Raw genomic sequence first — 71,751 nt, 5'->3', positions numbered from 1 at the left:
AAATATTTTATAGCTTGATGCATATGTTCCAGTGCTCTTTTATTTTAGTGCTATTTATTTATATACTATTATAGTATTTATTAATATTTTGAATTTTATTTTTATATTTTCGGTTTTCATTAGAATTTTTACGTTTTAGTAATTTTTAATATCCTTTTTATTTTTTATTTTTTTATTTATTTAGGTTTTTATTTGTCTATTTAGCTTTATTTTTTATTTCAGTTTTAATCTGAATAATTTTAGTGCTTCAACTTAAATTTATTTATTACAGTTAGTTGCCAAGGAAACATTTGTAATTTTCATTATCATCTAATATAAGTGTATCATATTTATTTAATTAATTATTTTTATTATTTAATTTTACTTATTTTTTTAATGTATGTATTAATTCATTAATTAATTTAAATTAAGAAAAGTTTTAATTAGTTTTAGTTTAACACTAACAACACTGACATATTCACATTTCAGGCCTGTGCATGTACAGTATGTAAGAGCACATACGTCAATATTCATGTTCGTGGGCAATTTACAAATAGCAAAATCATTATTGATTTGTGAATGAGTGTTATGGGAAAAAAGCTTGACTCCCATGATTACCATTCACTTCTCATCAAGTGTCAACCTGAGTCTGAAGTCCATGACAGTAAAATTGATTAATAACGTACAGAGAAATCAATATGAAACGCTGTCAGCTCACTTGCACATAAACAGGTCAAGCTTCCAGAGAAACATGCTGATCGAATGGCTTCAGAAGAGTTTTTCAGGACAAAACGCATGTTCACAATTTGTTCTTCAGTCTCAAAGCATTAAAATTTGAACACAATTCATTCTGTGACATTATTTTCATGACAGTTATGCACATTTAATCCCCCAGTTTTCATTATCATTATACATTTAAAAATAGTTTTTGTATTTTGCATTATTCTTAATGATCATTTCCATTACACTTCCAGTACTGTAGTACGTTATTGCAGGAAAAAAATGACTGTAATATAAATAAAATGATTTTTATTCATTTTCATAAACTTAGCACAACAAATAACATTTGAATAATTAATTATAGTTTTTTTTTTTTGCATTACAGATGTGTATAATTTGTCATTAAAATGATGTCAAAATGCATAAATACACATGATACTACAGAGAAATTACTCTATTTTTTTTTTTAAATGTCTACATAAGCGTATTACAAGTAATATTAGAACAATGTATATTATTGATTACACTGATACCAGGAAATACATTTTTGACATTTGATTAGATTTTTGACATTTCTCAATTTATTTTTGATTCATGGGAAAGTGCTATCCATAAGCCCCTCCAGGCTTTTTTACTTTCCCAACACTTCTAAAATTTCTTTAAGCATTACACTTGCATATTACGCGGAGAGATGAAAGAGCCAGTAATCTCTCGAAATCTATGAACAAGCAAAAAAGGTAGCTGAGAGTTTCTCAGGAAGCGGCTCCTGTGACCTGCAGGCTTTGCTGCAAAAATAACCAACACATTTTCTTCCCATGTTAAACTATTCCCCAAAATCACAGGGTTTTCTCTACACCTCATGTGAAAGGACAGCCACTTAAGTGTAACCTGCATGTTTAGTCCAGTTGCTAGACTGCAAGGCTTTTACTGAGACATCAAATGGTAACAAATGGGCAATTGTGCCACTTCAGAAAAAACACAGGTGAGGAAGTCAACACTTCCCTAACATTTGTTCACTTTAGTCCACTGGAGTTATTGTATTTGTGTCTCTGTATCATGAGAAACTACACCTGGCCTCAGGCGGCTCTGTGCTTGTAATGTGTTTGTGTGGCTCTGTTCAGACACAGATCTTCCAGATGGACCTGTTGTCTCCACAGATGAGTCACAGACCCTCGTAGACGAGCCCATGTCACCCACAGGTGCTGGCAGGCATGTCTGTCTGCAGCGCAGGGCAGCTTTACGTGAGGATGACTAAAGTCTGCACTGAGCTGGTATGTGTTTTATTACGCTTGTCTTATAATTTCACTCGCGATGATGTCGTACCTCACAAGAGGCTGAGACATCAACAAACTCTACGCTCAAAGAAACGGAAATGCAGAAAGCTCTCAGATCTAAGAAAAAAGCATTTCATCTAAAATCAAAAGAGAAAATTGATAAATTATATTTTGCATAAACAAAAATAAATACATTTACCTCTTTTAATAATAATAATATTAATAATGTTTAATTTGTGCTTTTCTAGAGCTCAAGGACACTTTACAGTTGAAAAAAAAATATTACAAATTTTTTTACAGTGTGAGATTGTTTGCATGACATTTACACACATTTAACCTCTAGAATCTCATTCTCTCTCTCTCTCTCTTTTTGTAATTTGCATTATTCTTAATAATGACTTGCATTACATTCCCATTGTTGTGATACCTTATTACAGAAAAATACTTTAATACAAACAAAATTATATTTATTCATCTACATAAACATAGTACAACAAATAAAATTTAAATAATATATTACAGGATTTTATTTATTTATTTATTGCATTACAGGTCACAGGTGTGTATAATTGTCATTAAAATAATGTCAAAATTATGGCCCTAAGTTATGATTTCTTTTTTTTTAAGTTTTATCCAGAAAAAAGATACTACAGAAAAATTACTATAATACAAAAAATGTATTTTTATTTATTTGCATAAATGTAACAAATGCAATTTTAATATGTTATAGAATTTTTTTTTGCATTACAGATGTCAAAATGCTAAAATATGCTCCTAAAATATGTTCAAACAGTGTTTTTATGAGATCTATCCATAAACATGACACTCGCTTGATTACAGTTAAAAAATGCAGTGCAGTATATATAGAATAAAAAAGTTTTGTTTTATTCTAATTTTCAATTCTATTTTATGTAATAAAATAACTGAATTTATTAAATAATTGAATAGAAAACATGTTTTTGTTCTATCTGTTGGCTGAAACATTTATTAAAGACACAAAATGCTAAATATTAAGTGTTATCATAAGCAAACGCAGCATTTGGACAACTGCAGTAGAACTGAATGTTAATACATCCAAACTCATTTCACTTCTGTTCCCATTAGCATTATCTGTCTGCTGTAATGAGGTATTGTTGCACTGTTGTATCCTCTTCTCAACACCTATATAACAAAACATACCTGCAGGCCATAAACTATGTAAGCGAAGCGTCCAAATCCTGCATGGAGCCATATGTTATGACAGGCTTAGAGAGAGTTATATTACTGTGAGACAATGAAAACAGCAGTTCAAGTCTGTCTCATGGATCAGAGCAGTCCAGCAAAGACTATAAGTCACCTCTAATGAGTCATGAAAATGATTGGCTACAAATGCAAAACAGTTATACATTTGCGGTTTTGTGCAGAATATAAATAAAACATGCATTCTGGTTCAATATTATGCTGTTTATGCAATTATCTCAGCAGCTAGCTTTAGTGATGTTCGGTTCGTTCTTTTGAACCGGTTCTTTTAAGTGAACTGGATGAACCAATTCACTAAATCGGACTGAATCATCTGAATCAGTTCGTGACTCGAGTCAGCATTGATCCACGAGTTACTCAATTAAAAATTGACTGTAACTCCGATTCAAAATAAGCCAATACGTTCATAACACAAACGCACTTCCCATCATATATTGTACAAGTTTCGCAAGTTTCTACTAATTTTCGGACGTTCCCGACAGTCACTTCGACACGAAAAAAGACAATATTCCAGAGTTTATATTACAGTCTCGGACTTCCCATCATCTAGTTTCCTTAAGGCATGTCAAAATGGTATTTCTCCAGTCGTTTTGGTGTTGTTTGTTACAGCCTGCACTGACTGTTCAAAAGCAGGGAAACACACTATGTCCCTTCAAACACGTGTCACATTATTATAAATATAATAAAATCTCAAAACAACATGTTTCTCCAACATAACTTTATTATATCATAAAATAAAACATCAAAGCAGGGAAATTCATCATTCAATGAGAGCAAAGAGAGAGACTCAGAGACAGCAGACAAAGCACTTTGAGACATAAACACTTACATTAGACTTCAGGAGCTCAACTTGAGAGACAAAACATCACGAAACAGACAGCACACCGCATGAACTACACCAGACACATATTCTGTAAACTTCCACCCTTTACAATAAAATCAAATAAATGAGTAAATTAAATATCCCCCAACTTTATCAATTGCATTTCTAAATATACAATACATGAAAAGTATTGTACATGATATACACTATATAAATGAACAAACTACGTTTTTCTTGGTGAGATTGTTCCTCTGGAGTTTTCAGACCACGTTTAATCTCATTGTTTACTGGGCTAATTATCATTGCACTTAATCTTCAATTACTTGTAAGGAACTTATACCTGATGACACAAATCAATGAAAATAATAAATGTATCCACATCATTATGACATCATTCACTTCTAGATTACTTGGCTACTTGCAGTGGATGGTTGCTAGGGTGACTGCCGGGTCATTTCTAGGGTGTTCTGGATAGTTGCTAGGGTATTTTGCTGGTTGCTAGGGTGTTGCTTTGCTGTTATGACTGGTTGCTAGGGTGTTACTATGCAGTGTCATTAAGTTTAAATTTCTTGGTAGGGAACTGATTTCACCTTATTTATTTTAAATAAGCTTCACTTTCATTTGCAGAATTAACAGCACAAATTTTGACAAATATTCTCAGGCTAGAACTTTTCTTTAATCGAGTTACATTAACTTTTCATCTGCATGATATTTAATCTCAGATATTAATTCTTCATTCTCACAATTCCCTGATTTTTTACAGTATTTTTTTTTTAAATCAAGTGTGTAATTTCTGCTGATCCACGTTCAATTGATAATTTAGTATTTTACCATAAAAAAAAAAATGGTGGCTAGGGTGTTTCTAGGTGGTATATATTCTTTGTAAGGAAACGATTTTTCTAGACGAAAAGAAAATAGTTGTTATTTTAAATAAACTTCACTTTAACTATATTATACCTTTATATTATATCTAAATTTATATTATAGTTATCATATTTTTTTCTCAAGATGTATTAAACCTTTTATCTAATTCCCTGATTTTTTTGTGTGTGTGTAAGAAATGTGTAATTTATGTAGAACCACATGGAACTACAAAAATAATGACAATTTGGTATTCTAGCGTTAAAAATGGTTGCTAGGGTGTTGCTAAGCTATAGCTGGTTGCTATGGTATTTCTAAGCGGTATTATTCAAACTAACCTTCCATTTTCACTTGACAAAAATAAAATAGGAGTAGGACTTTTTTCTTAATTTGTTATATAAAAATCTATGTATTAATACTTTATTCTCATACTTCCCTGATTTTTTACAGTTTTTTTTTAAGTTAAGTGTGTAATTTTTTCTGCACCAAATAGAATTGCAAAAATAATGATTCAGTAATGAACAGACGTTTCCCATAACCAGCAGTTCTCACATGAATGCCGACCAGTCCAGGCCCACAGAGGCCACAGTGTGGGTCACGGTCGATGCTTTTAAATGGGTTTGGTGAAATGTGATCACTGTTCATCTGAGTGATAAGGCTCATGTGAAGCACTGTGGCCCCTGTGGTCTGAATTGCGATCACCAATTGGTTAGTTACTCTTGGCCATGCTCTTGGTCTTCAGCTCAGCCAGTTTGCTGGTGACAAAGTTCCACTTGAAGGCCGGTGTGTCTTCACTCCCTCCTCCCAGTGTGGCGTACTTGGAGAAGCTGTTTCCCGTGCCGCTGTCGCCCGCCTCGGCCTCCTGCCCGACCTGGTTGTCCCCGTCTTCTGCTCTCGCCTCGCTCTCATTGCCCACCTCCTGACTGCCGTCGCCTCCTGCCTCCGCGGCCTCTGCTTGCCTCATTGCAGCTTCTTGGTGCCACTTAGTCGCAAAGCTGTCCCAGAATCCAGTGCTGCGCTTGTTGGGTCGAGGAGGCTCTTCGGGCTTCACTGCCAGTGGACTGGAAAGATGATAAAGGCAACTTGCAATTAAATATATTCTGATTGAATTAATATTTTTGCAAGAAACATATTCAGTACTGTTCAAAAATTTGGGTTTAGTAATTTTTATTTTATTATTAAGTATGCATTAAATTGATCAAATGTGACTGAAAAGAAATGTATAATACTACAAAAGATTTCTATTTCAAATAAATGCTGTTCTTTTGAACTTTTGAAGAATCCCGAAAAATCAAATGTATCACAGTTTCCACAAAAATATGAAGCAGCACGACTGTTTTCAACATTGATAATAATCAGAAATGTTTCTTGAGCAGCAAATCTTCATATTAGACTGATTTCTGAAGATCATGTGACACTGAAGACTGCCTTATGATGCTGTAAATTCAGCTGTGATCACAGAAATAAATTGCATTTTATAATACATTCACATAGAAAACAGTATTTTTAAATTGTAATAATATTTCACAATATTTACTGTATTTTTAAAGACATTAAAATCTTACAGACCCAAAACATTTGAACAATATTTTAAATCTCAAAAATGTAAGTATGTTATAAGTATGCCTGATCATTTTCCGCTGTTAACAGTGTGTGAAATGCATCTTATATTTTTCCTGTCTGCTGCAAGGAGTTGTAATATAGTGCAATCAGTGACTAAAACATTTGCTCAACATGCTGTCCCGGTAGAAAAATGCATCATAACACTCACTGATCAGCTGCCGGCTGGTTGTCTGCCTCCAAAAGTTGATGTTCATCATCCTTGGTGAATAGAGACGAAACACTTTTCCAACCTTTAGCTCCAGCTCCCTGCATCTGAGAAATAAACGCAATGATTCAGACCAAAAACTTCAGCTAAATATAGCTGACAAGCACATAAAACAACTTTTTTACATTTGTGGATATATATATATATATATATATATATATATATATAGATATACATATTAACTAGCCCTGTACAGTGTCTGAAGCACACTTTTACAGTTTGCAGTAGTTTTTTTCCTTTCCAAAGCTAATGGAAACTACATATTATTTAATAAAATAATTATTAATCATATTTATTTTCCAGGCTTACTCTCTTGGCCAGCTGTGTCATTGCACTGGGTCCTTCATCAGACTGGATAGGCATCATATCTTCAGCAGCATCACTGACCTTCACAGACAAACATTCATCAAAGACTGAAAAAGGTAACATCGAAATTATAAATCTAAACATCTAGATTTTATTCGTCAAAAATTTTATTTAACACCACTAAATCCACCGAAATACATTGATTTGTACAAATATATATGTGTGTGTGTGTGTGTGTGTGTGTGTGTGTTTTTGTTTTTGTGTGTGTAAAATTATTGTGTGACCTAAATTCATTGATTTGTACAAATATATATGTGTGTGTGTGTGTGTGTGTGTGTGTGTTAAAATCAGATAAAAATAGATCTTTAAGGAAACAAATTGAAGTTTGAAACTTTTTTTTATCGTCTCCCTCATGTGGTTTTTAGCGAAACTACACCAAGGTTTTTTCAACGTGAATGAGGATTGTTTTAACCCCTTCAGTCCAGACCTGTAGCTCAACCAGATTAAGTAAGGAGTCATATCTTCATTGTGATTGGTTGATCGGGGACCAATCAGTGATCAGGCATTGCTCATATGATAAAAACATATCATTTTAATGGTTTAAACAAAAAATCATGTGATGTCCATTTCTGATGGGGTTAAAGAAACACGTCAAAATGACACAATTATCAGAGTACAGCCATGTTCAGTTTCTGACACAAAAGTGGCTGTGAGCGACTGAAGTGCAGTGTGTTCAATAGATTGAACTGTTGTTTAATTACAGAAAGATTGTTCAGCGAAATTAACTTTCAGTAGACAAAATCAATTTCGAAAGTTGTGAAAATTACATGATTTTGGACTTTTACAGCGAATGCCGTTGTGAAGACTGTAAGGGGGCATTTACACAACACTGTTTTTTTAACTAAAAACTGAAAGTTTTAATGCTTTTTGGCCATTCATTTACACGACAGCAGTATTTTGGGAACCGTTGCATTTACAAACCGTTGTAAACCACAAAAACGCGAATTTGTGAAAACGTTGACCCCATGCATTATGTGTTTATTACATGTAGAGCGTGAATGGGGTTCGTTTTGACCACTGCCCCCCACAGCCTCATCTTCATCCACGTTAAATTCAGTATGGTGTCTTACCTGATGGTTTCGAAAGTTGTGAAAATTACATGATTGTGCACCAGTGGAAACCTGCCCGGTGGCCAGCTAAGACCAGCAAACCACTTTCGGCTGGTTTAAATGAATAAATATGAAATGTAAATACAATCAACTCAATCTAATTTTAAATGGTAAAAAATACTGTAATGAATTTAGAGTGACTTCAGTCACGCATGCAGTGTTTATCTTGACTAAGCTTCAGTAATCTGCTGGCATTGCTGTGTTGTAGCAGGCTGTGGAAACTATGCAAGTTCACCGGTAAGTGAGAGGTCACACAGACAGCCGAGAACTGTGGGGAATCCGCCAACAAGCCCAACACACACCCTATCTGTCTCGAATCAGTCGCTGGAATGCCATCCTATTCCTATCACCCCTGTAGATCCAGTTACAGGCCTTTGAAAGTGGGTCAAGGTTTCCCTTGATCAAATACTTGACAGAATATTTCAAATATATTATCCTGGACCACAAAACCAGTCTTAAGTGTCAATTTCTCACAATTCAGATGTATACATCATCTGAAAGCTGAATAAACAAGCTTTGCATTGATGTGTGGTTTGTTAGGAGGACGATATTTGTCTGAGATACAACTATTTGAATATCTGGAATCTGAGGGTGCAGAAAAATCGAAATACTGAGAAAATCGCATTTAAAGCTGTCCAAATAAAGTGCTTAGCAATGCATATTACTAATCAAAAATTAAGTTTTGATATATCTACAGTTGGAAATTTACTAAATATCTTCATGGAGCATAATCTTTACTTAATATCCTAATGATTTTTGGCATAAAAAAATCTGTAATTTTGACCCATACAGTGTATTTTTGCCTATTGCTACAAATATACCCATGACTTAAGACTGCTTTTGTGCTCCAGGGTCACATATGCCTCAGAAATGCATTTATTAGGTTTTTAAAAACACATGCTCTAGCCAGTCAGCATACTTCAACAGGAACAGAGTCCCCCCGAGTCAAAAAGGTTCAAATAAGAATCTGCAAGAACACTGCTGTTTAACCTAAAGTTTTTTTTTCAACTGATATGTCACTTAATGCAATTAAAATGTACGATTCACACATTTTGTGACATTATTTCTGGGGTAAAGTTGGGAAAAACTCTTAAATACTGATAGCATGCATATTCATACGATCACATGCTCAGAGGCCTTATACTAGAAAAAGACTGATATACTGGCCAGACAGACTAAATTGTATTATGCATATTAAATAAAATTGTATTATGTATGTACTGCCACTTATGCACCACTAGAAACCCTACTTTTCTAGATATTGGGATCGTCATTTGTCATTGAAAAACTCATATTGGTCTGTGTAAGTATTTGCCATTGCAAATAATTTTAACTTTGTAAACACTTTTTTACTTGACAGATTTATGCTGATAAATAAATAAATTAAAAAAAGATGCAAATAGTTCATATATATATATATATAGATAGATAGATAGATAGATAGATAGATAGATAGATAGATAGATAGATAGATAGATAGATAGATAGATAGATAGATATCTTACCCATGACTGACAAATATGCATCACATTTAGTTTGTTAGTTTATGTTAAAACCGTGCAATCCAAATGGATGGAAATGTTATATGCAATTCAAATGCACAAACCAAAATTTAGGCCTTAATTTTTGTTTTTGTTTTTTGAGTGCGTGTTCACTCATATCTGACCGTACTGTGTTGTGGATTTACCTCTTCCACCGTGTCTTCCTCCATGTCCGGGTTGAGGGTCTTCATGACTTTACTCTTATAGACTTTCCACATGGGATTCATGACGGACGCCTTTAAAAGATCCTCAGATGTGTGCAAAAATTCAAAGTATCTCTACACCACCATCAACAAACTCCCAGCCTCAGTTTAGATCTCAGCCTTTAACAATACTCCTGTTCCATCAGTAAGAGAAGAAACGAGCTTCTCCTCATTGTCTTTATGCCAACAATCTGTATGAAAAGAAAATCTCGGACAGCTGGTTGAGTCCTTGAATTCAGTATGAAGTAGATGAAAGAGGCAGTTTCAGCAGTGAAACATACACACACACTGTGACATGGCTCAGAAGTCCAGCATCGGTTACCTGGAAACAGGTGTTGGTTTCCTACTGAATATTTCAAGCAGCTCATCGCTAATAGTTGAGCTTCATTGTTGGCTGTTTTCAGAAGAGCAGGCCTTGTAACCTTAACCCCACGAACTCAGCATATATAGATGCCATGTTTCAATGACCAATAAGGTCAGATCTTTATACAATGTGCTATTTATGATATTACTATTCAAAGTGCTCAATAATTGTTCTCTGAAAGCACTAAAACAGCTGTGCAGTTTTGAACACGAATTTCAGACCTTTAGAGGTTACATGCCCAGGTCTTATTTTACCCTGAAATTAAAAGAAGGTAATATAAAAGAATATAGCTTAAACACAAACATGACTACATTTGAGATTTGTTTGCATTGTGACATTATTATTTTTATGATAATAAAGCATGTTCTCCCCAAATTCTCAGAAGTTTCTCTGCCACTTTTACTTATTTATTCAGATTCTGAAAAAATTACAGTTTTGTTAATCCATACACAGCAGCAACAACAACAAAAGATAAGGTGAGATTTTTTTAATTTTTTATTTTTTGCCCCTTTTAAAACTTGATAAGACTATTTACTTTCCTCTGCTAAATACATGATTACGGTTAGCATATTTGTAACTAATGAAAATAACAAAAGCATGCACATAACAAAAGTACAAACAAAAATTTAAATGAAAATTGAAAATGTAAAACTAAAGTATAATTCAAAATATTAATAAATTGTAAAATATTATATAAATGATAGAACAACACTGAGTCTCAATGGTAATTTTTTTCTATTACTATAATAAAATTGTTTTATTTTAATCATCACAAATTAAAGGCAGTATAACAAATTATATTATGATATATAAATATTAAACAAATTAAATATGATAAATCTATCATAAATATCACATATTGTTTTTTTAATAGTAAAGTGAATTTATGATAAATTATGTCTTCATAACATTATTTTAATGCAAAAAAATATATAAATAATAATATTTAATGGTCCTAAAAACTATATTTGCTTTATACATACATACATACATACATACATATATATATATATATATAAAATTTCGTCTTAACATTTTTGGGATGAAATGTGACCTGGTCTCGTTTAATGACATTCATCTCTTTTAATGTGAAATTATTAAAAAACATAATTGGCTACAGATCAGAAGACAAACATTTGAGAAAGTCTAAAATGCAAAACAAGCAGTGTTTAAAGTGGACTTTCCACCTCTGCATGTTTTCACTAACCTGTGTTTTCATAATTACTAAAGAGGTCTGTGAATTGCAGTCATAGAATGCAGCTAATCAAATGATAATGTTTGTTGTGTAATTTCACCTGACACATTAGTTTCCTGTAGCTTGTTTCTTCTTGTTAACCTGATCTGAAGTTGCCAGCGCAATATATGGAGACAGACATCATTAAAAATGTATGCTTTTGAGGTGTCACTTAATCTTTGGCGGTTGCTGATAACTTTATACCGGAGGGTGATTTAGAGTTTTTCAGTTTGCTGTTTATAGACATATAGCCTTTACATTTATTGACATATAACATCCAAAAAAAAAAATATTTGAACCTGGATCTCAAGCCTCATGCCTTTTCATTGCCAGAATGTGACTTCAACATTTTCTTTAAATGCGAGCCAGATTCTTAAAGGCTTAAGACCATTAAATTGTAACTTTTAAGCAGTATGAGTTAGAAACACTGTATTTTGGAGAGATGCACCTGGCAGATCTCTCTGAGAAACTGCGCTCTTGATGTGCTGCATTGAGTTTCACTGGTTTCCATTATTCAGAGGGCTCTGGCACAGCTATTCATGCCTGGGAACCAAATCCTCCTCCTGTCACAACCAGATCAACCAATCAGAACAAAAGCCCAGAAATGAGAAATGACTACAGGCTATGGTGAACATCCAATAATCAAATAATCTGCATGCAAACCTTCATTTGCATGTTGTTACTACAAACCAGTTTGACTGCTTTAAATTAATATTTAATCCAAAAATGAATGTTTGCTGAAAAGTTACTCACCCTCAGGCCATCCAAGATGAAAATGAGTTTGTTTCTTCTTCAGATTTGGAGACATGTAGCATTGCACCACTTGGTCTGCAGTAAATGGGTGCCATCAGAATGAGAGTCTGATAAAAACATCACAATAATCCACTTCACTCCAGTCCATCAGTTACCATTGTTTCAGCTTAAATATGAGTCGATAATCCATAATAACGCTTCCTCCAGTGAAAAAGTGGTCTGGTCTGAATCAGGAGAGAAATCTGCACAGACCAAGCACCGTTTACAAGCCAAAACAGCTCTAAACAAACATGTGGGTGGATTTTGATGGGACAGACAACAGGAGATAGACTTTTATCACTGGAGGAAGTGCTATGGATTTTGGCCAGAAGCAACATTTTGAAGTTAAAACATCTTCATGATGGATTTGTTTCTTACAAACACGCAGCTTTTGTCTTCTCCAGATGTGAACTGATGGACTGGACTAGAGTGGTGTGGATTATTGTGATGTTTTTATCAGACCCTCATTCTGACGGCACCCATTCACTGCTGAGCAAGTGATTCAATGCTACATTTCTCCAAATCTGATGAAGAAACAAGCTCATCTACATCTGGGATGGTCTGAGGGTGAACACATTTTCAGCGAATTCTCATTTTTGGGTGAAAGATTCTTGAATCATTCACTCAAACATGACAAATATGTTTTCATTCAATTTATGTATGGGATATGTGTGGGCTGTTTGCAGTATTTTGCAGTTGTGAACAATCCTACAATCATACAATGAACTCATTTTGTAAATTTCCCAACTAGGGGGTGTGGAAACTAATGCAATTGCCCTACAGTTTACAGGTGGGGCCCTAGAAACCCATGAGATGTTATGAGTTTACAAAAACATCTCACTGACAGGATTAAGCATGATTTATAAGCAAAAACAACACGTTTAAAGCTCCACATATATCAAAAGAATCACATCTGATAGTCATATAACATCATATTATGCCCGTTTATGTCATCCACTAAAACTTTCCAATCAATAATGGGTTTATCAAGGAGCTAAAGACAGCGACTCGACTCAGGAACATCAACAATAGAGTTTTTGTGACAAAACCTGAAACCTTATCAAAGAACATTTTGTAAAGTCAAAATTTTAACTATATGACTTCAGATCAAAGCTACTGGCATAAATCCTGTCAAGTGTGGAGATGACAACATGTTTGCACACCTAAATGTGAACTTATAACACCCACAATGACTCAACGCTGTTTATTTGGTTTCTTTTGATTTATTTTACCTTTAACTTAAGAACATGATTCTTTTTTGCGATGACACCCTGGTTGAGAATGCCATGGGAAAAGCCTTTTTAACTTGAGACACTATTATTTATGAATAAAACATAAATAATAGTGCTTTGGTGAAAAAAAAAGCAATGCTACATGCGATTCATAAACTTTCAGTATTTAATTACAATTTCTGTTCTGTCCTTTTTTTTGGTATAATGAACAGTTGCCTGGCTGATCTTCATATTATTTCAAGGTATTTATATTTTCTTACATTTCTGGGTTAAATAACAGCGCTACTCATTTCATTTGACGTAAAAATAATTTTTAATCAATAAAAAGAATCACCCCGCAGTAGTAGTTGACATCAATTCAATGTCAGAATTATTAAACATAGTGAGAATTGTATCCCACAGATGAACTGTGTTTATTTCATAACACATATACCACACCCACCTTAGTAAACTGCACAAAGTAAGCCAACTAATAGTATCAAGTCCAATAAATCAAATATTGTTTAGAAAAATAATCCTTTCTAAATAGGCTACTTGCTGTGTGTGTGGTGATGATTATGATTATTGTCATTTTTTTTTTTTCCAGGGTTTTTAAATGTCACAGTGAGTCCTACTTCCACTAATTAGCCAAATCCTCATCAGCTCATTATTTTACACAATTATGATTACAAATGAATTATAATTTTCTGCCTTACATTCAGGATTGTTTCTTCAGCTATGCACTTTTATTTCCCAGGTCTGAATTTTATTCAAAATATTGTATTTATTTATTTTTTTGTATTATTTATACTTTTTTTATATGAAGGTCATATTAATAAACTGCCCTGAAAACCTTTTACCCTGACTATTATATATATATATATATATATATATATATATATATATATAATTATATATATTTTTTTTTTTTTTTTTTACAAATTTTAAAATTATATATTTTTTATTCTTATTCTTATTTTTGATGATTTATGATTTACATGATTTATAAAAATTTTTCCAGTCATTAGATTTTGATGATAATGTTTTTGTTTGCATATTTCAATTGTCAGTGAAGAGCTTCACATGTGATCAAGGTAAATATCGCTTGTGTACAGAATATTTAACTGTGCATCATTTCTAATCAGGCTGTAATTTAACTGTCAGATTATACAAAAAGTATGAAAATACCAGCCTGTTTTTTATGTTATCTATGAAAAAAAAAAAAAAAAAAAAAAAAAAGATCCAGTCAGATAAAATGAACACAGCATTGGCTGTGACAGTGAGCTTGAGCTTTAGGCAATATTTGAATGAGAGTATTGAAGGATAAAGCATAATACATCACTCAATTTGTTGGTTTTGTCAGTATCAGATGTGTATACATGTATCAATAAAAGAAACATGAATTTAATTACAGGGTTTATAGTTTCAGTCTTACAGGAGGGATGGATTTGGATTAAAGTCTGGGTGGTTTTTAGGGTGAGGCATCCTTTATAAGAAAGACACTCATAACAGATGATCCATTCACCTCAGACACAAGGGAAAACTGCTGATTATTCTAGTTAAAGCTTTTGTTGAACGCTGTTTGTTAGAGGTACTTTTCTATATGTTATTTAAATAGAACCAGCAGATTTGAAATATTTGAGTGCAGCGATGAAGAAGATAATACTGTTATTCAAACTATTGCTATTTCTTGCTCAGCTTGTGAAAATGGAGCCTTTGACTGCAGCAAACACACAGTTCTCTCTAAACCTGTTCAAGAAGATCAGCGGAGGAAACACATCAGGAAATGTGTTCTACTCTCCGATCAGCATCTCTTCAGCTCTCGCCATGGTGTCGCTCGGAGCAAAAGGAAACACAGCGGCGCAGATGTTTAAGGTGATCTCACACTTATGCATTTTTTATGGCAAGTTGTTTTTCCTTTAATCAACAAGACAGAAGTGGAATTTCAAAAATGTATTAGTGATATAATCAATTTTTGTTCCAATTCTGCATCCATTCAAATGGAATTCAAATTCAGGAATTGGAATTTAAAGGAATTCTGAATTCCATTTGGAATGCTGCCACATTCCTGCTTTGAGGTGTGACTAATTTTGGTTTTTTTCTGGGATAATGGGCTTTGTGTTTGTACAGACAAGACCAAAGTGGTCTCATGTTGCAGTTTCACTTAAAGAGCAGGACACCTGGACAGATGGTCATTCTGGGTTGGGCTGTTTGGGTTTCAGCTATGACTAAATGCTCAGTCTGTGTAGTTTCAATTTAATAAATAACCGGATAACACTAACGTGAAGTAAAGATGGTGTTTGCTGCACTATTTTAAACGATTTGTGCAATGCATTCGCAATAGATGTTGAATTTATCAGAATAGTGAGGTTGCCTTTATTAATAATACTACAAAAAATGCTGTGTAGGTTTTGGGATTTAACAATCCCCCCAAGATGCCTGATGCCGCGACTCCAGCACCTTATCAACAAGCCCAGAAGCCCCAGATGCCCTGCGGCAACAAGGGTCAACATGAACTACCAATGATGCAACAAACCCAGAAGTTGGAGAAACCTGCCGAACTCAAGGTTTAGTATTAGTATTTATATGAAGCACTAACTTCATGACTTGCAATGACAGCTGTATTTGCCTTAGTGGTGCATGTAGATTTTGATTTCATCTAATTTAACTTTATATTATTGATGCTAACAGAAATCTCCTGCTCAGCTCACATCTGGACAAAAAACTGAGGATCAAATTCATTCCAGCTTCAACAAGCTCATGAGTGAACTGAACAAACCAGGAGCGCCGTATGTGTTGAGTCTTGCCAACCGTCTCTACGGAGAACAATCCTACCAGTTTGTTGAGGTAAGACTCAAAGAAAATAATTCAAAGTTCTGGAAACACTAATTTCATGTGCACACCAATCGATTTGCTCTGTTACAGAAATTCCTTAATGATGCAAAAAGATACTATGAAGCCGGACTGGAGGAGGTGGACTTCAAGAAGAAACCAGACGCTGTGCGTCTCGACATCAACAAATGGGTGGAGAAAAACACTCAAGGTGAAAACCAGCAATACATTATTCTCAATTATAAAGTTATTCTACACTCTTACAAATTAAAGTTAATTCATATTTTTGGCAGCACTAGGTTCAGCAAAAAATGGCCATGTTTGGCTTCATGGTCTCTTCAGATTATAGTTATTTAAAAAAAGATTAAAATGTCAAGCCAAGCAGGCCAGTTCAAATCAACGCTCAAAGTGACCAATGTACATTTGTATTTTAGGAAAGATCAAGGACTTGCTCCCACAGGGAACCATCGATCTGTTGACGAGACTGGTCTTGGTGAACGCCATCTACTTCAAGGGGAACTGGTTGGTGAAATTCCCGAAGGAAGCCACCAGAGATGGACAGTTTAATCTGAACAAGGTGAGAGTTCATGCTCTTGTTTTCTTTTTGAAATACAGTTATTTTAAGTTGCTCATGCAGTAACAGTCATGAAATATGAGGAGTTGTGACATGTTTCCATTGATGCTTGGCAGTATCGAACTAAACCAGTGAAGATGATGTATCAGGAATCAAAGTTTCCTCTGGCCTTCATCCCAGAGATGAACAGTCAGGTTCTGGAGCTGCCGTATGTCGGGAAGAATCTCAGTATGATGATCATCCTTCCGAATGAGATTGAAGACGAAACCACTGGCCTTCAGAAGGTGAGACGCCACAGATTCTGCTCCCAAAAGGGAGCCTTCGCAGCAAAGCCATAGAAGAACCGTCTTGTCAGTGCCAATGCCACTAAAGAACCTTTATTTTTAAGAGTGTATATGGATTGTTGTTTCATTATATGTTTATGGCAAATACATGTGTGGAGTTATTAATATTCATATTCATACTATTTTTATGTCTCATCCAGCTTGAAAAGGCACTGACCTACGAGAAGCTCATGGAGTGGACCAAACCCAGCAAGATGCGTCAACAAGTAGTTAACGTATCTCTGCCCAGATTCAAGATGGAGCAAACCTATGATAACATGAAGAGTCTTCTGATCAGCATGGGGATGGAGGATGTTTTTGATGAACGGAAGGTGAATCTTTCAGGCATGTCGCCCAACAACGACCTGGTTGTGACAAAGGTGGTTCATAAAGCCTTCATTGAAGTAAACGAGGAAGGAACCGAAGCGGCTGCATCCACCGGCGTCGTCGTCGGCATACGCTCATCTGCACCGATGTTTATTGCAGACCATCCCTTCCTTTTCTTCATCCGACACAATCCCTCCAACAGCATTCTCTTTTACGGACGCTTCTGTTCTCCTTGAAGATAGTAATGATGAAGTGATGATTCTAGCTGCATGTGTTCCTTTAATAAATAAAGTCTATTAAATAATTGAGTGACAATGTCTGTATGCATTTACTTTGAAAGCACTTTGAGTCTTGAGTTCTGATACAAAAATAGGCAAAGATAGATCTGGTTTGATTTCAATTCACTTGCATAGTTATAAACAATACATAATTGTTAGGCTATATGACTATAACATCATATAATTATATAATTTTACAACACTTGAAATTCCTAAGTATTTCACAGTGACACATACTTTAATAATCACATTATGATTAAGAATGACAAATTATGAGTAATGAGTATGAGTAAGTTATTCATCTTTCTTTAGTTCAGGTTTGTTTCTTCTGCTACACACATTTATTTGATTTTTATTTAGGATAAACAAAGAGTAAGAGCAATCAGTTCAAGTTTGATGGTGTTCAACGTGGATAAACCTATCAATGAATAACAGAAACATTATTATTTTTTTAATTATTACAGGGGAATTTTAAAACTGAAATTACAGGAAGGCTGGACTTGGATTAAAGGCTAGTCATTTTAGGGCGAGGCATCATTTATTAGAATGACACCCATAACTGTTGATTCATTCATCTCAGGTACGCTCAGGATACTCGTTTCATTTCTGCGGATTGTTCTAGGTAATGCTTTTACTGAACTCTGTTTGTTAAAGGTGCATAGAACTAACGAGATCTGTCCACCTTCAAATCTGCTGTTATTTAAACTACTGCTATTTCTTGCTCAGCTTGTGAAAATGGAGCGTTTATCTGCAGCAAACACACAGTTCTCTCTAAATCTGTTCAAGAAGATCAGCGGAGGAAACGCATCAAAAAATGTGTTCTACTCTCCGATCAGCATCTCTTCAGCTCTTGCCATGGTGTCGCTCGGAGCAAAAGGAAACACAGCGGCGCAGATGTTTAAGGTGAACTCACAACTGTGTGCTTTTTACGGCCAGTTGTTCAGAATTCAAATTGCATATATATATATATACAACTCTGTGTAGGTCTTGAGCTTTAACAATCCTCCCAAACCCGGCACCGCGACTCCAGCTCCTCATTATTCAGTGGATCAAATTCATTCCAGCTTTAACAAGCTCATGAGTGAACTGAAGAAACCAGGAGCGCCGTATGTGTTGAGTCTTGCCAACCGTCTCTACGGAGAGCAATCCTACCAGTTTGTTGAGGTAAGACTCAAAGATAATAATTCAAGGTTCTAGAACTGTTCTGAACTCTAATGGGTCATTCCATTTCAAATCAACCATATTTCATAAACTCCCCCAGCTAAAACTTTTGATTTTGTTAATTTTTTTTTCTTCTTCTGAAGGTAGACAAACATAAATAGTGATGAAAGCCAAAATATTAAATTTCATGGATGAATATTTACAGACTGAGTAATACATTATTTTGTAGAGGGGGCTTAAAATGACAGTTTTCAACTGAGATTTGAAACTAAATTACATGATGATATAAATGACTTTATAAAGATGGCAGCATCATTATTTAATTTTTACAGAGATCTATTTGTAAAATCTGTCGACTTTAGCAATCTTTGTTGCATTATATACCAATAGTGATAGCTCAAAAATAGAAAAAAAAATTGTTTTTTTTTTTTTGAGTGCATGCCTGTAACTTAAGAAGTATTAAAGACATTGTAATAACCTTTTAGATTTTGGTTCTTAACATATTTTTCTCTTGATTTCCAAAGAGAATATGGCTCCAAATCTTAGGTGTAAATTGTGTATAAAAGTAGATTACTCAATTTAATATTAATTTACTCATTACTCATTTAATATTTTGGCATTATTCTTCATTTATGTATTTCTTTCACCAGGAAAAAATAAATGATTTAAATCAAAAGTGTTAGCTGAGGACTTCTGGTTGAGTTGACATGAAATGACCCTAATTTAGAATTTGCACCTCAATTGATTTGCTCTGTTACAGAAATTCCTCAATGACGCCAAAAGATACTATGAAGCCGGACTGGAGGAGGTGGACTTCAAGAAGAAATCAGAAGCTGTGCGTGTCAACATCAACAAATGGGTGGAGAAAAACACTCAAGGTGAAAACCAGCATGAAGTTAATCTGAATTTTAAGATACTCTATACTCTTAATGTTTTTGCAGCACAGTGTTTGGCTTGATATGGTTCTTGAATTGAGCTACATAGTTATTTAAAATAATAATAATAATTTTACATTTTAAATAAAAATATCAAAGTTAAAACCAATGCTCAAAATGGACAACATTTGTATTTTAGGAAAGATCAAGGACTTGTTCCCACTGGGATCCATTGATGCATTGACGAGACTGGTCTTGGTGAACGCCATCTACTTCAAGGGGAACTGGGAGAAGAAATTCCCAAAGGAAGCCACAATAGATGGACAATTTAGGCTGAACAAGGTGAGATTTCACGCTCTTGTTGTTTCCTTTATGATCCAGTATTTCTATACAGTATACAGTATTTAGTTTATGCAGTAGCGGCCATGAAATATGAGTTTCAACGTGTTTCCATTCCTGCTTTGGAAGACTCAAACTAAACCAGTGAAGATGATGAATCAGAAGGCGCAGTTTCCTTTGGCTTTAATCCCGGAGATGAACAGTCAGGTTCTGGAGCTGCCGTATGTCGGAAAGAATCTCAGTATGTTGATCATCCTTCCTGAAGAGATTGAAGACGAAACCACTGGCCTTCAGAAGGTGAGACGGCACAGATTATACTAAAGGTCTCAAAATGGGGTTTTCACAGTGATGCCATAGAAGAACTTTTTCAGTGAACAGTGCTTAAAAATATATATTTTCCTAGTGCAAAGAATTGTAAATTAAAAAAAATCCAAAGAACCCTTTTCCACTGTAAAGAACCTTCTTTGGAATGGAAAGTTTCCATGGATGTTAATGGTTTTTAATGGAACCATCGATGCCTATAAAGATGGTGTATGGAACATTGTTTCAAAAATATTCATACAATTTTTATGTGTCATCCAGCTTGAAAAGGCACTGACCTACGAGAAGCTCATGGAGTGGACCAAACCCAGCAAGATGCGTCGACAGGAAGTTGAAGTATCTCTGCCCAGATTCAAGATGGAGGAAACCTATGACATGAAGAGTCTTCTGATCAGCATGGGGATGGAGGATGTTTTTGATGAACGGAAGGTGAATCTTTCAGGCATGTCACCCAACAATGACCTGGTGGTGACGAAGGTGGTTCATAAAGCCTTCGTTGAAGTAAACGAGGAAGGGACCGAAGCGGCTGCAGCCACCGGTGTCGTCATCGCCAATCGTTCATTTGCACCAATGTTTATTGCAGACCATCCCTTCCTTTTCTTCATCCGTCACAATCCCTCCAACAGCATTCTGTTTTACGGACGCTTCTGTTCTCCTTGAAGATAGTAATGATGAAGTAATGATTCTAGCTGCATGTGTTCCTCTAATAAATAAAGTCTATTTAATAATTGAGTGAAACTGTCTGTACGTGTTTACTTTGAAAGCACTGACTCTTGAGTTCTAAAACAAAACAGCCTACAGAACCAAAAAGAGACAGAAAGATTCTAGTAAATAACTGACTTAAATGGCCACTCTAATAGCATCATCAGGTTTGATTTCAATTCAATGGCATAATTATATACTATACATGAATATTATATAATATAATTATATCACATATGAACAAGGCGTTTCATTAGGCATGTATTCACAAATTATAAGTATTTCACAGTGACATCTACTTTTAACCGCAATCAACTATATTACAATATTGGGTTTTACACACTTTATGAAACACGGTCCATTTTAATTTCTAGTTTTGCTCACCTCTATAATATTTAATCGGCTAAATATTGCTCTTTACAACTAAATTAAAACAAGATTCTTAATTACAAAAATCCATTAAATTTGCTTTATTTTGTTTTTGTGTTTGGGTGTGGCTTTTGAAATATTCATGAAAAAAAAAAATGCTTTAATCCATACATATATTGAATGTATTGTCATTACTGGAATAAGAGCCCCCTTCCGGTGAACAAACTCATACTTATATACAGAAACTTGTGTTGGTGGTCTATTGTGGTAGGTAAATGAAAAATAAATAAATAAATAAGGTCTCTTGGAAATAATTACTTTGATGGCCACTGCAGGAGCATCATAAGTTTTGCTCTCAATTCACTGGCATAATTATATACAGTGCATAATTATTAGGCTATATTTATATTACATATCACATATGAAAAAGATGTTTCATGAGGCACGTATCCACAACACATGACCTGTTTTACACAACCAAACATCTCACATACACCACATAGTAAAAACTAAGATCATGATCACTAAATTAAGTGTTAATAAGTGTAACTGTAACTAAGCTTCATTTAGAAAAGCAGTTGTTCTTGGGGTGTGTGGCAAGGACAGTTACATTAATTATATGAATTATATTTCATTTTGTTTTTTTAACAGGTATTCTAAAAAGTTTCACAGTGACACCTACTTCCAGTTCCAACTCTAATCAGCTAATCCGTTATTGGTTTTTACATTATGATTAATGCAATTACGATTCATCTTTCTTGGATTCAGGTTTTGTTTCTTGCACCTACACACTCTTTATTTGATTTCAAGTTACTATAAAGAAAGAGTGAAATGAAGAATGAATCATGTAAGTGGATAAATCAGGGGTCTCCAATCCTGCTCCTGGAGAGCTGCTTTCCTGCAGATTTCAGCTCCAACCCCAATTAAACACACCTGAACCAGATAATCAAAGTGTTTAGGGCTACTTGATAATTACAGACAGGTGAGTTGGAACTGCTCTGCAGGAGTAAGGTTTGAGATCCCTGGGATAAATAAATCCATTAATATTAGAAACAATTTATGTTTTACAGAAAGGCCGGACTTGGATTAAAAACTAGTTGTTTTAGGGTGAGGCATCATTTATTAGGATGACACTTATAAAATGACACGCTGGGAAAGTTTAATTCATTTCCTCTGATTGTTCCAGGTGTTGCTTTTACTGATCTCCGTTTGTTAAAGGTGCATAGAGGGATCAAGATGTGTCCACCTTCAAATCTGCTGTTACTACTGCTATTTCCTGCTCCGCTTGTGAAAATGGAGTGTTTATCTGAAGCAAACACACAGTTCTCTCTAAACCTGTTCAAGAACATCAGTGAAGGAAATCCTCAAAAAATGTGTTCTACTCTCCGATCAGCATCTCCTTTGCTCTTGCCATGGTGTTGCTTGGAGCAAAAGAAAACACAGCGGCACAGATATTTAAGGTGATCTCACATTTACATGTGTTTAGAATTTAACGTAGCAGTTCTGTTGGCATCTGTGGTTCCATGAAGAACCAATAATATGGAAACATTCCATTGCACAAAGGGTTCCTTACAGTGGAAAGAAGTTAGTGTCTTTCACACTAAGGAAAAAAAGGTTCAATAGATGAAGTTATCAAAATAGTTGGGTCACCTTTATCAATTTTACCACAATAATGCTGAACAGGTCTTGGGCTTTACCAATCCTCCCACACACTGCGGGACTCCAGTACCTGATGTTTCAATGGACCAAATTCATTCCAGCTTCAACAAGGTCATGAGTGAACTGAACAAACCAGGAGCCCCGTATGTGTTGAGTCTTGCCAACCGTCTCTACGGAGAACAATCCTACCAGTTTGTTGAGGTAAGATTCAAAGCAAATAATTGTTAACACTAATTTCATTTGTGTCTCAATTGATTTGCTCGATTACAGAAATTCCTTATTGATACAAAAAAATACTATGAAGCCCAACTGGAGGAGGTGGATTTCAAGATGAAACCAGAGGCTGCACGAGTCAACATCAACAAATGGGTGGAGGAAAAAACACAAGGTGAAAAACCAGGATATAATTTGAACACTTAATCTTTCTCACAAAAATTATGTATTTCAGCACTTTAAGTTCATGTTTGGCTTCATGTCTTTGCTTCTAAATCAATGCTTAAAGTATAAAATCTCCATTTGAATTTCAGAGAAGATCAAGGACTTGCTCCCACTGGGATCCATCGATTCATCGATGAAACTGGTCTTGGTGAACGCCATCTACTTCAAGGGGAACTGGGAGAAGAAATTCCCAAAGGAAGCCACAATAGATGGACAGTTTAAGCTGAACAAGGTGAGACTTTATGATGGTTTTTTTTTTTTTTTTTTTTAAATAAACTTAACAGTGATGAAATGTGAGGACTTGTGCTTTGCAGACTCACACTAAACCAGTGAAGATGATGAATCAGAAGGCAGAGTTTCCTCTGGCCTTCATCCCAGAGATGAACAGTAAGGTTCTGGAGCTGCCGTATGTCGGGAAGAATCTCAGTATGTTGATCATCCTTCCAAACGAGATTCAAGACGAAACTACTGGCCTTCAGAAGGTGAGACGGGAATGTTAGTACGTTTTTTCATTATTTGGAATTGCTGGTTGCTGCATAAATATAGAGTTCAGTCATGAAAATCTAGATGTTAACGTAACTGATGATATTCAGAGAGTTAAACGACTTGGTACAAGCTGATTGGTTCATGCTGCATATGCAGCCAATGAGCTTACTGCCTTGTATGTAAATGGCTGGCTAGCATTCACTTGAGGTTCCTGCAGCACGTTTTCAGAGTTCTCTTAAATCCTCCACCTTCCCCAGCTCCACCTGTGTAGATCTGCATCGGGGTTATTTTATATGCTATTTGTGCAGCAGTATGTCTTAAATACTCACGCACCATATCGTCATATGCATTGGCAGTAGCAAGTTCCTGTACTTGCTTGCAGCATCAATAATCTACAAATACAGAAATAACCAACAGCAGCAGCGTAGCAGATCTATTCCGCCAAGACCAAATGCATTAACATTGTCATATCCATCATCATGCTAAAATGTTCAGAGAGTTGTCAATTGAAATGTTATTGCAGCTACGATCTACAAGACTTAATATATTCTTGAATGAAACGGTCTATCCAAACACAAAATAAGTGTCAAATCAATGATTCTGTACGAACATACAAATAGACATGCATTAACATGACTCTCTTATGCAGCTTGAAAAGGCACTGACCTACGAGAAGCTCATGGAGTGGACCAAACCCAGCAAGATGCTTCAAGAGGAAGTTGAAGTATCTCTGCCCAGATTCAAGATGGAGCAAACCTATGACATGGTGCAGTTTCTGATCCGCATGGGAATGGTGGATGTTTTTGACCTGCAGAAGGTGAATCTTTCAGGCATGTCGCCCAACAACGACCTGGTGGTGTCGAAGGTGATTCATAAAGCCTTTGTTGAAGTAAATGAAGAAGGAACCGAAGCGGCTGCAGCCACCGCCATCATCCTTGAATCAGCCTCAATTCCAGAAGCCTTTATTGCGGACCATCCCTTCCTTTTCTTCATCAGACACAATCCCTCTAACAGCATTCTGTTTTATGGACGCTTCTGTTCTCCTTGAAGATGGTAATGATAGAGTGGTAATACAAAGTTTGTGTTTCTCTGACAAATAAAGGCTCTAGCAAATAACTGAGTGAATATAAGGTCTTTTTTTTTTTTTTTTTTCTCTATGCTTTTTCACAGCACTGATTTGTGTGTTCTGACAAAACAGAACATTGGTCTATTGTGGTAGGTAAATGAAAAATAAATAAATAAGGTCTCTTGGAAATAATTACTTTGATGGCCACTGCAGGAGCATCATAAGTTTTGCTCTCAATTCACTGGCATAATTATATACAGTGCATAATTATTAGGCTATATTTATATTACATATCACATATGAAAAAGATGTTTCATGAGGCACGTATCCACAACACATGACCTGTTTTACACAACCAAACATCTCACATACATTATATTACATATCACATATGAAAAAGATGTTTCATGAGTGTTGTTTAGTGTAACTGTAACTAAGCTTCATTTAGAAAAGCAGTTGTTCTTGGGGTGTGTGGCAAGGACAGTTACATTAATTATATGAATTATATTTCATTTTGTTTTTTTAACAGGTATTCTAAAAAGTTTCACAGTGACACCTACTTCCAGTTCCAACTCTAATCAGCTAATCCTTTATTGGTTTTTACATTATGATTAATGCAATTACGATTCATCTTTCTTGGATTCAGGTTTTGTTTCTTGCACCTACACACTCTTTATTTGATTTCAAGTTACTATAAAGAAAGAGTGAAATGAAGAATGAATCATGTAAGTGGATAAATCAGGGGTCTCCAATCCTGCTCCTGGAGAGCTGCTTTCCTGCAGATTTCAGTTCCAACCCCAATCAAACACACCTGAACCAGATAATCAAAGTGTTTAGGGCTACTTGATAATTACAGACAGGTGAGTTGGAACTGCTCTGCAGGAGCAAGGTTTGAAATCCCTGGGATAAATAAATCCATTAATATTAGAAACAATTTATGTTTTACAGAAAGGCCGGATTTGGATTAAAAACTAGTTGTCTTAGGGTGAGGCATCATTTATTAGGATGACACTTATAAAATGACACGCTGGGAAAGTTAATCATTTCCTCTGATTGTTCCAGGTGTTGCTTTTACTGATCTCTGTTTGTTAAAGGTGCATAGAGTGATCAAGATGTGTCCACCTTCAAATCTGCTGTTACTACTGCTATTTCCTGCTCCGCTTGTGAAAATGGAGTGTTTATCTGAAGCAAACACACAGTTCTCTCTAAACCTGTTCAAGAACATCAGTGAAGGAAATGCCTCAAAAAATGTGTTCTACTCTCCGATCAGCATCTCCTTTGCTCTTGCCATGGTGTTGCTTGGAGCAAAAGAAAACACAGCGGCACAGATATTTAAGGTGATCTCACATTTACATGTGTTTAGAATTTAACGTAGCAGTTCTGTTGGCATCGGTGGTTCCATGAAGAACCAATAATATGGAAACATTCCATTGCACAAAGGGTTCCTTACAGTGGAAAGAAGTTAGTGTCTTTCACACTAAGGAAAAAAAAGGTTCAGTAGATGAAGTTATCCAAATAGTTGGGTCACCTTTATCAATTTTACCACAATAATGCTGAACAGGTCTTGGGCTTTACCAATCCTCCCCACACACTGCGGGACTCCAGTACCTGATGTTTCAATGGACCAAATTCATTCCAGCTTCAACAAGGTCATGAGTGAACTGAACAAACCAGGAGCCCCGTATGTGTTGAGTCTTGCCAACCGTCTCTACGGAGAACAATCCTACCAGTTTGTTGAGGTAAGACTCAAAGCAAATAATTGCTAACACTAATTTCATTTGTGTCTCAATTGATTTGCTCGATTACAGAAATTCCTTATTGATACAAAAAAATACTATGAAGCCCAACTGGAGGAGGTGGATTTCAAGATGAAACCAGAGGCTGCACGAGTCAACATCAACAAATGGGTGGAGGAAAAAACACAAGGTGAAAAAACAGGATATAATTTGAACACTCAATCTTTCTCACAAAAATTATGTATTTCAGCACTTTAAGTTCATGTTTGGCTTCATGTCTTTGCTTCTAAATCAATGCTTAAAGTATAAAATCTCCATTTGAATTTCAGAGAAGATCAAGGACTTGCTCCCACAGGGATCCATTGATTCATCGATGAAACTGGTCTTGGTGAATGCCATCTACTTCAAGGGGAACTGGGAGAAGAAATTCCCAAAGGAAGCCACAATAGATGGACAGTTTAAGCTGAACAAGGTGAGACTTTATGGTTTTTTTTTTTTTTTTTTTTTTTTAAATAAACTTAGCAGTGATGAAATGTGAGGACTTGTGCTTTGCAGACTCACACTAAACCAGTGAAGATGATGAATCAGAAGTCAAAGTTTCCTCTGGCTTTAATCCCAGAGATGAACAGTCAGGTTCTGGAGCTGCCTTATGTCGGGAAGAATCTCAGTATGTTGATCATCCTTCCAAACGAGATTCAAGACAAAACTACTGGCCTTCAGAAGGTGAGACGGCACAGATATGGCGTTTTTTCATTATTTGGAATTGCTGGTTGCTGCATAAATATATAGTTCAGTCATGAAAATCTAGATGTTAACGTAACTGATGATATTCAGAGTTAAATGACTTTGTACAAGCTGATGGTTCATGCTGCATGGTTCATGCTGCATATGCAGCCAATGAGCTTACTGCCTTGTATGTAAATGGCTGGCTAGCATTCACTTGAGGTTCCTGCAGCACGTTTTCAGAGTTCTCTTAAATCCTCCACCTTCCCCAGCTCCACCTGTGTAGATCTGCATCGGGGTTATTTTATATGCTATTTGTGCAGCAGTATGTCTTAAATACTCACGCACCATATCGTCATATGCATTGGCAGTAGCAAGTTCCTGTACTTGCTTGCAGCAGCAATCTACAACTACAGCAATAACCAACAGCAGCAGTGTAGCGGATCTGTTCCGCCAAGACCAAATGCATTAACATTGTCATATCCATCATCATGCTAAAATGTTCAGAGAGTTGTCAATTGAAATGTTATTGCACCGATGATCTACAAGACTTAAAATATTCTTGAATGAAATGATCTATCCAAACACAAAATAAGTGTCAAATCAATGATTCTGTACAAACATACAAATAGACATGCATTAACATGACTCTCTTATGCAGCTTGAAAAGGCACTGACCTACAAGAAGCTCATGGAGTGGACCAAACCCAGCAAGATGCTTCAAGAGCAAGCTGAAGTTTCTCTGCCCAGATTAAGGTTGTGGGGTGGATATGACATGGTGCAGTTTCTGATCCGCATGGGAATGGTGGATGTTTTTTCACTGCAGAAGGTGAATCTTTCAGGCATGTCGCCCAACAATGACCTGGTGGTGTCGAAGGTGATTCATAAAGCCTTTGTTGAAGTAAACGAGGAAGGAACTGAAGCGGCTGCAGCCACCGCCATCATCCTTGAAAAAGCCTCAATTCCAGAAGACTTTATTGCAGACCATCCCTTCCTTTTCTTCATCCGACACAATCCCTCCAACAGCATTCTGTTTTATGGACGCTTCTGTTCTCCTTGAAGATGGTAATGATAGAGTGGTAATACAAAGTTTGTGTTTCTCTGACAAATAAAGGCTCTAGCAAATAACTGAGTGAATATAATTTTTTTTTTCTCTGTCTCTATGCACTTTCACAGCACTGATTTGTGTGTTCTGACATAAAACGGATTACAGAATGGGGAAAAAAATAATGGATGGCCATTACTGTGTCTAAAGCAAAAAGAAAAAAAATTGTCTGGTTTTGATTGATAGCCAGCTGACCAGTGCATCTCCAAAAAATATATATTTCTAGTTTAATCTTTTTAACCTGGGTCATGGAAACTGTAGGATATAGTAATTTGTGATAGACATTTAGATGTATGCCAGAAAGAATGTTCTCACCACATTTACTGTAGTTACTGTTCTGAACATCAAATCCTTTGTCCATCAAATGTATTCTAACTAGGTATATATTTGGACTTCATATTTAAAAATGACCTTAATTAAGCATCAGGTAGCTAGCCAGTTAGCATCAGATAACAATATCTTTCAAACAGGCCATTATTTTGTAATTCATAATTATTGAATATATTCCTTTTAATTTTAAACTAAAACTGCCTGTACTCTGATTTTGCTGTAAACGTATAAAGAAAATTGCTTTGTCAGACTGGGGGCATTTTATCCCTCTTTTGGTACAAATTAAATTTTTGTTAAAAATATAATGGCGTGAAAACATTTTTCATACTTGGTTTATAATCTATGTCATTGTCACTAAAACTATGATAACTATTCTGGACACATTTAACTTTTGTTTCACAGAAAAAATGACACAGTCCTTAAGGGGGTGTTGTCCCTCACTCTACTCTACTGGACAAAAAATAAAATAAAACTCTTTTTGAGTGTTCAGTGAATTCTTTGACGCACCCAGAGTGGTTTTTGTGTAGTTAAATGTATCTAATTGTTCGAGGTTGGACCATCTTGTATCTGTGTTCTGTTTTAATATAGAACTTCTAGCCTCGCCACCAGTTACTATAAAAGTATATGTTTTGGCTGCTTTTTCTGCAGAAAGCTGATCTCTAGCGATGTGTCATTTTTAATTGATCATTTGTTGGTAAAGGGTGAGAGACCTGGACATCTATCATGATTGGTGTCAAAGAGGCAGGTGTGGCTTGCTGAGTTTATCGAATTACACAGATATCAGGATTAAAAATGACGAACTGTGAATAATACAATTTTGATTTATCGTTCCTGTATTCCTGTACTTTTATGATAAAGGAGTGAAATGAAGAATGAATCATTCAGTTTACGTTTGCTGGTGTTCCTAGTGAAGAGATATATCAATATGTAATAATAGAAATGTTCATTCTTATTTTGCAAGAAGGCTAAACTTGGATTAACAGGTTAGGGCGAGGCTTCATTTATTAGACTGTGTCCCATACCGACTGATTCGTTCGCCTCAGTCACGCAGGGAAACTTCTTCATTTCTGCTGAATATTCTAGGTAATACTTTTTCTGAACGCTGTTTGTTAGAGGTGCTTTTCTGTATGCAGTTTAGATCTGTCCACCTTCAAATCTGCTGTTATTTAAACTACTGCTATTTCTTGCGCAGCTTGTGAAAATGGAGCGTTTATCTGCAGCAAACACGCAGTTCTCTCTAAACCTGTTCAAGAAGATCAGCGGAGGAAACGCATCAGGAAATGTGTTCTACTCTCCGATCAGCATCTCTTCAGCTCTTGCCATGGTGTCGCTTGGAGCAAAAGGAAACACAGCGGCACAGATGTTTCAGGTGATCTCACACTTAAGCATTTTTTATGGACAGTTACTCAGAAAAAAAAAATGCATTCATGTACAATAATTCTGTGTAGGTTTTGGGGTTTAACAATCCTGCCAAACCCGATGCTGCGACTCCAGCACCTTATCAACAAGCCCAGAAGCCCCAGATTGCCTGCGGTGTAAAGGGTCAACATGAACTACCAATGACGCAACAAACCCAGAAGTCTGAGATACCTGCCGAACTCAAGGTTCAGAATAAGTATTCACATGAAACACTAACCTCATGATTTTATGATTGCAATGCATTTGCTGTAGTAGTGCATGTAGTCTTGGGGATTTGATTTGATATTGTTGATACAAACAGAAATCTCCTGCTCAGCTCACATCTGGACAAAAAACTGAGGACCAAATTCATTCCAGCTTCAACAAGCTCATGAGTGAACTGAACAAACCAGGAGCCCCGTATGTGTTGAGTCTTGCCAACCGTCTCTACGGAGAACAGTCCTACCAGTTTGTTGAGGTAAGACTCACTGGTGGTTCTGGAAATGCTCTCAACTCTAATTTAATTTGCACTCCAATCGATTTGCTCTGTTACAGAAATTCCTCAATGACGCAAAAATATACTATAAAGCCGGACTGGAGGAGGTGGACTTCAAGAAGAAATCAGAGGCTGTGCGTCTCGACATCAACAAATGGGTGGAGAAAAACACTCAAGGTGAAAACCAGCATGAAGTAAAAATTCTTTGAAGTTTTTTTTCCTGCACTTTAAGATCAGAAAAAGGACTTTAAGGGCCGCGTTAGGCTTTATAGGGTTCTTGAGTTGAGCTAACAAAAATATGTTCTAAGAACATTTTGCTAACATTCTCTTAAAACATTATTTCAGAATGTTCTCTGAATGTTCAAAAAGTAAAGGGAACATTCCATTTTATCATTTTGCAAACATCTCTGAACATTCTGAAACACATAGTAACATTTAAAAAAAATGTAAAAAAAAATAATTGTTAGATGAATGTCCAACTAAAACGCTTCAGAAAAAAAGAAAATGTTTTGTGCTCATGTTTTGAGAACATTTGTTCATAACTTTGAGGGAACCAGAGAACATTCCCTGTTAGGTTTTCGAAGTTTAAAGTTTTGATATACTTTGATAGCAGGTTTAAATTAAGCAACATTTTTGGCCTTCAAGTTTGCATTTCCATAAGAACGCTGTAATGAGCTTGGAGGAAGATGCTTTAATAGTATTTTTGCTGATTCATTTGTGTTGTTCATATGTGAATCAGTTCAAACCAATGCCTAAAGTGGAAAATGTCCATTTGAATTTCAGAGAAGATCAAGGACTTGCTCCCACAGGGATCCATCAGTGAGATTACGAAACTGGTCTTGGTGAACGCCATCTACTTCAAGGGGAACTGGTTGGTGAAATTCCCAAAGGAAGCCACCAGAGATGGACAGTTTAAGCTGAACAAGGTGAGTTTCAATGCTTTTTTAAAAATATTTTTAGCAGTCATGAAATATGAGTTTTGACATGTTTCTATTGATCTATTGATGCTTGGCAGAATCGAACTAAACCAGTGAAGATGATGTATCAGGAATCAAAGTTTCCTCTGGCCTTCATCCCAGAGATGAACAGTCAGGTTCTGGAGCTGCCGTATGTCGGGAAGAATCTCAGTATGTTGATCATCCTTCCGAACAAGATTGAAGACGAAACCACTGGCCTTCAGAAGGTGAGACGCCACAGATTCTGCTGGTATATATAGTATATGGTGTTGTTTCATTATGTGGAATTGCTTAACTCTATAAAAGCCTTCATCATATTTGTTTCGCAAATTTATAAGGCCTGAGTTGTTTTTTTTTGTTTGTTTGTTTTTTAGTCTAAGGCCAGTTTTGTTTTGTTTTTTTGGCTGAAAAAAAAGCTGTTGCACACAAACAACTACATGTCTTCCGTCATCAGACTGATAGTATATATTTGTTGACAAGTAAAAGGCCTTTTAGTATAATTTTAGAGATGTCCACCTTAAGCACATGGTTCACGTGTCTTTTTGCTGAACACCAACAAATTAAGAAGATATCTTGATCAGTTTGACAACACATGTGCTGCAAATAATCACTACACAACGCAACACATAATGCTGCATTGATATATAAGACACTGAAGAAGACTGTATGCATTATTAATGTATTTTTAAATGAAAAACAAATTGACACACATTAACACGACTCTCTTATTATGCAGCTTGAAAAGGCACTGACCTACGAGAAGCTCATGGAGTGGACCAAACCCAGCAAGATGCTTCTAGAGCAAGTTGAAGTTTCTCTGCCCAGATTCAAGATGGAGGAAACCTATGATAACATAAAGAGTTTTCTGATCAGCATGGGGATGGAGGATGTTTTTGATGAACGGAAGGTGAATCTTTCAGGCATGTCGCCCAACAACGACCTGGTGGTGACGAAGGTGATTCATAAAGCCTTCGTTGAAGTAAACGAGGAAGGAACCGAAGCGGCTGCAGCCACCGGCGTCATCATCGCAGGATTCTCAATGCCATTACCCCCAAAAACCTTTATTGCAGACCATCCCTTCCTTTTTTTCATCCGTCATAATCCCTCCAACAGCATTCTGTTTTACGGACGCTTCTGTTCTCCTTAAAGATGGTAATGAACATCCTTATGATGTTCCTCTGATAAATAAAGTCTCTATTAAATAATTGATTGAACTTGAATATATATAAAGTACATAAATAATAGAGTACTGAGTTCTGAACGGGTTACAGACTGGAAACATATCCATATGTTTTTGGAAATTACTCATTCAACATTTTTATCCTATTAATAGGTTACTTTATATAAGGAAAATATTCTAAGACTCCCAAACCATTTGTGACCCTGGACCACTGATAAATAATCTTTCCATTGATGTATGGTTTGTTAGGATCGAACAATATTTAACTGAGATACAACTATTTGAAAATCTGGAATCTGAGGATGCAAAAAAATCTAAATATTGAGAAAATCACCTTTAAAGTTGTCCAAATGAAGTTCTTAGCAATGCATATTACTAATCAAAAATTAAGTTTTGATATATTTACAGTAAGAAATTTACAAAATATGTTCATGGAACATGATCTTTACTTAATATCCTAATGATTTTTGGCATAAAAGAAAAATCAATAATTTTGACCCATACAATGTATTTTTGGTTATTGCTACAAATATACCCCAGAGACTTAAGACTTTTTTTGTGGTCCAGGGTCACATTTTGGTTATATATTGAATTTATTGATATTAATTATATAAGAGCCCCCCAGTGAACAAATCCAAACACAGAAAATTGGGTTTCAGATCTCTTGTGATAGAGTTTAAGTAAAAATAATGTCTCTCAATTCACTAGAATAATTATATACTGTCAGGGATGGGTGTAAATACATAAAAATATGTATAAAAAATACAGTATTTTGAAAATACATAAAATACATGTGACACTGGCCATCCAGTGAAATATCACTATTAAGGCCTATTCACATCCAAAAATGACAACTATAACGATTACGTTAATAATACTGTATTCTAAGCATGCGCTGCAGTTATGTCGTCTGTTGCTTTAAATGCTTAATCAATCATAGTTTAAACAATAAAATGATTCAAAAGAAGAGGAAGAGTGAATTATACAGGGTTGTCTACAAGTCGATGATATCCGAATTGTAATGTGTTTTATGTATCTCTCTCTAGAATATCAAACACATAAGAGAAAGTGATAGCCTTTGGCTTGACTATGCTATCAAACAGCTAACAATGAGTTGCTAATATTACAAACCATTACAGTGTTGTCCTAGTGCAAAATAATATACTAAAGTGTATTTATTTAATGCTAAGTATACTACAAATGCATTTACATATGTACCTAATAAAAATACCCTCTTCTAATGTGACATCCTCACCTTCTCTTATGCTACCCGCTCACATGCTATTGGAATTATTATGAATAATTATGAGCTCCCTAGTTGGAACTTGGACATATTTACTACTGGTAAAAATAATTTTGATACCTCAGTTCCCAAGTTGGGGGTGCCATAAACTTTAAATATGGCTGAGCCGAAAACAATGTGGTGGGTACACTTTATCACGTTTTTTCAACAAAAGCTAGATCACCTTGTTATGATGTTAAAGTATATCATAAGCCCTATACGGACGGTAATTGTTTCTCAGGGGGGCGTAGGCTAAGTGATTTTCACCATTTACAGGGGGTAGTCGGTGATTTAATTGCCATCCAAAGCCATATCTCTGAGTTTACAAGAAGGAATTGATTCAAAATTCAGTGCTTAAACCCTTTTTGGGCACTCCCGAACAGGTTAGGTAGGCTACGTTAACTGTATTTCGGTGTAATTTGCATACAAATTTGTTTCTGAAATACTGGAAAGTATTTAAAAGAACAATACTTCATAACTGCTCACAGCGACTGGGAGCAGAAAGAGAAGAAAAGCATGCAAACATTCGAAATGGGTCTTTATTATGGCAAAAATAAAATATGACATCCACATGAGAAACAATTGCAGTCCGAATCGGGCTAAAGTCTTTAATAATCCACAGAGAGAAGGCAGAAACACATGTACACATCGACGAGACTGGACAACCGAACACTGAACAGAATGCAGTTTATAAGGGGAATGATAAAGCGGGTAACTAACAAGACACACCTGAACATAATGACACAATCAACATGACACGCAACACATGGAGGGAAAACACAACATAATGAGTCCAGGGGTGTGACGCATACTGTATATGAATAACCATTTCAAGCATTTTGTATGCTTTATACACAGTAAAATAGCATCCATTTTACTTAACATTTTAGTCATTACCAAAGCTGACTAAATAGGGCTTTGAATGTTTATATGGTTGTCAATGAATGGGACACTATCTTATTCCGAATTAAATATCTTCAACACATTTTGGCTTTCCAAATTTATTTTTTTATTTATTTTTTCTGTGTCCTTTGTCATTCCTGTTCTTTCTGACAAAAAGGCACTTTGATTGGAAGGCAGCATTATTCCTTATTTCCTTACAGGAATCCAGAAAATGTGCAGCTCACATGCATGAATGTGGCACTTATGAACTAGTTGATACAAGAAATCAGCTGACTAATAAAGAGGTTGACTGGCAAAATACAAAAATAACAAGTTTAAATGTTTATAAATACAAAATACAAAATATTTTACATACATTTATCTGAAATACTGCCCATATACAGTACATAATAGGCTTATATTTATATATAATTATATAATTATATCAGATAAGGAAAAGGTGTTTCATGAGGCATGTATCCACAACACATGACGTGTTTTACACAACAGAACATCTGACATGCCCACATAGTAAAAACTACACCGATCACAATCACTACATGAAGTGATAAAAACTGTAACTAACTAAATGTCGTTTAGAAAAGCAGTTGTATTTGGGGTTTGTGGTTAGGAGGATTATTATTTTTTTTATTTGGTTTCTTATTTAAAACGTTTCACAGAGATGCCTAATTCCAGCCTCAACAGCTGATCAATTATTGGTTTGTACAGACACTATGATTAAACATGACTAATTGTAATTAATACAATTATGATTCTTATTTCTTGTATTCAGCTTTTGTTTCTTCACCAACACACTATTAATTTAGTGTAAAGAAATAGTGAACTGAAGAATGAATCACTCAATTTAAGTGCATCAATTAATATTAGAAACAGTCATTTGGAATTTACAGGAAGGCCGGACTTGGATTAAAGGCTACTTGTTTTAGGGCGAGGCATTATTTATTAGACCGACACCAGTAACTGTCTATTCATTCAACTCAGACACACTCGGAAACTTCATTTCTGCTGTTTATTCCAGGTAATGATGATGATAATGAACTCTGTTAAAGGTACTTTGCTGTATGTAATATATGCACTATTGATTAAAACAGATGTAATAGAGTTAACAGCTTGTGATAATGAAGAATGTTTGTCTAACTTCAAATCTGCTGTTATTTAAACTACTGCTATTTCTTGCGCAGCTTGTGAAAATGGAGCGTTTATCTGCAGCAAACACACAGTTCTCTCTAAACCTGTTCAAGAAGATCAGCGGAGGAAACGCATCAAAAAATGTGTTCTACTCTCCGATCAGCATCTCTTCAGCTCTGGCCATGGTGTCACTCGGAGCAAAAGGAAACACAGCGGCGCAGATGTTTAAGGTGAACTCACACTTATGCATTTTTTAGGGACAGTTGTTCAGAATATAATTATGTATATAATTATCCAAACTCAGCAAAAAAAATTCACATCCTCCCACTTTCAAGTGCTTTTTCCCCATCAAATTACTTATTATATGTAAGTATTTATATGAACAAAAAAAAGATTCAACAGCTGAGACATAAATGGAACAAATTTGAATTTTTATTTTTATTTTTATTTTTTTATTTTTGATGAGTGTTCATTAAGAACCTTTAACATAGAAACTTTCCATTGCACAAATGGTTCTTTGGAGTTTTAAAATGTTCTTCAAATTAAAAAAAATAAATAAATGGTTCGTTGAACATTTTGGAACATTTACTTATCTGAGCAGTGCATTCACAATAGATGTTGAAACTATCAGAATAGTTAAGTTATCTTTATCAATTCTGCCTCAACAACTCTGTGTAGGTCCTGGGCTTTACCAATCCTCCCAAACCTGGCGCTGCCACTCCAGCTCCTCATGTTAAAGAAGACCAAATTCATTCCAGCTTCAACAAGCTCATGAGTGAACTGAAGAAACCAGGAGCGCCGTATGTGCTGAGTCTTGCCAACCGTCTCTACGGAGAGCAATCCTACCAGTTTGTTGAGGTAAGACTCAAAGAAAATAATTCAGTGTTTCTTAATGGCATTAAACGACAAGGTTCTGGAAGTATTCACCTCAGCAGGTTTGCTCTGTTACAGAAATTCCTCAATGACACAAAAACATACTATAAAGCCGAACTGGAGGAGGTGGACTTCAAGAAGAAATCAGAGGCTGCGCGTGTCAACATCAACAAATGGGTGGAGAAAAACACTCAAGGTGAAAACCACAATGAGCTTTAATGTGTTTTGCTGCATTTTAGGTTAAGCAAAATGTTTTTCAAAGACCATGTTTGGCTTGATAACTCTATGAGTTAAACTATTAAATAATACGTCTCAAAGCTCACAGTGCAGATCTAATAGAATCGTAAACTTATTAGCTAAATAAAATGTGCATTAAAGTCACTGTTTTGTGTCAACGAAATACTGCTAACAAAATCAAGTATATCAAAACCAAAGAGCTAGTCTAGACCTAAGTAGAGATGAAATTGATTAATGTGTGTGAACCAGTTTAAACGAATCCTCAAAATTAAAAATGTCATTTTGAATTTTAGAAAAGATCAAGAACTTGCTGCCACAAGGAAGTGTCAGTGATGCAACAAAACTGGTCTTGGTGAACGCCATCTACTTCAAGGGGAACTGGGAGAAGAAATTCCCAAAGGAAGCCACCAGAGTTGGACAGTTTAAGCTGAACAAAGTAAGCTCTTTTTTTTTATTTTTTATTAAAGTCATGAAATATGAGGACTTGTGACATCTTTATGCTTTGCAGACTCAAACTAAACCAGTGAAGATGATGTATCAGGAATCCAATTTTCCTCTGGCCTTCATCCCAGAGATGAACAGTCAGGTTGTGGAGCTGCCGTATGTCGGGAAGAATCTCAGTATGTTGATCATCCTTCCGAACAAGATTCAAGACGAAACCACTGGCCTTCAGAAGGTGAGACAGCACACATATGGTGTGTTTTTCATTATTTGTAATTATCGGTTAATGTCACTGAAGAAGACTGTATGCATTATTAATGTATTATTAAATGAAAACAAATTGACATACATTAACACGACTCTCTCATTATCCAGCTTGAAAAGGCACTGACCTACGAGAAGCTCATGGAGTGGACCAAACCCAGCAAGATGCTTCAAGAGCAAGTTCAAGTAACTCTGCCCAGATTCAAGATGGAGGAAAGCTATGATAAGATGAGGAGTCTTCTGATCAGCATGGGGATGGAGGATGTGTTTGACCTGCAGAAGGTGAATCTTTCAGGCATGTCGCCCAACAATGACCTGGTGGTGTCGGAGGTGATTCATAAAGCCTTCGTTGAAGTAAACGAGGAAGGAACCGAAGCGGCTGCAGCCACCGCCAACGTCGGTTTTACAGCCTCAATGCCAGTAGACCCAAAAACCTTTATTGCAGACCATCCCTTCATTTTCTTCATCCGTCACAATCCCTCCAACAGCATTCTGTTTTACGGACGCTTCTGTTCTCCTTGAAGATAGTAATGATGGAGTGATGATTCTAGTGGCATGTGTTCCTCTAATAAATAAAGGCTGTAGGAAATAACTGAGTGAAATTTTCTGTATGTGTTTACATTAACAGCACTGATTCTTAAGTTCTGACACAGACTACAGAACGGGAAAATATCTAAATATTTTGGGATTAATCTGTTTATGGAGGTTTAGTTTGTTTATGCTACTACCAAAAATTGACTACTTGTGATTAGAGTATATTACATTTTAAAATGCTCATAATCAGATTAGTTACTTTTTATGCATAAATTTTTATTTAAACCATGTTATCGTCTACAATTTGTAAGTAATCTACCTAGCACTGCTAATAGGTTACTTTATATAAAAGAAATTATCTAAAGTCCCAAACAAGATACACAAAAGCAATTTGTCAACGAGCCAACAACATTCGTAATATACAGCAGCAGGTTGATTAGACAACTGGATTAGGAAATAAAGAAGAGGTGAAATACAGAGAAGAAATAGAAAACATAAAAACATAATGTATCCAAATTCACATACTATCCATCCTCAGAATTAGAGCATGTTTAAAATTAGTTTCCAAATGCTTCCCGAATGGTTAGAAATTCAAAGTGCAGATCCATGCTTGACATGTTAGAGAAAATATAGGCCTATAAAATTACACAAACCAATAAAATATCAATATAATAAACTGTGCAACAAACAGACAGCTTAAGGTAGCAACGAGTGTTATGCGGTTATGCATGTGTATCTGCTGTGACGTCACAATTGTGTTGCATTGTGGTATATAGAGCTGCCTGAAGTGCACATATTAGTAGACTTTCTCCCTTGGTCACAATTAAGGGGTTGAGGGTCTTTCAATATAAATGTCCCTCGTTTACATTCTTTGTATTCCCAAGTTCACAAGTGTGTATCTAAAAGTTAAGTGGAAAGCACCCTATAAAGCCTAATATTGTGATTCGAAACGAGCATTTGTGGTTAAAAAGTATATACTTTTTTTTTATTATTATTATTATTCCTCAACTGGGATCATGTACAGCCCTTTGAAGCTGCACTGAAACTGTAATTTGTACCCTTTGATTCCCATTGAAATCCATTATATGGAGAAAAATCCTGGAATGCTTTCCTCAAAAACATTCATTTCTTTTCGACTGAAGAAAGAAAGACATGAACATCTTGGATGATAAATCATTATAAATCATTTTTTATTCTGGAAGTGAACTACTCCTTTAAGTACTATAGAGGTTAAAAAATAGGTTTGAGCGATTAATAAGATCTAACCTGATTTTAAAAATATTTATATAATGTTATCCGCATTATATTTCATCTACAAGAATATTGTTACGTTTTATAAAGATACGTATTGTCATAAACTTTTAAATGCATCATGCAAACACATGAGGAGAACTTTTCATAGCACTTTGGAATACTGTAACGTCATTCTTCTATTAACTAACAGGAAACTGATTAATTCATTAGTAAGTAATAGTGCTCAGTTAAAAGCGGTAGTTCACTAGATAATTTTCAAACTACTAAAGTTTCATAATTAATGTGAATAATGCAAAATGTATAAATAATTCTAAAGTAAAGATCACTGTAACCCACTAGTATTGACTCAAGTATTAACAAATCCTTCAGAAGGGATCACTTACTATTTGGATCATTATTTTAAAGAGAAAAGCAGGATAACTCCCTAAGATTGACTTAAGTCATTGTAAGCATTTGGGGTATAAATAAGGTTTTGGATAGTAATGACTCAAGTGTTACTACAGTATTAAGAGTAGTAAAACAAATAGACACACATTAACATGACTCTCTTATTATCCAACTTGAAAAGGCACATGAGCCTCACACACACACACACACACACACAGAGATAGTTCTTGTAAATAAACATTGTGTAAATATTGCAGGAAATATGTTAATTATTCAGTCATTTTATATGTATGTCTCTTGCTGTTAATACACTATAGCACAGATAGACAGATATATACACAGTATAGTGGCCGAAGGACATTTTATAATGTTTATTTAAAAACTCTTTTTTTTGCATTTGATCTGAAATTCAGTAAAAAATATGAAATATTATTATAATGTAAAACTGCTGTTATCTATGTGAATTTCTCTTAAACTGTAATTTATTTCTGTGATCAAAGCTGAATTTCCAGTCTTCAGTCAAGTCAAGTCACCTTTATTTATATAGCGCTTTAAACAAAAAAGATTATGTCAAAGCAACTGAACAACATTAATTAGGAAAACAATGTGTCAATAATGCAAAATGACAGTTAAAGGCAGTTCATCATTGAATTCATTGATCAGTGGTCATCATGCAGCTCAGTTCAGTTTAAATAGTATCTGTGCAATAATTTGCAATCAAGTCAACGATATCGCTGTAAATGAAGTGTCCCCAACTAAGCAAGCCAGTGGCGACAGCGGCAAGGAACCAAAACTCCATCGTTAACGGAATGGAGAAAAAACCTTGGGAGAAACCAGGCTCAGTCGGGGGGCCAGTTCTCCTCTGACCAGACGAAACCAGCAGTTCAATTCCAGGCTGCAGCAAAGTCAGATTGTGCAGAAGAATCATCTGTTTCCTGTGGTCTTGTCCCGGTGGTCATCTGAGACAAGGTCTTTACAGGGGATCTGTATCTGGGGCTCATCTAGTTGTCCTGGTCTCTGCTGTCTTTCAGTGCTGTAGAGGTCCTTTCTTGGTGCTGATCCACCATCTGGTCTGGATACGTACTGGATCTGGGTGACTGCAGTGACCCTCTGGCTTGGATACAGACTGGATCTGGTGGCTACGGGGACCTCGGAATAAGAGAGAAACAGACTAATATTAGCGTAGATGCCATTCTTCTAACGATGTAGCAAGTATATCAGGTGTTATGGGAAGTGTTCCCGGTTCCGGATTACCTAATTAATGCAGCCTAAAAATCCTTTAACGGATTTGGATATTAGCAGCATATTAGTGTGTTATGTGTAAACCAGGTTAAAGAGATAGGTCTTTAATCTAGATTTAAACTACAAGAGTGTGTCTGCCTCCCGAACAATGTTAGGTAGGTTATTCCAGAGTTTGGGCGCTAAATAGGAAAAGGATCTGCCGCCCGCAGTTGACTTTGATATTCTAGGTATTATCAAATTGCCAGAGTTTTGAGAACGCAGTGGACGTGGAGGACTATAATGTAACATTGCTTATTACTTTATAAGTAATAAGCAAGATTTTAAAATCTACACGATGTTTGATAGTGAGCCAGTGCAGTGTTGACAGGACTGGACTAATATGGTCATACTTCCTGGTTCTAGTAAGAACTCTAGCTGCTGCATTTTGGACTAACTGGAGTTTGTTTGTTTATTAAGCATGCAGAACAACCACCCAATAAAGCATTACAATAATCTAACCTTGAGGTCATAAACGCATGGATTAACATTTCTGCATGTGACATTGAAAGTATAGGCCGTAATTTAGATATATTTTTGAGATGGAAACATGCAATTTTACAAATGCTAGAAATATGGCTTTCTAAGGAAAGATTGCTATCAAATAGCATACCTAGGTTCCTAACTGATGACGAAGAATTGACAGAGCTGCCATCGAGTCTTAAACAGTGTTCTAGGTTATTACATGCAGAGCTTTTAGGTCCTATAATTAACACCTCTGTTTTTTCAGAATTTAGCAGTAAGAAATTACTCGTCATCCAGTTTTTTATATCAACTATGCATTCCGTTTTTCAAATTGGTATGTTTTCCGGGCCGCGAAGAAATATAGATCTGAGTATCATCAGCATAAAAGTGAAAGCTAACACCGTGTTTCCTGATGATATTTCCCAAGGGTACCATGTAAAGCGTGAAGAGTAACGGCCCTAGTACTGAGCCTTGAGGTACTCCATACTGCACTTGTGTTCAATATGATACCTCTTCATTCACTGCTACGAATTGATGGCGGTCATATAAGTACGATTTAAACCATGCTAATGCACTTCAATTAATGCCAACAAAGTGTTCTAGTCTATGCAAAAGAATGGTTTGGTCAATAGTGTCAAACGCAGCACTAAGATCCAATAGCACTAATAGAGAGATACAACCACGATCAGATGATAAGAGCAGGTCATTTGTAACTCTAAGGAGAGCAGTCTCGGTACTATGATACGGTCTTAATCCTGACTGGAAATCCTCACAGATACCAATTTTCTCTAAGAAGGAATATAAGTGTGAGGATACTACCTTTTCTAGTACCTTGGACAGAAAAGGGAGATTCGAGATCGGTCTATAATTAACTAGTTCTTTGGGGTCAAGTTGTGTTTTTTTTTTTTTTTTTTATGAGAGGCTTAATAACAGCCAGTTTGAAAGTTTTGGGGACATATCCTAATAACAATGAGGAATTAATAATAGTCAGAAGAGGATCTATGCCTTCTGGAAGCACCTCTTTTAGGAGCTTAGATGGAATAGTGTCTAACATACATGTTGTTGGTTTAGATGATTTATTTTTAGTGATCTCCGACTGCCGAAGTCGAACATCATTAGCACCGGCGTGAATAACAATCTTACTGAATTTCCGTTTAGCATTAGCCAGCACTTTTAAATTTGCCAAGATTTCAGGCGCTCTGGCTTCCAGTAAACATTGGACTATGGTTGCTTCTGTCTCTATAGTCACGTTCTGTACAATAGAATCGCCAATAACTAGAGCACTTTCATCAGGTTTCTCAGTGGGTGCATCACTGAGTGGGGAGGACCTGTTTAATGTTTTGATCAGAACAGAAGAGCGGTGTTTTGACCCGCGACTATGCCGCCTCACAGTCATTCAGTTACCATGCTGCGATGGCTCTGTTACCGGAACCAAACTATGTACAGGGCTCCCTGAGCTAGACGCAAAGCCGTATCTAGAGCCTTCACTGTCCTCAATTAAAGTTTGGATGCGTGTCTCTAATTCTGAAATCTTCTCTGTCAGCCTAACTATTTCCCTGCATTTATCACATGTGAATCCCTCATCACCGACAGAGATAGATAAACTATACATGTGGCAGGCAGTGCAAATAACAATAGCAGGAGAAGCCATTACTCACCGTGCTTGATGAAAGATTCTTACCACAGTTGTTTGATGAACTTAGAGAGTAGCGAGAGAGAGGAGAGGAGGAAAGAATACAATGATAGGCACAAATGGAAACGCTAATGAGAAGCTAATAAGTGCTAACGCAATGCAGGTTCACTGCACTCACGGATTTAAAATCTAGGTCTATGAGTATGTCATGATCTATGGTGTCAAATGCAGCACTAAGATCAAGTAAAACTAGCAATGAGATGCAACCTTGGTCTGACACAAGAAGAAAGTCATTTGTTATTAAATTAGTTTCTGTGCTATGGTGGGGCCTGCAACCTGACTGAAATTCTTCATACAGATAATTTTTTTGCAGGAAGGAGCACAATTGAGCAGACACAACTTTTTCTAAAATTTTAGACATAAATGGAAGATTTGAAATGGGCCTATAATTTGCCAGTTCACTGGAATCTAGTTGTGGTTTCTTAATAAGAGACTTAATAACCGCCAGCTTGAATGGTTTTGGGACGTGACCTAAAGATAACGATGAGTTAATAATATTGAGAAGTGGTTCTTCGGCTACAGGCAACAACTCTTTCAGTAATTTAGTGGGTACAGGATCTAATAAACATGTTGTTGGTTTAGATGCAGTGATAAGTTTATTTAGCTCTTCCTGTCCTATAGTTGTAAAGCACTGCAGTTTATCTTTGGGTGCAATGGATGAAACTGAAGTATTAGACACAGTAGAATGTACATTTGTTATTGTATTTCTGATGTTATCTATTTTATCAGTAAAGAAAATTAATAAAGTGAGTACTATTAAACGTTGATGGAATATTTGAATCAGGTGGTGTCTGGTTATTTGTTAATCTTGCCAATGTGCTAAATAAAAACCTTGGATTGTTTTGGTTACTTCCAATGAGTTTGTGGATATGCTCGGCCCTGGCAGTTTTTAGGGCCTGTCTATAGCTGGACATACTGTTTTTCCACGCAATTCTAAAAACTTAAGTTAAAAGTTAGTTTTTCTCCATTTGCGCTCAAGACTATGAGTTTCTTTCTTGAGAGAGTGTGTATTACTGTTATACCACGGCACAGTATGTTTTTCTATAACCTTTTTTCAATTTGATGGGGGCAAAAGCTTCTAATATATTAGAGAAAATAGTGCCCATGTTGCCAGTCATTTCGTCTAATTCATGTGTATTTTTGGGTACACCTAGCAGTTGAGATAAATCAGGCAGGTTATTTGCGAATCTGTCTTTGGTGGCTGGAACAATAGTTCAATAGTAGTGCCCAGACGGTAACACTGAGCCATATAGTTAATATCAGTGATACGCAGCATGCAAGATACAAGGAAATGGTCGGTTACATCATCACTTTGAGGAACGATATCTATATCAGTAAGATCGATTCCATGCGATATAATTAAATCAAGTGTATGATTAAAACGATGACTGGCCCCGGTGACAGTCAGGTTCTGGAGCTGCTGTATGTCGGGGAGAATCTCAGTATGTTGATCATCGTTCCTGAAGATATTCAAGACGAAACCACTGGCCTTCAGAAGGTGAGACAGCACAGATTATACTCTTAAAAATAAAGGTCCCAAAATGGGGTTTTCACAGTGATGCCATATGTAACCCCTCTCTCCGGGTACTAGCCACCACACCTCGTACTTGCTCCGAGTGGGCCTCGAACCCGGGTCTCTGGCGTGGGAGGTGGACGCACTAACAAGGAGGCTTTACCTGCACAGCACCTACTCACTGGCCTCCGTTACACATAGAGTAACTTTTTCAGTGATATCAGTATCACTGAAAAAAGTATATATATATATATATTTTCCTAGTGCAAACAATTGTAAATTAAAAAAATCCAAAGAACCCTTCTCCACTGTAAAGAACCATCTTTGGAATGGAAAGTTTCCATGGATGTTAATGGTTTTTAATGGAACCAGCGATGCCTAAATGGATGGTGTATGGAACATTGTTTCAAAAATATTCATAAAATTTTTATTTCTCATCCAGCTTGAACAAGCACTGACCTACGAGAAGCTCATGGAGTGGACCAAACCCAGCAAGATGCTTCGGCAAGAAGTTGAAGTGTCTCTGCCCAGATTCAAGATGGAGGAAACCTATGACATGAAGAGTCTTCTGTTGAAGTAAATGAAGAAGGAACCGAAGCAGCTGCAGCCACCGCCATCATCCTTGAATCAGCCTCAATTCCAGAAGCCTTTATTGCAGACCATCCCTTCCTTTTCTTCATCAGACACAATCCCTCCAACAGCATTCTGTTTTATGGACGCTTCTGTTCTCCTTGAAGATGGTAATGATAGAGTGGTAATACAAAGTTTGTGTTTCTCTGACAAATAAAGGCTCTAGCAAATAACTGAGTGAATATAATTTTTTTCTCTATGCATTTTCACAGCACTGATTTGTGTGTTCTGACAAAACCATTTGCCATTACTGTGTCTGAAGCAAAGGAAAAAAACTGTCTGGTTTTGATTGATGGCCAGCTGACCAGTGCATATCCAAAAAAATATATATTTCTAGTTTAATCTTTTTAACCTGGGTCATGGAAACTGTAGGATATAGTAATTTGTGATAGACATTTAGATGTATGCCAGAAAGAATGTTCTCACCACATTTACTGTAGTTACTCTGTTCTGAACATCAAATCCTTTGTCCATCAAATGTATTCTAACTAGGTATATATTTGGACTTCATATTTAAAAATGACCTTAATTAAGCATCAGGTAGCTAGCCAGTTAGCATCAGATAACAATATCTTTCAAACAGGCCATTATTTTGTAATTCATAATTATTGAATATATTCCTTTTAATTTTAAACTAAAACTGCCTGTACTCTGATTTTGCTGTAAATGTATAAAGCAAATTGCTTTGTCAGACTGGGGGCATTTTATCCCTCTTTTGGTACAAATTAAATTTTTGTTAAAAATATAATGGCGTGAAAAGATTTTTCATACTTGGTTTATAGTCTATGTCGTTGTCACTAAAACTATGATAACTATTCTGGACACATTTAACTTTTGTTTCACAGAAAAACAGAATGACACAGTCCTTAAGGGGGTGTTGTCCCTCAGTCTACTCTACTGGACAAAAAATAAATAAAATAAAACTCTTTTTGAGTGTTCAGTGAATTCTTTGACACACCCAGAGTGGTTTTTGTGTAGTTAAATTAATCTACTTGTTCGAAGTTGAATAATCTTGTATCTGTGTCTGTTTTAATATAGAACTTCTAGCCTCATCACCAGTTACTATAAAAGTATATGTTTTGGCTGTTTTTTCTGCAGAAAGCTGATCTCTAGCGATGTGTCATTTTTAATTGATCATTTGTTGTTAAAGGGTGAGAGACCTGTCCATCTATCATGATTGGTGTCAAAGAGGCAGGTGTGGCTTGCTGAGTTTATCGAATTACACAGATATCAGGATTAAAAATGACAAACTGTGAATAATACAATTTTGATTTATCGTTCCTGTATTCCTGTTCTTTTATGATAAAGGAGTGAAATGAAGAATGAATCATTCAGTTTACGTTTGCTGGTGTTCCTATTGAAGAAATATATCAATATGTAATAATAGAAATGTTCATTCTTATTTTGCAAGAAGGCTGAACTTGGATTAACAGGTTAGGGCGAGGCTTCATTTATTAGACTGAGTCCCATACTGACTGATTCATTCACCTCAGTCACGCTGGGAAACTTCTTCATTTCTGCTGAATATTCTAGGTAATATTTTTACTGAACTCTGTTTGTTAGAGGTGCTTTTCTGTATGCAGTTTAGATCTGTCCACCTTCAAATCTGCTGTTATTTAAACTACTGCTATTTCTTGTGCAGCTTGTGAAAATGGAGCGTTTATCTGCAGCAAACACACAGTTCTCTCTAAACCTGTTCAATAAGATCAGCGGAGGAAACGCATCAGGAAATGTGTTCTACTCTCCGATCAGCATCTCTTCAGCTCTCGCCATGGTGTCGCTCGGAGCAAGAGGAAACACAGCGGCACAGATGTTTAAGGTGATTTTACAATTATGCATTTTTTGTGGCCAGCTGCTCAGAATTAAAACTGCATTTATATACAATAATGCTGTGTAGGTTTTGGGTTTTAACAATCCTGCCAAACCCGATGCCGCAACTCCAGTTACTCATCAACAAGCCCAGAAACCCCAGATGCCCTGCGGTGTCAAGGGTCAACATGAACCACCAATGATGCAACAGACCCAGAAGTTGGAACAGGTTCAGTATAAGCATTTACATGAAACACTTACCTCATGCCTTTATGATTGCAATGTATTTGCTCTAATAGTGCATGTAGTCTTGGGGAATTAATTTGATATTGTTTATGCAAACAGAAATCTCCTGCTCAGCTCACACCTGGACAAAAAATTGAGGACCAAATTCATTCCAGCTTTAACAAGCTCATGAGTGAACTGAAGAAACCAGGAGCACCGTATGTGTTGAGTCTTGCCAACCGTCTCTACGGAGAGCAATCCTACCAGTTTGTTGAGGTAAGACTCAAAGAAAATAATTAAATGTTTGCTCATGGTATTAAAGAACAAAGTTCTGGAAATTATCTCTAATTCAAACGATTTGCTCTTTTACAGAAATTCCTCAGTGATGCAAAAAGATACTATGAAGCCGGACTGGAGGAGGTGGACTTCAAGAAGAAATCCGAGGCTGCGCGTGTCGACATCAACAAATGGGTGGAGAAAAACACTCAAGGTGAAAACCAGCATGAACTTAATTTGAATTTATACACACTCTGCATTTTGCGAAAAAAAAAATATGTAGGTCTATTTCAGCACTTTAGGTTCATGTTTGGCTTCATGTGCTCTTTCTGACTTTATTATACTTAGGAAGTTTAAGTTTTTAGTGGTTTTGTTAATTTTGGCCATTAAGTTTGCATTTTTATTAGAACTGCATCATGAGCTTTAATTGGCAGATGCTCTAATAGTGTTTTGATTAAGATTTTAATTTTGGAAAGATTAATTTGATATATTTGTGTGAATCACTTCAAATCAATGCTTAAATTGGAAAATGTCCATTTGAATTTCAGAGAAGATCAAGGACTTGCTCCCACAGGGATCCATCGGTGAGATGACGAAACTGGTCTTGGTGAACGCCATCTACTTCAAGGGGAACTGGGAGAAGAAATTCCCAAAGGAAGCCACCAGAGATGGACAGTTTAAGCTGAACAAGGTGAGAGTTCATGTATATTTTTAACAGTCATGAAACATGAGTTTTGACATGATTCTATTGACCTTTGATGCTATGCAGACTCACACTAAACCAGTGAAGATGATGCGACAGAAGTCAAAGTTTCCTCTGGCTTTAATCCCAGAGATGAACAGTCAGGTTCTGGAGTTGCCGTATGTCGGGAAGAATCTCAGTATGTTGATCATCCTTCCGAATGAGATTCAAGACGAAACTACTGGCCTTCAGAAGGTGAGACAGCACTGATAATATGGTGTTTTTTCATTATTTGGAATTGCTGGTTGCTGCATAAATATACAAGTCGCTACAAATATACAGTTGCTCCCCGGGCACTGAATATATAGCTGCCCACTGTCTGGGTGTGTGATCACATGTGTTCACTTCTCACTGCTGTGTGTGTGCACTTGGATGGGTTAAATGAAAGTGAAAGTGACGAGACATACAGCCAAGTATGGTGACCCATACTCAGAATTCGTGCTCTGCATTTAACCCATCCAAAGTGCACACAGCAGTGAACACACACACACTGTGAACACACACCCGGAGCAGTGGGCAGCCATTTATGCTGCGGCGCCCGGGGAGCACCTAAGGGCACCTAAGTCGTGGTATTGCCGGCCCGAGACTTGAACCCATAACCTTAGGGTTAGGAGTTAAACTCTCTAACCACTAGGCCACGACCCCCCCCCCCCCACGAAGCCAATTCCGAGTATGGGTTACCATACTTGGCAAATGTCACGACTTTCACTTTCAAGTCTTTTAAGAGTTACAGTTTACAAGACTTTTTAATGATGAATGAAGTGGTCTATCCAAACACAAAATAAGAGTGTCAAATCAATGATGCTGCACAAACAGACCGCATTTCAAGTTTATTTGTATAGCGCTTTTTACGATACAAATCATTGCAAATCAACTTTACAGAAAATTAAGTTTCTACAATATTTAGTAGTAGCTTATAAGTGGTGACTGTCAGTTTATGTGCATATGATAGGAATTTTCAGAAAAATTAATACAAGACGTAGTCAACCAGACGATGAACACCATTTCATACAAACAGACACGCATTTTCATGACTCTCTCATTATCCAGCTTGAAAAGGCACTGACCTACGAGAAGCTCATGGAGTGGACCAAACCCAGCAAGATGCTTCAAGAGCAAGTTCAAGTATCTCTACCCAAATTTAAGATGGCAGAAACCTATGGCATGGTGCAGTTTCTGCGCAGCATGGGAATGGAGGATGTGTTTGACCTGCAGAAGGTGAATCTTTCAGGCATGTCGCCCAACAACGATCTGGTTGTGTCGAAGGTGATTCATAAAGCCTTTGTTGAAGTAAACGAGGAAGGAACCGAAGCAGCTGGAGCCACCGGTGTTGTTATCGAAACAACCTCAATGCCATTAGACCCAAAAACCTTTATTGCAGACCATCCCTTCCTTTTTTTCATCCGACACAATCCCTCCAACAGCATTCTGTTTTATGGACGCTTCTGTTCTCCTTGAAGATAGTAATGATAGAGTGATAATAAAAAGTGTCTGTGTTTCTCTGACAAATAAAGGCTCTAGCAAATAAATGAGTGATTTTTTTTTCTATGCATTTAGTTTCACAGCACTGATTTGAGAGGTCTGACACAAAACAGACTGCAGAATGGAAAAAATAAGGGATGGTCGTTTGCCATTACTGTGTCTAAAGCAAAAAAAAAAAACTTAAAAAAAACTATCTGGTTCTGATTAAAGGCCAGCTGACCAGTGCATCTCCAAAATATATATACTGAACAAAATTATAAACGCAAAACTTTTGTTTTTGCCCCCATTTTTCATGAGCTGAGCTCAAAGATATAAGACTTTTTCTATGTACACAAAAGGCCTATTTCTCTTAAATATTGTTCACAGATCTGTCTAAATCTGTGTTCGTGGGCACTTCTCCTTTGCCGAGATAATCCATCCACCTCACAGGTGTGGCATATCAAGATGCTGATTAGACAGCATGATTATTGCACAGGTGTGCCTTAGCCTGGCCCCAATAAAAGGCCACTCTTAAATCTGCAGTTTTATCACACAGCGCAATGCCACACATGTTGGAAGTTTTGAGGGAAGCGTTCAGTTGGCATGCTGACTGACGGGATGTCCACCAGAGCTGCTGCCCATGAATTGGATGTTCATTTCTCTACCATAAGCCGTCTCCAAAGGCATTTCAGAGAATTTGGCAGTACATCCAACCGGCCTCACAACTTCAGACCACGTGTAACCACACCAGCCCAGGACCTCCACATCCAGCATCTTCACCTTCAAGATCGGTTTGCATAACCAAAGAATTCCTGCACAAACTGTCAGAAACCATCTCAAGGAAGCTCATCTTCATGCTCGTCATCCTCATCAGGGTCTCGACCTGACTGCAGTTTGTCGTTGTAATCGACTTGAGTGGGCAAATGCTCACATTAGATGGCGTCTGACACTTTGGAGAGGTGTTCTCTTCATGGATGAATCCCGGAATTTCTCTGTAAGAACAGATGGCAGACAGCGTGTAAGGCATCGTGTGGGCAAGCGGTTTGCTGATGTCAATGTTGTGGATCGAGTGGCCCATGGTGGCGGTGGGGTTATGGGATGGACAGGCATATGTTATGGACAACAAACACAGGTCCATTTTATCGATGTCATTTTGAATGCACAGAGATACCGTGATGAGATCCTGAGGCCCATTGTTGTGCCATTCATCCACGACCATCACCTCATGTTGCAGCATGATAATGCATGGCCCCATGGTGTAAGGATCTGTATACAATTCCTGGAAGCTGAAAACATGCCAGTTTTTGCATGGCCAGCATACTCACCGGACATGTCATCCATTGAGCATGTTTGGGATGCTCTGGATTGGCACATACGACAGAGTGTTCCAGTTCCTGCCAATATCCAGCAACTTCACGCAGCCATTGAAGAGGAGTGGACCAACACTCCACAGGCCACAATCACCAACCTGATCAACTCTATGTGAGGAAGATGTGTTGCACTGCGTGAGACAAATGGTGGTCACACCAGATACTGATTCCTCATACAGTTCCTCATCAACAAGCCCATAAGCCCCAGATGCCCTGTGGTGTCAAGGGTCAACATGAACTACCAATGGTGCAACAGACCCAGATGTTGGAACAGGTTCAGTATAAGCATTCACATGAAACACTTAACTCATGACTTTATGATTGCAATGTATTTGCTTTAATGGTGCATGTAGTCTTGGGGAATTAATTTGATATTTTTGATAGAGAAATCTCTTGCTCAGCAAACACCTGGACAAAAATTGAGGACCAAATTCATTCCAGCTTCAACAAGCTCATGAGTGAACTGAAGAAACCAGGAGCCCCGTATGTGTTGAGTCTTGCCAACCATCTCTATGGAGAGCAATCCTACCAGTTTGTTGAGGTTAGACTCACTGGAGGTTCTGGAAATGTTCTTAAATCTAATTTAATTTGCACTCCAATCGATTTGCTCTATTACTGAAATTCCTCAATGACGCAAAAAGATACTATGAAGCCGGACTGGAGGAGGTGGACTTCAAGAAGAAATCAGATGCTGTGCGTGCCAACAGCAACAAATGGGTGGAGAAAAACACTCAAGGTGAAAACCAGCATGAACCTATTCTGATTTTTTAAGATACTCTACAAGTAAAAATTCTTTGAATTTTTTTCCTGCACTTTAAGATCAGCAAAATGACTTTAAGGGCTATGATCGGCTTTACAGGGTTCTTGAGTTGAGCTAACAAAAATATATTCTAAGAACATTTTGCTAACATTCCCTTAAAAACAATTATTTCAGAATGTTCTCTGAATGTTCAAAACTGTTAAAAACATTTTTAAAAGGTAAATGAACATTCCATTTTATCATTTTGAAAACATCTCTGAACATTCTGAAACACATAGTAACACTAAAAACAACAACAACAACAACAACAGCAAAAAACCTTAGATGAATGTCCAACTAAAACACTTAAGGAAACAAATTTAGAACATGTTGAGGGAACCTTGCCAGAGAACATTCCCTGTTAGTTCTTTGGAGTTTATAGTTTTGATATACTTTGATAGCAGGTTTAAATTAAGCAACATTTTTGGCCTTTAAGTTTGCATTTCCATAAGAACACTGTCATAAAATTTCAGACAGATACTTTAATAGTATTTTTGCTGATTCATTTGTGTAATTCATACATGAATCAGTTCAAACCAATGCCTAAACTGGAAAATGTCAAATTGAATTTCAGAGAAGATCAAGCACTTGCTCCCACAGGGATCCATCAATGACTTGACAAAACTGGTCTTGGTGAACGCCATCTACTTCAAGGGGAACTGGGAGAAGAAATTCCCAAAGGAAGCCAGCAGAGATGGACAGTTTAAGCTGAACAAAGTAAGCTCTTTTTTTTAAATATTCTTAAAAGTCATGAAATAGGAGGACTTGGGACATCTTTATGCTTGGCAGACTCACACTAAACCAGTGAAGATGATGCATCAGGAATCAAAGTTTCCTCTGGCCTTCATCCCAGAGATGAACAGTCAGGTTCTGGAGCTGCCATATGTCAGTATGTTGATCATCCTTACGAACAAGATTTAAGACGAAACCACTGGCCTTCAGAAGGTGAGACAGCACAGATATGGTGTTTTTCATTATTGGGAATTGTCAATTAATGAAAGTCATTGAAGAATCTGTATGACTGTGTCACACCCAGGGGCTGGCTATGCTTTGACTAAGCCACACCCCTTCTCAACTTCCACCTCGAGGAGGTCCCCAAAGCCAACCCAATGGCCAAAGCCAACAGCATGGCGCAAACAACAAGTAAGTAATAAAACAATCTTTATTTAAATATTTAAAAAATAGCTTGGGGAATAGGGAAAGGGCAATTATTAAAACTAAACTCTGACTCGGCCCTCCAGATGTGGGCTATGGCCGGGGGAAGAGGTCAGGAGCAAGGGGTCCAGGGGATCCGGGTCGTGGGGACTCGGGGCCCCCTGCCCCACTGATCCTGAGGCTTAGTGGTGTTATGCGGTAATTACGTCGCGCCCTCCTTCTTCCTCCTTGGCCGGGTGATTTTTAGCATAAAAAGGGAGTGGGCAGTCACAGTAAGTACTGGTTCAGCACGAGTTCGTTCTCTGGTGGGCCTCACTTCGCTTCTTCTTTCTGCAACGGCTGGACACACAGGCAATCAGTTAGTTCAGCTTGGTTTTACTCTCACCTCTTCGCTGATTTACAGCTCACAGTAAGTACGTTGGTTCACCACAGTTCGTTCTTGGGTGCTCAGCTCGTCGCTTTCATCTTTCTCCACAGGCAGCGGCGTAGTAAGTACAGGTTTCCTCGGGTCTCTCCTCGTGTTACTCACTCCTCTCTCCTTCTGTTTCTGATTACCACCCACAGGTATCAACCTAGGTACTCAATTAGCACAGTTAGTTTGCTTTGAATGGCTCTCACCTCTCTGGCTGGACACAGCGTACTGTAAGTACAGGTTCGCTCTATTCCTCCTCGTGTTATTCACATCTCTCTCCTTTTCTCTCCACAGTATCAACATTGGGCACAATAACCACAGTTAGTTTGCTTTGAATGGCTCTCACCTCTGGGCTGAACACAGCGTACTGTAAGTACAGGTTTCCTCTGTTTCGCTTTCCTCCTTGTGTTACTCACTCTCTCTCTCCTTTTCTCTCCACAGGTATCAACTTGGTGCACAATAGCACAGTTTGTTTGCTTTGAATGGCTCTCACCTCTGGGCTGGACACAGCGTCACCTGTAAGTACAGGGTTCTAGCTCTATTCCTCCTCGTGTTATTCCCTTCTCTCTCTCTCCTTTTCTTCGCATCCACAGGTAATATCAACTTGGGCACAATAGCACAGTTAGTTTGCTTTGAATGGCTCTCACCTCTGGGCTGGACACAGAGCACAGCGTACTGTAAGTTCTCCCGGTTCCCTCTTGGTTCTCCTTGTGTTACTCACTCTCTCTTTCCTTTCCTCTCCCACAGTATCAACTTGGGCACTGAACACCCCACAAAGCACAGTTACTCTGCTTTGGATGGCTTTCACCTCTGGGCTGGACACAGTTACAGCGTTACCGTGCTATCTCCGGAGATCTGAAGCACGCTCACAACATATAGCTGTACTGAACTAGGGCTAGGACCAGCAGTCTCCTTGTCCTCCTCCCGCGACGAAGTGGGCGTGAAGGCGGGGGTTTATCTGACAGGACACACGGCAATACACAGCAGCCCACAGCAATATACAACACCACGTTCAAAATGATAGTGTTTTGTTTCACAGCACTAAGACTCACCCACCACACTCAGTGTACGAAAAGGCACCCGTCTTCCTTCACTTCGCTTGGTTCGGATTTCTGGCGATGGAATATGGGGCGGGCCTAAGCTAGTGATGTCGTCGTGTTGTGACTGGACTTCAATAAGTATTCCTTCGGCTCTCCCACCACGCTATATTAGGGTAGGGCCGCCCTCCTCACTCCTGGAGAGATCTACACAACGCCAGGTCAATATACAGGCACAACGCCAGAGGGGGGGTTCAATATAGGCGACGGGCACTTTCGAGCTGTTCTTAGTAGGCTCACATCAATGGCCGCTTCGCATTATCCCCTTGGGGCACGAAGTCGTCTCAGTTGCGGCCGTATAATCCGTTCATCTCCTCATACCTTTTAGAGGTTCGCGATGTCATTCAGCAATCATATCAATTGCCAGCCTGAGGGTAGTAGAAGAGATTTAGTACCATGCACGCAGCAGGCTCAGCGCAAGACGGGGCATGATCAACACAGTGCTTGGCTTCTAGGCACACCAAGAACTGAGCTCGCTAACAGGACACTGTGAAATGAACTTGCATTAAGTTACTTGCCTTGTCGGCTATTTGCATATCTCCCTGCGCCATCAGCATACGGGCAAGTACACTGCTGTCCCTAACTAGGCAGTCTAGGTTGCATCGAATTTTCCCGTGATTTTGCCTTCTTACGGCGGCTACTACGCGAAGTTCCGGTGTGCTGATTTTTCGCGGGGGGTCCGGGCGGGAAACAGCTTCGCGGTGTCGGAAGCGCAAACTTCACGGCGAATTTGGTTCGCGCCCCTGCTAAAGTAGCGTCATCCATGTGACATCATGTACTGGCATCATTAATGTACTTTTTAAAATGAAAACCATGAATTAACAATGACGATGACTGCCTGAATATCGCCAGCTTGAACAGGTCTACTGTACCTTAGCTAAGAGAGCTCATGGAGTGGACTTGCAAACCCGGCAGGGCAAGTATGCTTCAGAGTGCAAGCTTAAGTTCTCATGGCCGCTATGGAGTGGACCAAACCCAGCAAGATGCTTCAAGAGCAAGCTGAAGTTTCTCTGCCCTTGTTTTTATTCTTTTTAAATTTTTTTAGAAGTGTTGAGATGTTGTTTGTGGGATTTTTATTTTGATTCTTGCCTTAATCACAGAGATGAACAGTCAGGTTGTGGAGCTGCCGTATGTCGGGAAGAATCTCAGTATGTTGATCATCCTTCCAAACGAGATTCAAGACGAAACCACTGGCCTTCAGAAGGTGAGACAGCACTGTTTCTGCTGGTATATATAGTATATGGTGTTAGGGTTAGGGTTAGGGTTAGGGGTAGGGTTAGGGGTAGGGGTAGGGGTAGGGTTAGGGTTAGGGTTAGGTTAGGTTAGGTTAGGTTAGGGTTAATTATGTGAAATTGCTTAACCCTATAAATCCTACATCATATGTGTTTTGCTAATTTATAAGGCCTTTTTTATGAAAAAAGCTGTTGTACACAAACAACTACATGCCTTCTGTCATCCGACTGATAGTATATTTTGGAGATTAATAATAAGATGATTACTGTGACTGGGAAGAATTGTGTAAGCTGGCTTACTTACTTTTTTTTTTTTTTTTTTCTTTTTTTACCTTATTAACCATAGATAACTATGGTATTCGTACAACTGTGGTTATAAAAATAGTAATCAATACACCAAAAAAAACATGGTTACTATACTCTGACTATAATAAAACCATGGTTAATTTTCCTAAGGGTTGTTGGGGTCCCCTTGAAACATGTCCATTGTGGTCTGTGCTACTTGCAATGCTTTTCTGTATTTGGTTGCATTGTGAGTTTTTGCAGTTGTCAAACTGATGAACATGTTTTCTTAATTTGCTGGTGCTTTTTCTTTTTGCATGTGTTTTCTTAAGTTGCAGCGACTTGAGCTCTCTTGGTCACCGTAGAATTTACATGATTAGTGCTGCATAAATTTATAAGTTACTGAAAAGTTGAGTTCGAGTTACTATTTACATGACTCGCTTTTTGTATAATTTTATTGCATCATGTATTCGATCTATCCAAACACAAAAATTATCACATCTTTGATGCTGTACAAGCAGACCTCATTTCATACTAGAAGACACATGACCATTAACACGACTCTCTTATTATTAAAGATTTAAAATGAATTTATGTATAAGAAGATTATGGTGTGTATCTGAATCAACAAGATGCTTCTAGAGCAAGTTGAAGTTTCTCTGCCCAGATTCAAGATGGAGGAAAGCTATGACATGAAGAGTCTTCTGATCAGCATGGGAATGGAGGATGTTTTTAATGACCAGAAGGTGAATCTTTCAGACATGTCACCCAACAATGACCTGGTGGTGACGAAGGTGGTTCATAAAGCCTTCGTTGAAGTAAACTAAGAAGGAACCGAAGCAGCTGGAGCCACCGGCGTAGTTATCGCAGGATTCTCAATGCAATTACCCCTGAAAACTTTTATTGCAGACCATCCCTTCCTTTTCTTCATCCGTCATAATCCCTCCAACAGCATTCTGTTTTATGGATGCTTCTGTTCTCCTTGAAGATGGTAATGAACATCCCTATGATGTTCCTCTGATAAATAAAGTCTCTGTTAAATAATTGATTGAACTTGAGTATATATGGAAAACCTTCCATATGTTTTTGGAAATTATTTGATCAGCATTTTTATACTTCTAATAGGTTGCTTTATACAAGAAAAAAATTCTAAGACTCCCAAACCATTTTGGTTATATATTGAATTGAACAAACACAGAAAAATGGGTTTCAGATCTCTTGTGATAGAGTTGAAGAAAAAACAAAGTCTCTCAATTCACTTGAGTTATTATATGCAGTTAGGAATGGACGTAAATATATAAAAATGTATTTAAAATAAATGTGGCGTGTACACTTTATCTTTACCTTTTTTCCACAAAAGCTAGATCAACTTGTCATGATGTTAAAAAAGTGCATATCTTACATACTGTATATGAATAACCATTTCAAGGATTTTGTATGCTTAATACACAGTAAAATAGCAATCCCAAAATCTTTGGTTTATTGTGTTCGTTTGTTTATGATGATTTAATTTGGTTCTGTTTTAGGAGCGTAGGGGTGTCCTGCTATTTTTTTTTTGTCTTGTTTGTGATTTGTTTATTTATAGGGAGTTAGGGAAGTTACTGTGTAATTTTGTTTATTCCCTGACTAGGTAATTTATATATGTTTGGTTATAAGTTTATTTTGTTTATTATTTTGGCCTTGGGGCACCCTGAAGTCATTGCTCCTTAGTTTAATTCTTTTCACTTTAAATAAATTATACTTATGTAACTTAGTTTTGTGTCGTTGGTGATCTGTCGGCTGGGGCTGGTTTCCTGTTATCGTCAACAAAAGCGCTTGCCAAGCCCGTCCTTATAATACGGGACGTAACACTGACTATATAGGGCTGTACGGGTTTATATGGTTGTCAACGAATGGGACACTACATTTTATTCCAAATGAAATATCTTCAATACATTTTGGCTTTTCAAAATTATTTTTTTGTTATTTTTTTTTACTCTGGTGTCCTCTGTGATTCCTGTTCTTTCTGACAGCAAGGTAGTTCAACTGGAAAGCAGCATTATTCTTTATTTCCTTTCAGGAATCCAGAAAATGTGCAGTTCACATGCATGAATGTGGCACGTATGAACTTGTTGATACAAGAAATCAGCTGACTAATAAAGAGGTTGACTGGCAGAATACAAAAATAACAAACTTAAATGTTTTTAAATACAAAATACTTTTCTTTTTTCAAAAGCATTTAGATACAAAATACTATTTTGTATTTCTAATAAGTATTTTACATACATTTATCTGAAATACTGCCCATCCCTGTACATAATAGGCTTATATTTATATATAATTATATAATTATATCAGATAAGGAAAAGGTGTTTCATGAGGCATGTATCCACAACACATGACCTGTTTTACACAACCGAACATCTGACTTGCCCACATAGTAAAACCTACACAGTGGATACACTTCACTACATGATAAGAACTGTAACTAACTAAATGTCGTTTAGAAAGCAGTTGTGCTTGGGGTTTGTGGTTTGAGGATTATTATTTATCTAAAACGTTTCACAGAGATGCCTAATTCCACCCTCAACAGCTGATCCGTTATTGGTTTGTACAGACATTGTGATTAAACATGACTAATTGTAATTAACACAATTATGATTCATCTTTCTTGTATTCAGCTTTTGTTTCTTTGCCTACACACTCTTAATTTAGTGTAAAGAAAGAAAGAATTGAAGAATGAATCACTCAATTTAAGTGCATCAGTTAATATTAGAAACAATAATTTGGATTTTACAGGAAGGCCAGACTCGGATTAAAGGGTATTTGTTTTAGGGCGAGGCATCATTTATTAGACTGACACCAGTAACTGTCTATTCATTCAACTCAGACACACTCGGAAACTTCATCATTTCTGCTGATTATTCAAGGTAATGATGGTAAAGAACTCTGTTAAAGTTATTTTGCTGTATATGAAATGTACACAGTATTATGCATTAGTGATTGAAACAGATGTAATAGAGTTAACAGCTTGTGTTAATGAATAAGAGGTGTCTTACTTCAAATCTGCTGTTATTTAAACTTCTGCTATTTCTTGTGCAGCTTTTGAAAATGGAGCATTTATCTGCAGCAAACACACAGTTCTCTCTAAACCTGTTCAAGAAGATTAACGAAGGAAACACATCAAAAAATGTGTTCTACTCTCCGATCAGCATCTCTTCAGCTCTGGCCATGGTGTCGCTCGGAGCAAAAGGAAACACAGCGGCGCAGATGTTTAAGGTGATTTCACACTTATTCAATTTTTATGGCCAGTTATATATATACATATATATATAAATCAGAAAAAAAATTTAGCATCCTTCCACTTTTTTCCCATCAAATTATTATATGTAAGTATTTGTATGAAAATAAAAAGATTCAACAGTTGAGACATAAATGGAACTAATTTGAAAAAGGTCGTTTTTTTGTTGTTGTTGTTTGTTTTTTGTTTTTTGATGAGTTTCCAATAAGAATCTTTAACATAGAAACTTTCCATTGCTCAAATGGTTCTTTGGAGTTTTTAAAATGTTCTTCAGTCTAAGATAAATCGTTCAAAGGAACAATTTTGGAATAATTATTTATTTATCTGAGCAATGCATTCACAATAGATGTTGAAACTATCAGAATAGTTAAGTTATCTTTATCAATTCTGCCTCAACAACTCTGTGTAGGTCCTGGGCTTTACCAATCCTCCCAAACCTGGCGCTGCCACTCCAGCTCCTCATGTTAAAGAAGACCAAATTCATTCCAGCTTCAACAAGCTCATGAGTGAACTGAAGAAACCAGGAGCGCCGTATGTGTTGAGTCTTGCCAACCGTCTCTACGGAGAGCAATCCTACCAGTTTGTTTGATGTAAGACTCAAAGAAAATAATTCAGTGTTTCTTCATGGCATTAAACGACAAGGTTCTGGAAGTATTCACCTCAGCAGGTTTGCTCTGTTACAGAAATTCCTCAATGACACAAAAACATACTATAAAGCCGAACTGGAGGAGGTGGACTTCAAGAAGAAATCAGAGGCTGCGCGTGTCAACATCAACAAATGGGTGGAGAAAAACACTCAAGGTGAAAACCACAATGAGCTTTAATGTGTTTTGCTGCATTTTAGGTTAAGCAAAATGTTTTTCAAAGACCATGTTTGGCTTGATAACTCTATGAGTTAAACTATTAAATAATACGTCTCAAAGGTCACAATGCAGATTTAATAGAATCGTAAACTTAATAGCTAAATAAAATTTTCATTACAGTCATTGTTTCATTCACTTAATACTTAAGTTTAACTTAATACTGCTAACAAAATCAAGTAAATCAAAACTTTAAACTCCAAAGAACTAGTCTAGACCTAAGTAGAGATGAAATTGAGTCATGTGTGTGAATCAGTTCAAACCAATGCTTAAAGTGGAAAATGTCCATTTGAATTTCAGAGAAGATCAAGGACTTGCTCCCACAGGGATCCATCAAAGAGATTACGAAACTGGTCTTGGTGAACGCCATCTACTTCAAGGGGAACTGGGAGAAGAAATTCCCAAAGGAAGCCACCAGAGATGGACAGTTTAAGCTGAACAAAGTAAGCTCTTTTTTTTTTTAAATATTCTTAAAAGTCATGAAATATGAGGACTTGTGACATCTTTATGCTTTGCAGACTCAAACTAAACCAGTGAAGATGATGTATCAGGAATCAAAGTTTCCTCTGGCCTTCATCCCAGAGATAAACAGTCAGGTTCTGGAGCTGCCGTATGTCGGGAAGAATCTCAGTATGTTGATCATCCTTCCTAACAAGATTCAAGACGAAACCACTGGCCTTCAGAAGGTGAGACGCCACAGATTATATGGTGTTTTTCATTATTCGGAATTGTCAGTTAATGCCGCTTTAATATACAAGTCACTGAAGAATTTGTATGACTGTATGCATCATTAATGTATTTTTAAATGAAGAACAATTAACACGACTCTCTTATTATGCAGCTTGAAAAGGCACTGACCTATGAGAAGCTCATGGAGTGGACCAAACCCAGCAAGATGCTTCAGGAGCAAGTTCAAGTAACTCTGCCCAGATTCAAGATGGAGCAAACCTATGACATGAAGAGTCTTCTGATCAGCATGGGGATGGAGGATGTGTTTGATGACCAGAAGGTGAATCTTTCAGGCATGTCGCCCAACAACGACCTGGTTGTGTCGAAGGTGATTCATAAAGCCTTCGTTGAAGTAAACGAGGAAGGAACCGAAGCGGCTGCAGCCACCGGTGTCGTCATCAATGTTGTAACAGCTTTAAAGCCAGAAGACCCAAAAACCTTTATTGCAGACCATCCCTTCCTTTTCTTCATCCGTCACAATCCCTCCAACAGCATTCTGTTTTACGGACGCTTCTGTTCTCCTTGAAGATAGTAATGATGGAGTGATGATTCTAGTGGCATGTGTTCCTCTAATAAATAAAGTCTGTAGGAAATAACTGAGTGAAATTGTCTGTATGTGTTTACTTTAACAGCACTGATTCTTAAATTCTGACACAAAACAGACAACAGAATGGGAAAATATCTTAATATTTTTGGATTAATCTGTTCAACATTTAGTTTCTTTATGTTACTACCAAAAATTATATACTTATAATCAGAGTGTATTTCATTTTAAAAAGCTCATTTTCAGATTAATTACTTTTTATGGATTATATCATTACATATTATTCACACAATGGCAGTAAATTCATATTTAAATTAATCGATTTGCCCTAATTCTTCTTTTTTCTCTTATAAATTTTCCTTTCTAAAAATCCTACTGTGTGTCATACCATTTAGTTTGAACTATATTCACAAATGTCACGAAATGTTGCAAACCATGTAATGCAGGGATTTCCCATTTTTTTCTTAAAATGTTTATCGTCTACAGTTTGTAAGTAATCTACCCTGCACTGCTAATAGGTTACTTTATATAAGTGAAATTATCCCAAACAAGATGCACAAAAGCAATTCATCAAAGAGCCAACAACATTCGTAACCTACAGTAGCAGATTGATTAGACATCTAGATTAGGAAGCAAACTAGAGAAGAGGTGAAATGCAGAGAAGAAATAGAAAATATAAAAACATGCTGCATCCAAATTTGTATGCTATCAATCCTTAAACAGTATTTGAAATCAGAATTAGTTTGTCCCAAATAGTAGCATGTTTAAAATTAGTTTTCCAAAGCTACCCGGGTGGTTTCAAATTCAAAGTACAGATCCGTGCTTGACATGTTAGAGAAAATATAGGCCTATAAAATTACACAAACCAATAAAATATCAATATAATAAACTGTGCAACAAACAGACAGCTTGAGGTAGCAACGAGTGTTATGCAGTTATGCATGTGTATCTGCTGTGACGTCACAATCGTGTTGCATTGTGGTATATAGAGCTGCCCGAAGTGCACTTATTAGTAGACTCGCTCCCTTGGTCACAATTAAGGGGTTGAGGGTCTGTCAATATAAACGTCCCTCTTTTAAATTGTTTGTATTCCCAAGTTCACAAGTGTGTATCTAAAAGTTAAGTGGAAAGCACCCTATAAAGCCTAATATTGTGATTCGAAACGAGCATTTGTGGTTAAAAAGTATATACATTATTTTAAAGAGAAAATGACCGATTGTTTCACTAGAGAAGACCCTTATTCCTCAACTGGGACCGTACCTTCTAAACTGCAATTTGTACCTTCAGCCCCTTTGATTCACATTGAAATCCATTATATGGAGAAAAATCCTGGAATGCTTTCCTCAAAAACATTCATTTATTTTCGACTGAAAAAAAGAAACACATAAACCTCTTGGATGACATGGGGGTGAGTAAATCATCAGGTTTTTTTTATTCTGGAAGTGAACTACTCCTTTAAGTAGTAAAGAGGTTTAGAAAAAAAGAGGTTTGAGTGATTAATAATATCTAACCTGATTTAAAAAATATTTATATAATGTTATCCGCATTATATTTCATTTGCAAGAATATTGTTAAGTTTTATAAAGATACGTATTGTCATAAACTTTTAAATGCATCATGCAAACACATGAGGAGAACTTTTCATAGCACTTTGGAATACTGTAACGTCATTCTACTATTAACTAACAGGAAACTGATTAATTCATTAGTAAGTAATAGTGCTCAGTTAAAAGCGGTAGTTAAACTAGATCATTTTCAAACTACTAAAGTTTCATAATTAATGTGAATAATGCAAAATGTATAAATAATTCTAAAGTAAAGATCATTGTAACCCACTAGTATTGACTCAAGTATTAACAAATCCTTCAGAAGGGATCACTTACTATTTGGATCATTATTTTAAAGAGAAAAGCAGGATAACTCCCTAAGATTTACTTAATTCATTGTAAGCATTTGAGGTATAAATAAGGTTTTGGATAGTAATGACTCAAGTGCTACTACAGTATTAAGAGTATTAAAACAAACAGACACACATTAACATGACTCTTATTATGCAGCTTGAAAAGGCACATGAGCCTCACACACACACACACACACACACACACACACACACACACACACACACACACATTTCTTGTAAATAAACACTGTATAACTATTGCAGGAAATATATTAATTATTCCATCATTTTATGTGCATTTTATATATATGTCTCTTGCTGTTAATACACTATAGCACAGACAGACAGATATATACACAGTTGTGGCCGAAGGACTTTTTATAATGTTTATTTTAAAAGTCTCTTTTTTGCATTTATTTGATCAGAAATTCAGTAAAGAAATAAATAAATAAATAAATATTATTATAATGTAAAACTGCTGTTATCTATGTGAATATCTGTTAAACTGTAATTTATTTCTGTGATGTGCAGCTGTATTTTCAGCATCATTACTCCAGTCTTCAGTGTCACATGATCTTCAGAAATCATTCTAATATACTGAATTGCTGCTCAAGAAGCATTTCTGATTATCATCAATGTTGAAAACAGTTGTGCTGCACAATATTTTTGTTGTGGAAACTGTGATACATTTTATTTTTCAGGATTCACAGATGAATAGAAAGTTCAAAAGAACAGCATTTACTTGAAATAGAAATCTTTTGTAACATTATAAATGTCTTGAGCAGCAAATCAGCATATTAGAATGATTTCTGAAGGAACATGTGAATAATGATACTCAATAATAGCATCACGTTTAGTAGTGTGTAGTTGGGTCTATGTATAAAAGCAGAGTTGTAAAGAGTACCTGAAAACCATACTTGAGTAAAAGTACAGATACCTTACAGTGAAAATTGATGATGAATGATGGTTAATAATGAATCATGACGCTCAATAATAGCTTCATCACTAGATGGCGATAGAGCTCTTTTGAACTTTGTACCTTTTCTGTCCAAATGTTAAATGTCAATATTTGTCTAAAAGTGATGTTTAGTGATATTACATCATATAATACATGTGTCTTTAGACATTTGTGTGTTTAGACATTTAATTTGCTAGTTTTTAAAAGCATGTTGTTATTAATACGCCTGCTTTTCAAATTTGGGTGTTTTTGTTAGATGTAGGCTACATATGATTGCATGTTGCATGCTGTGTTTTGAAAATAAGCAATAATATTTTTCTGGCACGTTTTGTGTTTGGCAACACTTTTAACCTTAACTGATAGCCTATTGACACTGTTATTTACTTGTCAGTCTATGGGACAGTCACAGGCCTCCCGGTTTTCATCCAAAAAATCTTCAATTGTGTTCCGAAGACGAACAAAGCTTTTACGGGGTTGGAACGACATGGGGGTAAGTGATTAATGACAAAATTTTCATTTTGGGATGGAGTATTCCTTTAAGTCTCACATTGTGAGTTTACTTGTACAAAACAAAGTAGCAACATCTCTCCAAAGTTTCAAAGTTATACACCGACAACAACCCAAACAGGCAACAACTAGCACACATGCTACTGTCTGGGACAGGCGAAAAACAGTCTCCAGACGCAGCAAAGGCCAAGAATAACCCCGCTTCAGAAGGAGTTTCCAGCTTTATCCACATGTTCTCCCTCCAGCAGCCAATCAGAGCAAGCGAGTAACTAGGACCAGCTGATCTTCATTAAGCTTTGCATGGAGTAGAGAAGAGAGAGAGAGAGACAGAAAACAAAACACTCACAAGACAAACTGTATCAACATAGCAGCAATATCAAATACTGAACAAATATAAAAAAAAAAAAAAAAAAAAAAATTACGCCTTGGGACGTATCACCCTCACAATTCTGCAGTATTTTACCTTTATTTTAAAGCAGGTAAGTGATTTCACAACAGCGTCTGCCTGACTGTAAATGAACACCAACAAATATGAACTTTGCTAAAGTTTATGACACAATCTATAAAATATTCCATAGAAAACACACATCAGATATTAATTAGGTTACTCTAATTTATATATATATATATATATATATATATATATATATATATATATATATATATATATATATATATATATAAATATCCATATTTGTAAACTCTGAGAAATAACCAGAAAAAAATATAAATATCAGTGCAAATGATCACAGACATTAATTGATATATGACTTTATATTTAAGTATATATAATATATATTTAAGTATATATTAATATAATTCATTCATTCATTCATTTAAATATAGTATAAAGTTACTTTATGTTATAGCCTTATATATATATATATATATATATATATATATATATATATATATATATATATATATATATAGATATATATATATATATATATATATCAACAAACAAATGTAAAACTACTGGAAATGTGTTAAACATGTGTGGGAAAAACTTTCTGAGCCAAAACCTAAAATCTTTTGCAAGAACATCTTGTGGTTTGCAGATTCATAACAGGCATTCTTTAACTTCAAGTGAAAACAATCTACATGGCACAAAACCAAAGCCACAATGATTACACAAGGCTTAATGATGGTGAAAGCATGTTTGCACACTAGCATCTTCATGCAGTCACACCCAAAATGACTCACAGTTCTGACTTATGTGACCTTTATTTTATAGGTAAGTTACTTCACAACCATTCACATGTACATGAGCGGCCTGACTAATAGAGTTATATGACTGTAGGCTATATATGAATATATATGAAGAGCAAATACAGACATCGCCACACTTTCATTATCTAATAAGAAAATATTTCATAGAGAATGCACATCATTTTTTGACGTCCACTTTTTGAGCAATTTTGCTGGGCAACATTACCGTCAGTGGGCAACCAGGTGAGACACAGGGCCCACGACTGATCTAAAGTATCTAAATTTGTTGCCCACTCTCAGTGAAAAAGTGCCCAAGCAACATTGCTTTGTGTATCATCACCTTAAGGCTCATTTGAGAATTAAATCATGCACAGAAATGACCACCGGGTGCATGTTTATTTATTTTTTATAAATGAATTATTATATAACAATTTCAGGAATAGCAAAATTCAAATGGTGCATGGTGGTTAAAAAAATGCTGTCCGACTTGCTCTCCTCCGAGCATGATGGGAAATGACATGATGACCACACAGTTTAACCCTCATTGACCTACAACATTCAAATCTAAATATGCTTTCATGTATTTTGTAATTGTCCTTTTTAGCTTGTTTATGGTCAGATTTCTGTTCATCAGCTGTGCTTTGAAATTTTGTTGTTGTTGTGTTTTTCACCTATGACATGCCTTATAATAAGGAATGTTATTTATTTAATCTGCTTCTTCTATTAGCTAAATTTAGTAAATATAAATGTAAATATGGGGAAAATAAGCATTTGTTTGTTCTTATAAGTTTGAAAAATAAAAAAGTTGTAAATTGTATGACTATTTGCAAACAACTTTTTTATTAAACTTTATTTATTTTTATTATTGTTGTTGTTGTTGAGTCCAAAAAAAAGTCCACCTACTTCAACTTAAAAACTTCAGATTAGTTGCTGCCTTAAGTGTTTAAGTATAATCAACTTTCAACTCAAGTCATTTCAACTTAAATGAAATTAAATTGACTTAAAAAAAATCAAGTTGAACTTTACATAACTTCTTAAAAAAACATTTGAAATTGCTCAACTTATTTTCTTGTTGCATGACTTACTGATCATATTGCAGTGTTGTAGATGTTTATCCTAATATAATAAATATCCTAATAATGTGTTTAATTATGCATGAACAATCATGAAAGTGGGATATCTGTATAAAACTTTTTTTTTACAGAACTAAAAATTAACAGACAAGATACAGCTATTGCTTCCACAGCAACAACTAACAAAATATGTTCTAAGAACATTTTGCTAACGTTCCAGTTAAGTTATGAAAACATTATTTTTGATTTTTTTTCTCTGAAAATACAAAACAAAGTTTTTAAACGTTTTAAAAACGTTTGGTTCTTGGTTATGCAAACAGTAAGGGAACATTCCATCTTATTTTAATAAATTGCAAAAATTATGGGAATGTTACATTTGAATATTCTCCCAACATTCTGAAAAAAAACTAGAAACATTTAAAAAATGTTTCAAGAACATCCAACTAAAATGTTTCAGAAAAAAAAAAACATTCCATAAACAATATATAAATAATGTTCTTGTGCTAACGTTCTGAGAACATTATTTTTTAATTAACGTTTTTGTGTTATTATTGTATTAATGTTTTTGGAAGAATGTTTTTTTATAGTTTTTGGAGGAACGTTTGTACATTCTCTATTAGCTAAACAGTGTTTGTCTTTGTTAATGCAGATCGCTGATCTCCTGTCAGATGTTGAAACACCACCCTGACAACACTTTTCCACCCCACCCCTCGACTTCAGCCACCCACATTCCCCTCCACATCCAGTTCTGGAAGTTTACAGGAAGGCTGGGCTTTAGGGCGAGGCAACATTTATCAGAATCGAGGTGAATTCATTCATCTCCGACACACAAGAAACTTCTTCACTTCTGCTGAACACTCTCGGTAAAGCTTTTAATTCAGTTCTCTGTTTGTTTGCAGTACTTTTATACAGTGATTTAAAGTATTTGAGTAAATGTAATTGACTACTGTACTTGAGTAACTTTTTGAATACTTTGTAAAAGATCAAAGATATTAGCAACTTTTACTCTCTGCATCACTACATTTTTGAATAAGTATCTGCACTCTTTATTTCACTAGCTACATTTGTAATAAGTGTTGCAATTACACCATACATTTTGCATGGCACCTTGATTTTTCTGCAATAGTTTATTTCTGCTACAAAAGAGCTGATATTGCTAATTACAGAGCTGAAAGTACTATATCTTGTGCGCTTTGCCTTTGTCTACAAGGCTACTTTACGTGAATGCGAGTTTCTTAGCAAGTAGTTGTGAATCACAGGTGTTTTATATATGAGATGAGACATGACTGCAGCCAGCGATGAGCCCCAAACCAGCACATCCAGTGCAAATATATATATATATATATATATATATATATATATATATATATATATATATATATATATATATATATATTTTTTTTAGAAAAAACAATTATTACTCTCTTCACAAATCAACTCTTTTTCTTGTTTTTCACTGCCATGTCTCTTTGACTAGTGAACCTATATTTGAACCTATATAGGTGCCAATTTCTCGAAATTGAGATTTATACATAATCTGAAAGCTGAATAGATAATCTTTCCATTGATGTATGGTTTGTTAGGATCAGACAATATTTAACTGAGATACAACTACTTGAAAATCTGGAATCTGAGAGTGCAAAAACACTACACTACACTACACACTACTAAACTACTGTTCTAATGTTAGTAGAACCATATGAGACATAAAGCATCCATGTTTCTTTGACAAACATTAGATGTTTATATGAAATGACAACTTATTTTTGGAATTATTGTCACTTTATTTACTTTATTCTTTCTTGCTCAGCTTGTGAAAATGGAGCCTTTGCCTGCAGCAAACACCCAGTTCTCTCTAAACCTGTTCAAGAAGATCAGCGGAGGAAACGCATCAGGAAATGTGTTCTACTCTCCGATCAGCATCTCTTCAGCTCTCGCCATGGTGTCGCTCGGAGCAAAAGGAAACACAGCGGCGCAGATGTTTAAGGTGAACTCACACAACCTGAGTTTCTGCACCTACTTTAACTGAGAGAGAGCGTGACATGAGAGAAAGAGAACAGAGACAGAGAGAGAATCAAACCAGGAAGTGACATAAGCCTTTTGCAAAAAAAATTTTTAAAGGAACAGCTCACCCAGAAATGTTATTATTTACTCGCACCACACTGTTGCAGCTTGTGCAGTATATTTCCAATCTGCAGTTATGGATTCATGTTCAGTGAGCATTATTTGTTAAGCATTCACAAGAAGCTTGTCATTCCAAATCTGTGATTTCTAGAATATTGCACTAATTCATTCAAGTCCCCTAAAAAGGCTGGTCATTCACGTAAGGAGCACGTTGTGTGGCGAGAGGAGAACATATCCAGAGACTGAAGACCAAGTGTGTAAAGAAGTCAGTGAAAGGTGTGATGGTTTAGGGGATGTTTTCTGCAGCAGGAGACGTTTCCTTGAAATGTCATTGTTTGCAGTGCATTTTAAAGTTTCTAAATTGTATTTAAGAAATGGATTTAACAGAAGTTATCAGAACAGTGAGATTATCTTTATTAACCTCACAGTCATTTTGTCCCAAAGATGATTTATTTTCCCCAAAAATGCTAGTTAATGTTATCACATTGGACTAAAACGTAATCTCTTTGCTCACACACGGTATAACAACTTGAAAATGCACCGTCTCAAAACAACTTACAAAAAAAATGCTTAAATATTTTCTCGTTATGTTATATTATCGCCAAATCTTGGATTCAATATTTTTATCAACATTTTTATTTTTTTTTGTTACAGGATTTTTATTTTTTTTTTTAGATGTTTTTTTTTGTTGTTCTTATTGTGTTGTGCCTCTCAGTTTTCGAGAGAACATGTCAAAATTATTCACAAATAATGCTTTTTCACTCAAAAGCTGAGGTGCATGAGCTCAAATCAATCAGGCCTACGATCAATCATTTCCAAAAAGAAATACAAAACCTGTGCTAATTGAAGCTGACAAAAAGACTCGATCCATAATTTGGTGATAATACAGCATTATGAGTGATTTACAAACAATTTTTATTTTGACTGGGGATACTAAAAGGATTTAATTCCACCATAATAAAACTGTGTAGGTCCTGGGTTTTACCAGTTCTCCCAAACCTGACGCAGCGACTCCAGCATCTCATCAACAAGCTCAGAAGCCCCAGATTGCCTGCGGTGTCAAGGGTCAACATGGACCGTCAATGACGCAACAAACCCAGAAGTTTGAGATACCTGCCGAACTCAAGGTTCAGTATGAGTATTTACATAAAACACATACTTCATGACTTGCGATGACAGCTGTATTTGCCTGTAAATGGGTTCATCTGAATAAATTTGATATAATTTATGCAAACAGAAATCTCCTGCTCAGCTCACACCTGGACAAAAAACTGAGGATCAAATTCATTCCAGCTTTAACAAGCTCATGAGTGAACTGAAGAAACCAGGAGCCCCGTATGTGTTGAGTCTCGCCAACCGTCTCTACGGAGAGCAATCCTACCAGTTTGTTGAGGTAAGACTCAAAGATAATAATTCAAGGTTTGCTCATGTTATTAAAGGACAAAGTTATAGAAATGATCTCTAATTCAATTGATTTGCTCTGTTACAGAAATTCCTTAATGATGCAAAAAGATACTATGAAGCCGGACTGGAGGAGGTGGATTTCAAGAAGAAACCAGACGCTGTGCGTCTCGACATCAACAAATGGGTGGAGAAAAACACTC

At 36.3% G+C, this 71,751-nt stretch overlaps 5 protein-coding genes and 3 pseudogenes across 11 annotated transcripts in view; 7 read left to right on the top strand and 1 right to left on the bottom strand.

Moving 5' to 3' along the window:
* Positions 1–5,337: 5,337 nt before the first annotated feature.
* Positions 5,338–10,093, bottom strand: LOC109083967 (uncharacterized protein C1orf232-like). Its single transcript, XM_019098690.2, has 4 exons — positions 9,887–10,093; positions 7,034–7,111; positions 6,668–6,771; positions 5,338–5,957 (listed from the first exon to the last, which is right to left on the bottom strand). Exons 1-4 carry the CDS (start codon positions 9,965–9,967, stop codon positions 5,606–5,608), a joined length of 615 nt encoding a protein of 204 aa, XP_018954235.1. The 5' UTR covers positions 9,968–10,093; the 3' UTR covers positions 5,338–5,605.
* Positions 10,094–15,049: 4,956 nt separating this feature from the next.
* On the top strand, positions 15,050–21,306 carry LOC109083953 (leukocyte elastase inhibitor-like). 4 transcript variants are annotated; one of them, XM_042773260.1, is made up of 8 exons: positions 15,050–15,135; positions 15,243–15,419; positions 15,953–16,111; positions 16,236–16,391; positions 16,470–16,587; positions 16,811–16,953; positions 17,067–17,234; positions 17,435–17,909. In XM_042773260.1, exons 2-8 carry the CDS (start codon positions 15,252–15,254, stop codon positions 17,834–17,836), a joined length of 1,314 nt encoding a protein of 437 aa, XP_042629194.1. In that variant the 5' UTR covers positions 15,050–15,135; positions 15,243–15,251; the 3' UTR covers positions 17,837–17,909. The 4 variants fall into 4 exon arrangements, with proteins under 4 accessions (XP_042629194.1, XP_042629195.1, XP_042629193.1 ...); XM_042773261.1 differs by lacking the exons at positions 15,050–15,135; positions 16,470–16,587; positions 16,811–16,953; positions 17,067–17,234; positions 17,435–17,909 and adding exons at positions 18,932–19,042; positions 19,800–19,917; positions 20,114–20,256; positions 20,383–20,550; positions 20,836–21,306 and having other exon boundaries at positions 15,218–15,419; positions 16,236–16,280; XM_042773259.1 differs by lacking the exon at positions 15,050–15,135 and having other exon boundaries at positions 15,235–15,419.
* Positions 18,440–62,429, top strand: LOC109068424 (leukocyte elastase inhibitor-like). Of its 4 annotated transcripts, none has more exons than XM_042773253.1 (8): positions 18,440–18,500; positions 30,381–30,557; positions 30,637–30,792; positions 48,255–48,410; positions 48,507–48,624; positions 48,959–49,101; positions 61,619–61,786; positions 61,942–62,429. In XM_042773253.1, exons 2-8 carry the CDS (start codon positions 30,390–30,392, stop codon positions 62,353–62,355), a joined length of 1,323 nt encoding a protein of 440 aa, XP_042629187.1. In that variant the 5' UTR covers positions 18,440–18,500; positions 30,381–30,389; the 3' UTR covers positions 62,356–62,429. The 4 variants fall into 4 exon arrangements, with proteins under 4 accessions (XP_042629187.1, XP_042629188.1, XP_042629189.1 ...); XM_042773254.1 differs by lacking the exons at positions 18,440–18,500; positions 30,381–30,557; positions 30,637–30,792 and adding exons at positions 47,516–47,633; positions 47,743–47,919; positions 47,998–48,138; XM_042773255.1 differs by lacking the exons at positions 18,440–18,500; positions 30,381–30,557; positions 30,637–30,792; positions 61,619–61,786; positions 61,942–62,429 and adding exons at positions 47,516–47,633; positions 47,743–47,919; positions 47,998–48,138; positions 49,180–49,347; positions 50,203–50,676.
* On the top strand, positions 22,621–25,344 carry LOC109068423 (annotated as a pseudogene).
* Positions 26,142–28,881, top strand: LOC122148050 (annotated as a pseudogene).
* Positions 36,392–38,932, top strand: LOC109068425 (leukocyte elastase inhibitor-like). The gene is made up of 7 exons (XM_042773264.1): positions 36,392–36,421; positions 36,585–36,761; positions 37,210–37,389; positions 37,483–37,600; positions 37,935–38,077; positions 38,150–38,317; positions 38,458–38,932. The coding sequence occupies exons 2-7, from the start codon at positions 36,594–36,596 to the stop codon at positions 38,866–38,868; spliced, it is 1,188 nt and encodes a 395-aa protein (XP_042629198.1). The 5' UTR covers positions 36,392–36,421; positions 36,585–36,593; the 3' UTR covers positions 38,869–38,932.
* Positions 45,838–46,273, top strand: LOC122148051 (annotated as a pseudogene).
* A 6,303-nt stretch (positions 62,430–68,732) lies between the features above and the next one.
* Positions 68,733–71,751, top strand: part of LOC109083951 (leukocyte elastase inhibitor-like) — a 4,978-nt gene continuing 1,959 nt past the window's right edge. The window contains exons 1-5 of the mRNA XM_042773258.1: positions 68,733–68,886; positions 69,834–70,010; positions 71,119–71,274; positions 71,385–71,540; positions 71,637–71,751. The exon at positions 71,637–71,751 is cut by the window's right edge and continues 3 nt beyond it. Coding sequence (XP_042629192.1) covers positions 69,843–70,010; positions 71,119–71,274; positions 71,385–71,540; positions 71,637–71,751 — 595 coding nt within the window. The 5' untranslated portion in view covers positions 68,733–68,886; positions 69,834–69,842. The remainder of the gene's footprint in view (positions 68,887–69,833; positions 70,011–71,118; positions 71,275–71,384; positions 71,541–71,636) is intronic.

This window comes from Cyprinus carpio, chromosome A16 (genome assembly GCF_018340385.1).
Source record: "Cyprinus carpio isolate SPL01 chromosome A16, ASM1834038v1, whole genome shotgun sequence".
In the NCBI taxonomy this organism is placed as follows: domain Eukaryota; kingdom Metazoa; phylum Chordata; class Actinopteri; order Cypriniformes; family Cyprinidae; genus Cyprinus; species Cyprinus carpio.
This window is presented reverse-complemented; position numbering and strand designations above follow the sequence as displayed.

Bases quoted from the DNA above. Each gene is read 5' to 3' on its own strand.
- LOC109068424 (XM_042773253.1), top strand. From the start codon at position 30,390: ATGGAGCGTTTATCTGCAGCAAACACGCAGTTCTCTCTAAACCTGTTC. The intron at 48,411-48,506 runs GTAAGACTCAAA...GCTCTTTTACAG, and splicing joins AATCCTACCAGTTTGTTGAG to AAATTCCTCAGTGATGCAAA. The intron at 49,102-61,618 runs GTGAGAGTTCAT...TATGCTTTGCAG, and splicing joins GACAGTTTAAGCTGAACAAG to ACTCAAACTAAACCAGTGAA.
- LOC109068425 (XM_042773264.1), top strand. From the start codon at position 36,594: ATGGAGCGTTTATCTGCAGCAAACACACAGTTCTCTCTAAACCTGTTC. The intron at 36,762-37,209 runs GTGAACTCACAC...AACTCTGTGTAG, and splicing joins CAGCGGCGCAGATGTTTAAG to GTCCTGGGCTTTACCAATCC. The intron at 37,601-37,934 runs GTGAAAACCACA...TTTGAATTTTAG, and splicing joins GGTGGAGAAAAACACTCAAG to AAAAGATCAAGAACTTGCTG.
- LOC109083967 (XM_019098690.2), bottom strand. From the start codon at position 9,967: ATGAATCCCATGTGGAAAGTCTATAAGAGTAAAGTCATGAAGACCCTC. The intron at 7,112-9,886 runs GTAAATCCACAA...TTGTCTGTGAAG, and splicing joins AGGAAGACACGGTGGAAGAG to GTCAGTGATGCTGCTGAAGA. The intron at 5,958-6,667 runs GTGAGTGTTATG...TCATCTTTCCAG, and splicing joins AACCAGCCGGCAGCTGATCA to TCCACTGGCAGTGAAGCCCG.
- LOC109083953 (XM_042773260.1), top strand. From the start codon at position 15,252: ATGGAGCCTTTGACTGCAGCAAACACACAGTTCTCTCTAAACCTGTTC. The intron at 16,112-16,235 runs GTTTAGTATTAG...TGATGCTAACAG, and splicing joins AGAAACCTGCCGAACTCAAG to AAATCTCCTGCTCAGCTCAC. The intron at 17,235-17,434 runs GTGAGACGCCAC...TGTCTCATCCAG, and splicing joins AAACCACTGGCCTTCAGAAG to CTTGAAAAGGCACTGACCTA.